This window comes from Polyergus mexicanus, unplaced genomic scaffold (genome assembly GCF_030449975.1).
Source record: "Polyergus mexicanus isolate NDT 795.1 unplaced genomic scaffold, iyPolMexi1.0 SCAF_1, whole genome shotgun sequence".
In the NCBI taxonomy this organism is placed as follows: Eukaryota; Metazoa; Arthropoda; class Insecta; order Hymenoptera; family Formicidae; genus Polyergus; species Polyergus mexicanus.
In genome coordinates this window covers 7256185-7328273 of record NW_027223321.1, presented here as the reverse complement: position 1 = coordinate 7328273, position 72089 = coordinate 7256185, and the positions used below count along the sequence as shown (strand labels likewise).

At 42.0% G+C, this 72089-nt stretch overlaps 6 protein-coding genes, 1 long non-coding RNA gene and 1 pseudogene across 7 annotated transcripts; 6 read left to right on the top strand and 2 right to left on the bottom strand.

Moving 5' to 3' along the window:
• Positions 1-3972: 3972 nt before the first annotated feature.
• LOC138932424 (uncharacterized) lies at positions 3973-8028 on the bottom strand. The gene has a single exon (XM_070294317.1). The coding sequence runs from the start codon at positions 8026-8028 to the stop codon at positions 3973-3975; it is 4056 nt and encodes a 1351-aa protein (XP_070150418.1).
• Positions 8029-11899: 3871 nt separating this feature from the next.
• Positions 11900-12625, top strand: LOC138937685 (uncharacterized). Its single transcript, XM_070304197.1, has one exon. It carries the CDS (start codon positions 11900-11902, stop codon positions 12623-12625), a length of 726 nt encoding a protein of 241 aa, XP_070160298.1.
• Positions 12626-24033: 11408 nt separating this feature from the next.
• Positions 24034-25209, top strand: LOC138932064 (uncharacterized). Its single transcript, XM_070293641.1, has 2 exons — positions 24034-24489; positions 24715-25209. Exons 1-2 carry the CDS (start codon positions 24034-24036, stop codon positions 25207-25209), a joined length of 951 nt encoding a protein of 316 aa, XP_070149742.1.
• Positions 25210-28022: 2813 nt separating this feature from the next.
• LOC138932011 (interstitial collagenase-like) lies at positions 28023-29565 on the top strand. Its single transcript, XM_070293503.1, has 2 exons — positions 28023-29062; positions 29505-29565. The coding sequence occupies exons 1-2, from the start codon at positions 28023-28025 to the stop codon at positions 29563-29565; spliced, it is 1101 nt and encodes a 366-aa protein (XP_070149604.1).
• Positions 29566-33536: 3971 nt separating this feature from the next.
• Positions 33537-39940, bottom strand: LOC138931963 (uncharacterized; annotated as a pseudogene).
• Positions 39941-44568: 4628 nt separating this feature from the next.
• LOC138938311 (uncharacterized) lies at positions 44569-47036 on the top strand. Its single transcript, XR_011447680.1, has 3 exons — positions 44569-44731; positions 46544-46663; positions 46925-47036. It is a non-coding gene; the product is annotated as an uncharacterized lncRNA (long non-coding RNA).
• Positions 47037-52513: 5477 nt separating this feature from the next.
• On the top strand, positions 52514-55808 carry LOC138931919 (uncharacterized). The gene is made up of 5 exons (XM_070293232.1): positions 52514-52785; positions 52844-53138; positions 53578-54105; positions 54217-54591; positions 54705-55808. The coding sequence occupies exons 1-5, from the start codon at positions 52514-52516 to the stop codon at positions 55806-55808; spliced, it is 2574 nt and encodes an 857-aa protein (XP_070149333.1).
• A 585-nt stretch (positions 55809-56393) lies between these two features.
• Positions 56394-57062, top strand: LOC138931863 (uncharacterized). Its single transcript, XM_070293103.1, has one exon. The coding sequence runs from the start codon at positions 56394-56396 to the stop codon at positions 57060-57062; it is 669 nt and encodes a 222-aa protein (XP_070149204.1).
• The last annotated feature ends 15027 nt before the right edge of the window (positions 57063-72089 follow it).

Sequence of the window (72089 nt, the reverse complement as noted above, 5' to 3'; positions counted from 1 at the left end):
CCGACACCGAACGAGAGACAATGCTGCATATTATTGTAAGTCGAGCAATTAAAATTTGTAAATGCGTGAATGTCGGAAAATCAAAACAACAGTAGTATAGCTAGGCGGACTTCCGTTTCCGATGGGAAAGAGTGAACAGGGAGGAAACGTGCTCGTGAAGATGAAGAGGAGGAAATGAGATAGGGAGAAGTGAGAGAGATCAGAAGGGACAAAAGTGAGGAGCAGGAGGAGATGCAGCAAGGTGAATGAAGGGAGATATGTGGAGTGAAGAATCGGGATAGAGGAAGAACGCAAAGGTTAGCGCGGTTTGGAGGTTAGGAAGATCGGGCAAAGTGAGAAAAGGGGAGGGTCACGTGGGAAGCGACGGAAAGACGGCAGGTAAGGAAGAGAGTAGAAGCAGATAAGGCAGAGCAGGTTAATAGGACAATTGGCAAAGAGCTGAGAGGGAAGACGCATGATAAGAAATGGCGCGGATGAAAGAAAGTGGAACGAACATATAGTGGTTGAACATGGAAACGGGAGTCAAAGAGAGAGTCAAAGGGAGAAGAGAGGAACGGAGAAAGCAAGGTCAGGCGAATTAAGATTAGTACGACGAAAGCTAGGCTAGGAAGAAGAAGCGGACAGTAGAGCTTGATAGGCTAAAGTGCAGAGAGACGGAAGAAGTAAGAGTGTGAGTGAGAAAAGGTGAAAAAAGCAGAAGGAAAAGAAGGAGACATGGAAAAGTGGTTGAAGGAGCTGGTGGTGGAGGTAAGGGGAATAAGGAAGGAGCTGAAAGTATGGAGAGAAGAAAGAGCGAGAGGAAGGAGAGAAAAGGAGGAGGAAACAGCGGCATTGAAAGAACAGGAAGAGGAAAGTGAAGAGGAAGATGAAGAAGGGAGAGAGGAGGAGAGGGATCAGGGAAGAGGAGAGAAAAGGGGGATAGGAGGAGAAAAGATAGCAGTGAAGGAGGAAATTGTGGCGAAAAGGATGAAAGGAGAGAGGAAGCAGGAGAATCAGACAGTGAAAAAGAAAGGGAGGTAGGGAAAGAAAGGAAGAAGAAAGGTATAGGTGCAGGAATAGAGAAAAGGGAAAGAAAATATTGGTGGGAAGAGGAAAGCAAAAAGGAAGCGGGAGAGAGAGAAGAGGAAGGAGGGAGTAGGGTAAGAGGAGAGGAAGAGGAGAGAGGAAAAGGGGAGAAAAGGACGAGAAGGTCGGGAGAAGGGAGGAAAAAAGAAGAGAAGAAGAGGAGGGAGAGAGAGGAAGGAATGGATAGAGGAGAGCACGGAAGAGAGTACAGGAGAAGAGAAAGAATTGGAAGAGAGAAGGAGACAAGAAGTAGAAAGGAGGACGAGGAGAGGGAGAGGACAAGGAGGAGAAGAGAGGAGGAGGGAGAAGAAGAGAGGAATGGAGGAAAAGAAGAATGGATTGAGGTGAGGAAGGAAAGAAAAGCGAAGGAAGAGAAGGTGAATAGGGGAGAAAAGGCGAAGGAAGAGAAGGTGAGTAGGAGAGAAGGAAAGGACATAGAAGAGAGAAGAAAAGAGGAAGAAGGGACAAGAGGAAGACTAGAAGAAAGAAGGAAAAAAATGTAGTGTGGAGAGGCGTGGAAGGGAAAGAGCCGGAGGAGAGAAGGGAGGTTTATGGTAGAAGTAATGGAAGAGGTATAGGGGAGAAAGGTAAAAATGAAAGGGGTAGTGGAAAGAATAGGAGAGGGGGTAAAAGGTATTAATAGTGGAAATGGATAAGGAAGAGAACAAGGACGAGATATTGGAGAAAAGGAGTGAGATAAGGAGATTGTGGAAGATAAGCGTGGATGAGGACTTAACGATGGAGGAGAGAAGATTGAGATGGTGGATGGTAGAAAAAGCGAGGATGGAATGAGAATGCGGAAGAAGCGTGGTGGTAAGTAACAGAAGGATTTGGATAGAAGGAAGAGAATGAATATGGGACGAGAGGAAGGAAAGATGGAGGATGAAGAGAGAGGAATAAGAGTGAGGAAATGGTGAAAAGAAAAGGGCAAGGAGGAGGGAAAGGAGAGGCGAAGAAGAAGGAAGCGCACGGAAAGGGGAAGAGGAGAAGAAAGATGGAGAGAGGACTGATAGCCGAGAAAGGGGAAAGGGACATGAGTTTGTAAAAAATCAAAAAGGGCCAGGTCGGATATGAGATATAAGTTGGAGTTTTGTAAAGGTTCGGGTACGCTCCTCAAAAGCGCCTTGAAACCCTTCGGGGACCAATAAATCATTACAGTAATATAGCTAGGCCGGTTTTAACACTGATCCTCTGAGGAGGGGGGGGGGCGAGGGGAGAAAACCTGCGCGGGGGATATGACGTCACGCGGAAGAACCGCGGCGAAACCGGTAAGTGAGTGGTCCGCGGAGAGGGGGGCGGGGGACCGCGTCCTAACCGGTAGACAAGTGTTCCGCTAGAGGGGGAACGGACCGCGATGAAATCTGTGGGTGAGGGGTCCGCGAGCAAACCACTGTCGAACAGTTCTTAACAGCTATCGAACAGATATCGAACGACAATTGAACAGCTTTGAACGACTTTGAATGGTTATCGAACTGCTATCGAACAGCTATCGAACGGCTTTGAACAGCTTTGGACAGCTATCGAACGGCTATCAAACAGCTATCGAACAGCTATGAACAGCTATCGAACGGCAATTGAACGGCTATGAACAACTATTGGACAGTTATCTAACGGCCATCGAACAGCTATCGAACGACTATTGAACGGCTATTGAACGACTATGAAGGACTATAAATGACAAAACATTTATTAATTTAAAAATTTTATGTCTAGACATATAACATCTATATTTTAATTAACTAGTTGACGCCGCTATCTAACGTCATATACTGAAATTTAATACTTGCATACTAGGATCAGAAAAGGGAAAAGGGAAGAATAAAAGAGAATAAAAATATATTTTAACTGATCGCGTCGTAACCTTGAGATGACCGTACGCGCGATGAGATGAAAATGCCGGGACCGCCCAGCGCTGAGCGCGGAGTGCGCGTAACACGATTCCGCAGAATCGTTGGAGGACAGACGATCACAAACGGAAAGAGAAAGAAAAGAGGCAGGATTATGCACTCAACTGAACCCTCTAAGTTTATTTTCGGTCACAAAATTAACAATAGCTGGACACTTGGTCGTGATACTCGACACTCAGCGGAGAACGAGATAGCGCTGGCCGAGTATATCGTGCGAGATTGACGGCTTAGATGATCATCGGAAAGCTTTCGTTTCGTGTCCTTTTCACTGCCGAGTAATAGCGCGACAGAGATCTTGTCGCGAAAGCGATTGATGAGATTCTTCGCAATTAGCGCGAACTGGATTAGTGCCCGTAATAACAACTACTTTCGACGCTGAGACGAGCCTAGGCCGATAGACGCGGGCACGAGACACAGCGAAAATGTGTGGTCGGCAGGCGAAATCGGGCGCAAGACTGACTAAACGATGGGCAAATTTTTACGGCATGGAATTCCGCCGATTACTGTCGCTAAATTTCGATGATCTCATTGGCGGTGAGACACATCGCGCGATCGTCTCGGCGTATTGCGAATGATACGAAAAACCGGCAAAATCGTGAAAGGAATAGCAAAAAAAAAGGGGGGGGGGCCGAATGCGAAAGAAAGCGAACGCGGGTTAGTTGTTTACGCGCTCGCCCGCTACCGAGTTTCCGATCCAAAATATTTGCCTTAGCTATCGCGATATAATTTTGATGAATGTTCGAGAATAATTTTTAACGGGCAAGTTTGAACATACCGCCCGCCTTGAAACGCGGGTTTCAATAGCTCGAAATTCAAGAGAATTAGGCCGCACCGCCCGCTGGTCGCGAGACGGTCTGAATGATACACTAAGTTATGTCTATACGCTTATAAAGAAGTATAAAGTAATTAGAACTATGATCGAAATGCCCATATTAGGAGAATGGGCTCACACGAGCGATAAGTCACGGCCTTACAATATAATTTGGGTGCTACTGATTTGCTAGTTAGGCGCAACGCTGTCGACTGGCAGAGCACAGAGCTTCACGATCGGGCGCCTGAATTCCGAGGTGGCGGTTTTTACCGTCACCACTCTCGTTAAACTATCCGACCCGGGATGAAGCTGGGTGATCCGCCCGAGTTCCCATTTGCAGGGAGGTAAATTTGTGTTACGTAACAAGACCAATTGGCCGAGTCTAACCGATGGTTGAACCTTTTGCCATTTGTGTCGCTGTTGCAACGTATTTACATAGTCGCACGCCCAGATTTTCCAAAACCGCTCTGACACGTGTCGAATAAGTTGCCATCGAGACAATCGGTTTTCGGTCAGCGAAACAAGAGATGGTTCCGGCGGAACGGTGAGGGCTTGACCTATCAAAAAATGGCCCGGAGTAAGGCTATCAAACTCGTCAAGCGAATCCGACAACGGCGCGAGAGGACGCGAATTTAGACATGCTTCAATCTTGCATAACAGAGTGGTGAATTCTTCGAATGTGAGCGTGTGCTCACCTAGGACGCGTCGCAGGTGATGTTTGACACTCCGCACGCCTGCTTCCCACATTCCACCGAAATGCGGGGCTGACGGTGGAATAAAATTCCACGTTACGTTATCACACGCGGTTTTGTTAAGAAAATTCGGATCGCGGATCGCCGATTGATAGGCAATCTGGAGCTCTTTATCGGCTCCCACGAAGCTAGTTCCGTTATCCAAATACATCGAGTGCGGAAGGCCTCGACGAGAGCAAAATCTCAAATACGCATTGAGAAATGCTGCAGTAGAGTAGTCGACAACTAACTCTAAATGAATGGCGCGTGTAGCCAGACATACAAACAATGCAATGTATGCCTTTCGCGAGACAACTCCTCGACCGGCAGAGGCCCGAACTCTGACCGGTCCCGCGTAGTCTAGACCGCAATGCGAAAAGCATCGTGGCGGAGGCGAGACTCGCATCGCGGGAAGATCCCCCATGAGCTGCGTCGGGACAGCCGCGCGCTCTCGAACGCAAACAATGCATCTGTGGATCACTGCTTTTACCATGCTCCGAGCGCGAAGAATCCAATAGGCTTGACGGAGGATGTTCAGAGTGAGCTGCGACCCGCCATGCAACGCCCGAGTGTGCGCTTGTAACACTATAAGCTGCACTAGCGGGTGCGAGGCTAACAAGATTGGATGTTTGACTCGATACGGAAGAGGAGCGTGGCGCAGGCGGCCCCCTACACGAAGGATCCCGTCGGCATCGAGAAACGGCAAAAGACTTACGATAGGGCTTCGAGACGCGACCCGCTGTCTTTTGGTCAACTGATTGATCTCATCAGAGAATAAGTTAATTTGGATGCGTTTGATCCAAAAGGTCGTTGCCAACCCGACGTAGACTGAATTGATAGCCTTGCTCGGTTGAGCGTTGGCTAGAGAGTCGACCTTACAATGTCGACAAGCATAAATAAATTTAAATAGATATGCGGTAACGCGAAGCAATTTAGGCCACGACGAATATCGTGACGCAAGATCCCAGTGAGTTGGAAGCTCAGAAACATTTAACGCGATAACCTTTTCTTCCACGTTGTGAGGAACAGGGTGAGAAACAGGCTCGGGAGGCCAATCCTCCTTGGGGTGTTTAAGCCAGGATGGTCCATGCCACCAAATGGCATGATTGATGAGTTCGTCGCCAACTAATCCACGCGACGCACAATCCGCGGGATTATCCGAAGTAGGCACGTGACGCCAGTCAGTATCCGGTAAGCGAGATTGAATCTCGGTGACACGGTTGGCGACAAAAGTTTTCCACCGAGATGGATGAGAGCGCAACCATGTGAGGACGATAGTTGAATCTGTCCAACAGACACAGGGAAGCGGTTTTGATTTGAATGATCTTCTGACGAAATCAATGAGTCGAACAAGGAGTAATGCCGCGGAAAGTTCGAGACGAGGAACAGTGAGAGGCGCAATTGGCGCGACCCTCGATTTGCCAGCGAGCAGAGTGACAACAATATTGCCAGATACGGAGACAACCTTAAGATAAACCGCGGCGGCATATGCGAGCGTCGAAGCGTCCGCGAAACCGTGAAGTTCGATATGCGCGACATCGCTCTGAACTCCGGTCCACCGATCAATTTGAAGGTTGTTGAGATGCGAAAGCTTTGAATGAATCGATTGCCATTTGCCTAGAAGAGGCTCGGGAATGACATCGTCCCATAAGAGCTTGAGCCGCCAAAGCTGTTGCATAAAAATCTTAGCCGATACTGTGACAGGAGTGACCCAGCCTAATGGATCGTAAAGTTTCGCGATGGTCGATAAAATCGCGCGCTTGCTCCGCGGAAGAGAGTCATTCAACGAAACTTTAAACTGGAAGACGTCGCGCGTCGGATTCCAGACGATACCGAGGACCTTGAGTTTATCGTCAGTTGCGATCGGTTTCTCAAAGGCTAAGCCGTGATCAGAAGGATCAATGTCTTCAAGCATACTCGACGAGTTACTAACCCACTTACGTAAGGTGAATTTACCGCATTGCAATAAGGCGACGAGCTGGTCTCGAGATTGACGAACGAGCGTTGGGTCATCACCGCCGAATAGAACATCGTCAACATAGATCTGATCCCGTAAAATAGGAGTCGCGAGTGGAAACCGATGCCCGTCATCATCGATCAAGCTTCTTAGAACCCGAAGTGCCAGATACGGAGCGCACGTCATACCGTAAGTGACGGTCAGCAGTTGATAATCGATGGGATCCTCTGAGTCGCCTTTCCAGAGAACGCACTGATATTGAACGTCGCGAGGGTCGATCAATATTTGACGATACATTTTCGCAATGTCTGCAGCATAAACGTATTTAAAATGCCGCCACTGCAAGATAATCGCGGGTAACTCAGTTTGCAACTTGGGACCAGCGAACAAGTGGTCGTTGAGCGACGAGCCGTTTGACGAAACGCTTGACGCATTAAATACCACGCGCAAATGCGTCGTAGAACTGCCGTCACGAAATACCGGGTGATGCGGAATGTATACGCGTTGATCCGACGATTCGTGGTTTATCGACGCCCGACGCATATGCCCGAGCGTCTCATATTCGCTCATAAAATTAGAATACTCCATCTGTAAATCGGCATTCGATCGGAACCGCCGAGTCAACGACTTGAAGAGGCGCTCGGCCGTGAGCCGAGAACGTCCGATGTCAATCGGCGGACCTCGCTTGAAGGGCAACCGCACTATATAGCGCCCGTCGGCATCGCGCGAATGCGTGTCGCGAAAATGAGCCTCGCACTGTTCATCTTGCGGCGCAAGAATGTGAGATTGAGGGAGCTCCTCAATCTCCCAAAATTTTTGAATGTCCTTGGCGAGGGTATTAATTGAGGTGCAGTGGTGCACCGTAATATGACTGGTGGAACAGATTGTCGAACTGTCCCCAGCAGTAAAACGAGAAGTCTGAGCATTTGCCGTTAAGGGGCCGGAGATTACCCAGCCAAAGATTGATTCTTGCGCCGCGAGTTGGCCGAGCTTGCCCTTCCGACGACCGTCAAGAAGAACATCATGATAGACATCCGACCCGAGAATGAGTTGAATTGGGTCGGAGCTGGTCGGATCAGCATCCGCCCATTTTAAATTTGTCAAATGCGGATACGCTGCATAGTCTGACACGCGTTTCGGACGATATGCCGTTAACGTTGCCATAATCAATGCTGTTGTTGACACCGACGGAGCGTCAGACTCGCGAGAAGAAACTACGATCGCGGCGGCATGTCGGAGCGTTGCGACGGGAGTGCCTCCAAGGGCAGCGATTGCAGTTGGCATGCGAATTCGCTTTGCACGCAACAATTGAGCTAAATTCTCGGAAATAATCGAAGCTTCCGAGCCCTGATCAATCAAAGCCCTCACCGTAGCCGAACGGCCGGAGGCGACCTTGACTCTAACTAACGCGGTCGCTAAAAGAACCGGCGGTCGCACGCCAGGTTTCGTGGAAGCTGACAACGAATTGACCGTGTCTGCTGAGATTGTGGCCGACGGCGAAAGTTGCGGTGTTATAGCCGAAGATCCAGAACTAGAATCCGACTCAGCGTGGAGCATGGTGTGATGTCGTTTGTCGCACGATCGACAAGTATATTTGCTTTTGCACTCTTGAGCGGAGTGACGAGCACTCAAGCAGTTAAAGCACCGCTTGAACGTTTTTACTGTTTCCCGACGCTGAGTCGCATTCTTTCCTATAAACTCTGGACATGCGTTGAGATAATGCCGGGCCTTGCACAACGGGCAAGCTGCCAGCGCGACGGTAGAAGCAGTGGCGACATTAGGATGTCGCTGATTTTGACGCAGGTTTAGCGGTGGAATTAAACGCACACTCTTCCAACGCGCGAATTCGAGAAAACAGAAATTTATTGAGATCTTCATACGTCGGTGGCGTATCGACATGATGAGTATGAAGAGTCCACGCTTTTCTAGTTGCCGCGTCCAATTTTTGCGAAAGAAGGTGAACGAGAATATCGTTCCAAAGATTGCTCGGAGTTCGATCTAAATTTTGCAATGACGCAATCGCGATATTAGCTTTATCGCATAAAAACTGTAAGTCAGACGCGGACTCCTTTGATACTGCCGATAAGCCGAGCAACGCAGAAAGATGTGAAGTTAGGAACCGTCGCTTATTTTCAAATCTCGCTGTTAACGCGTGCCATGCAATTGGAAAATTCGTGGCCGTGATCGCAATATTCCCGATTGTCTCAAGTGCGCGACCCTTTAATGAAGAGGCGAGAAAATGCATGCGCGCGAAATCGCTCACGTCTTTATTGTTAATAATAAGCGCGGTAAATCGATCGCGGAAATTCTCCCATTCCGCATAATTGCCGTCGAACGGTGGCAAGCGAATCGGCGGAAGATGGGAGAGCGAAAGAGCGGACGCGTCGGGATTCGAATGTCCACTCATGATAGACTGGTTTGGACTTAATGGCGGCTCGAGCTCCTCTAAGCACTCCACCATGTGCTCCCACGTTGTGTTGTATACCTCCTCCGTCTTGTCGAACGTCGCTTTGGTAAAGTAATCCATGGTAATCTGGTCGGAAACTGGAATCGTCCTCGTCATGATGACGTGACCTTCCCGGAAAGGACGCCACAGTTCCTTGAGAGCGGAGATACGTGTGCGAACCTTCGCCGCCGTCAGATTATTTCTCCCTATTTTCTTGAAGTTTTTAAGCGCACGCTCGATCGAGCGTTGGAGCGCCGCTTGCGACGCCAATAATTCGGACATTATGTCCGCACAAAATGACACTCACTCGGGACGAAAGCGTTCTGTCCTCCACCCGCACTCACGATCCGGCTCGAAGGACCAACAAATGATCGCGTCGTAACCTTGAGATGACCGTACGCGCGATGAGATGAAAATGCCGGGACCGCCCAGCGCTGAGCGCGGAGTGCGCGTAACACGATTCCGCAGAATCGTTGGAGGACAGACGATCACAAACGGAAAGAGAAAGAAAAGAGGCAGGATTATGCACTCAACTGAACCCTCTAAGTTTATTTTCGGTCACAAAATTAACAATAGCTGGACACTTGGTCGTGATACTCGACACTCAGCGGAGAACGAGATAGCGCTGGCCGAGTATATCGTGCGAGATTGACGGCTTAGATGATCATCGGAAAGCTTCCGTTTCGTGTCCTTTTCACTGCCGAGTAATAGCGCGACAGAGATCTTGTCGCGAAAGCGATTGATGAGATTCTTCGCAATTAGCGCGAACTGGATTAGCGCCCGTAATAACAACTACTTTCGACGCTGAGACGAGCCTAGGCCGATAGACGCGGGCACGAGACACAGCGAAAATGTGTGGTCGGCAGGCGAAATCGGGCGCAAGACTGACTAAACGATGGGCAAATTTTTACGGCATGGAATTCCGCCGATTACTGTCGCTAAATTTCGATGATCTCATTGGCGGTGAGACACATCGCGCGATCGTCTCGGCGTATTGCGAATGATACGAAAAACCGGCAAAATCGTGAAAGGAATAGCAAAAAAAAAGGGGGGGGGGCCGAATGCGAAAGAAAGCGAACGCGGGTTAGTTGTTTACGCGCCCGCCCGCTACCGAGTTTCCGATCCAAAATATTTGCCTTAGCTATCGCGATATAATTTTGATGAATGTTCGAGAATAATTTTTAACGGGCAAGTTTGAACATTAACAATAGTTTATTCTAAATGACGTTTGGGTAAATTCTTATGATAATTCGTCCACTAATTGAATATTTTAAATACATTTTGTACAGCGCAATTTTTTAAATGTTTTTCACAACGCATAGTAATAGAGTAGGATAGTATGGCCGGTTTTGGCTCGGTTTGTCGTGAGTGTAAGAGAGAGGTTACCGTTGGGGAGGAAGAGAGAGAGATAGTTTCGGAGCAATTTGTAGGCGCCCGAGGGATGGAGATCGGGCTGGGCGGGTGTATGGGGGGGTAAGTAGGGTGAGAGGGGAAGCGCGGCCGGGGGGAGCGGTGGGTACGAGTCGCTGAGAGCGCTCGAGAGATGGCGCTCGGGGGGTGGCGGTTCCTCCCGATTCGACCTTGACGCGACTCGTTCTTTAGGGGCGCGCGCCGTTTCTAGCGCGCGATCTGCTGTCGCGATTCTTTAGGGACGCGCGCGACGCTTCTAGCGCGCGATCCGCGAGCGGACGGCGGGCGCCCGGCGTCGAGGGGGCGGGGGATCGTCGGTGGGCGGTCGAGCGGACGGAGGGGCGTCCCTCGTCGCTCTCTTCTTCTCGAAGCGCGCGTTAGCGGCGATACGAGCGCGCTTATTTCGTTTCGGGGCGAGTTTTTTTCCATTTTCCGGCGACATCGCGCATCCGGTGGCGAGACGCGTCCGAGAGCGAGTATCCGGCTCGGTTAATCGGGGGCGGGTCCTCGCTATTTTTCCCCGTTATAAAAGGACGCCGCGACGGTCTCGAGGTATTAGTACGTTCGAAAATATTTCGCGGCGCGATGAAGCGCGCGCCGAGCGCTTTAACGAGATTAGCCGGAAGAGTGGTGAATGTTCGAATCGAAAGCATCGAGGATATACGGAATTTGGAGATACCGAATTGTTTGAAGAAGGAACTACGCGAACGTTATATAGAGGACCGTTTGTATAGAAGAGATCGGCTTCGCGGAAGAGTTCGTGCGAGAGGCGAGCGAGACGCGATTCGACGAGCCTTTCGCGAATGTCGGAGCCGATGGCTATTTGTTTTATCGCAATTGGAAACGGCGATATGGAATTCCGAAATTTTCGTGGGAGGTGAATCACGTCGTGCATTGTTTTTTTAAGTTCGGTTGCCGATTCGAGAACGGAAATTATTTCGAGGAGGACGAGAGATATTGCGCGTATTGCGCGCGTAGCTCGAGTTTCGCGAAAAGCGTATCGACGCACGTGTCGAAAACGGTGTATAGCGAGATGGTGCCCGCTTGCGATCTCGTCGACGAGGTTTTCGACGTGTCGAATAATTGATGTGCCGGCTGCGAGAAGAGAGCTTTGTTCTATATCGAGAATTACGACGAGGAAGAGATGTGGTTTATTTGTAAAAAATCTTGGCGTTCGTTAGACGACGAGTGACGAATCGAGAAACGATGGAGGCGCGCGATCTTCTCGTCGCGACGGAGGACGCGTATCGCGCGTGGGCGCAACGGTGCGACGAGTGTCTCGAGTCTCTGCGGGAGAGGTGTCGAGGCGAGCGCCGGGGGAGATCGACCGGAGCGATCAATTCTCTTATCGCTCGAATCGTTCGATCGACGGGCGCGAGAGACGATCTGCGTCGACGTTTCGAACGCCTGGGTGGCGGTGTAGAGAGACGCAAGGGATTCTCGTGGTCCGAGATCGAGACGGCTTTCTCTAGACGCGTTTTAACCGGCGCGGTTATTAATTTCGATTATATCGAACCTCGACGATTTCTCGAGGACGCTAGAGATACCGTGCTCGATCGAATACGCGATGTTATGGATGAATATAACAGTGTTAAGGTCAATACCGCGTTTATCGGCGAGTTCATTTCGGGCGACAAGATCGGTGTTAAGACTATTGTCACGAAGATTTATCCGCTTCTATCTCTTTCCGACTTGCGAGAGTGGTACGAGAAGCGAGTGGTCGACGCTACTCTAGCCTCGTTGGAGGAATTTCAGGAACGCGATAGCGGATGGGCGTTATCGCGAATATTCAATTTAACGGTGAACGTGAACAGATACAATCCTATGCGCGCGGGGTGCCACGTCAAATTACCGCGAGAGATCATGTTGAAGAGAGCGGTAAGAAACGTGCAATCTAATGACAATGCGTGTTTCGCATGGGCGGTGGTCGCCGCTCTGTATCCAGCTGAAAAAAACGCGGGTCGGGAATCTTCGTACCCGCATTACACGACAGTGCTGAATCTGGAAGGCGTTAAATTTCCTATGAGATTGAACAAAATTACTAGATTCGAGCGTATTAACGACATATCTATCAATGTGTACACCATTCGAGATAAAAAGGAGGGAAAAGGCGGTTGTCGCGTCGTTCCTCTGCGTCTCACTGACGATAAAAAGGACAGACACATTAATATGCTGTATTTTGACGATACGACGCGACGAGATAACACGACGCATTTCGCGTGGATCAAAAATCTGTCGCGACTCGTCGGCTCGCAACTGAGCGGTAGGCGACATAAATCGCATATATGCGATCGGTGAGTACGGATTAAAAGAATCGTCGCGCGATGTTGATAATGCGCGCGATTTAAAAATGTGCGTTATGTCGCAGATGCATGCACTATTTTCGAACGAGCGATAAGTTATCGGCTCACAGCGTGGACTGCGGAAGGATGAACGAGTGCGCTATAGTCCTTCTTACCAAAGACGACAAATGGTTAGAGTTTCGCAACTATAGTAAAAAGGAGCGACTTCCATTCGTGGTGTACGCCGATCTCGAATGCGTGCTGAAGAAGAAAGAGGAGAGGAGAACGTCGAACATCTATCGTTCAGCATCACGAAGTCTATAGCGCCGGATATTACGCGCGATGCGCGCTCGATGGCGTTAGCTCGACCTACAGAGCTTATCGCGGAGAGATATCCCGGAGAGATTCGTAAACGCGACGCGCTGCAGCGTATGCGAGAAACCGTTCGAATCGGGAGACGCTCGCGTGCGCGATCACTGTCATCTGACCGGACGGTACAGAGGTCCGGCGCATTCGAATTGTAATTTAAATTATAAGGATACGTACGTAATTCCCGTATTCTTTCACAATTTATCGGGCTACGACGCGCATTTTATCATTAAAGATGTAGCTAACGCTTTTTCCGGTAGCGTGGAAGTATTGCCGATAACGAAAGAAACGTACATCTCTTTCACGAACAACGTCGAGAATGCGTGGGACGAGGGATGGTTCGGGAGACGCTTGAAATTGCGTTTCGTGGATTCTTCAAATTTCTAAGCGCGAGTCTCGAGAAATTGGCGTCGTATCTAGACAAGAGCGAGTTGAGGATCGCCCGTTCGGAATTTTCCGATCTTAGCGACGCCGATTTCGAGCTTCTCGCGCGAAAGTGCGTATTTCCGTACGAATATGTCGACGACGTAGATAAATTGCTGGAGACTCGTCTACCGCCGCGCGAGGCTTTTCACAGTTCGCTAACCGGTGACGCGATATCCGAGAGCGATTACGCGCGATAAGAGTCTGGGAGCGGTTTCGCGTCGAAACGTTGGGCGATTATAGCGATTTGTATTTAAAGACCGACGTTCTTCTATTGGCCGATGTCTTCGAAAATTTTCGCGACGCGTGTATGAAGAGTTATAATTTAGATCCCGCGTATTATTACACGTTACCGGGATACACATGGGACGCTATGTTAAAGTATACGGGTGTGCAATTCGAATTGTTAACCGGCATCGATATGGTGATGTTCGTGGAACGCGGAATACGCGGCGGGCTAAGTCAATGTTCCAACAGATACGCGCGCGCTAATAACAAGTATTTACAGTCGTACGATCCTTTGGAATCATCGTCGTATCTCATGTACTTCGATATAAATAATTTGTATGGATGGGCGATGTGTCAATCGTTGCCTTACGAAAATTTTCGATGGGTCGATGACGTTACGAGCGTTGACTTAACGTCCGTGACATCGGACTCGCCTATCGGTTACATTCTAGAGGTCGATCATGCGTATCCGTCCGACTTTCACGATAAGCCGCCCGGAAAACGAGACGAGAAGCTTCTCGCCACGCTGTACGATAAGAGCCGTTACGTAATATATAATCGCAATCTGCAGCAATGCGTTCGACACGGATTACGCGTTACGCAAATACACAGAATATTGCGATTTGCGCAATCTTCATGGCTGCGCGAATACATCGAACTGAATACGCGATTACGAATTAACGCGAAAAACGAGTTCGAGAAATATCTATACAAATTGATGAATAACGCCGTGTTCGGCAAAACTATGGAGAACGTGCGCAATCATTCGAATGTTCGACTCGTGACTGGATGGGACGGGCGATACGGCGCGGATGCGATGATCGCGAAGCCGAACTTTCACAGTCTTCGCGGAGGATCTCGTAGCCGTGGAATTGCGCAAATTCGAGGTTAAGTTTAACAAACCGATCTATGTGGGTATGTGCATTCTCGATATATCTAAGATTCGTTTGTACGAATTTCACTACGAGTACATGCTACCATTGTATCGAGATAAATGTAGAATAATGTACACCGACACGAATAGTCTCATTTATCGCGTCGAGTGCGAGGACGTGTACGAGAATATGAAGCGCGATATCGACAGATTCGATACGTGCGATTACGCGACGGACAACGCGTACGGTATGCCTCTCGCTAATAAGAAAATACCCGGTGCGATGAAGGATGAAAACGCTGGCGCGATTATGACCGAATTTATCGGACTCAGAGCGAATATGTACGCGTTGCGAGTCGACGGTAGAAGCGAAAAGGATCAAGGGTGTTAAGAGCGGCGTCGTCGCGAGAACGATAACGTTCGACGATTACGCGCGCTGTCTTCGACGGGGGATCGAGATGAAGCGCGAGCAGTTTTGTATAAGATCCGAGTTACACGAGATGCATACAGTGTCGGAGTTGAAGATCGCGCTCAGTCCGCACGATGACAAGCGATACGCGATATCGGGAACTACGGATACGTTACCGTGGGGACATTATAAAATACCGCTATAAGGAGCGAAAAAACGTATATCGAGAAAATACTATACGTTTCTTAAAACATTTAAACTTTAGTAGTTTATTGTTAGTATAAACATATTTTATAAATGATATATTACCATCGTATTTTCGATATAATATTTCGCGGTCGCGCCGAAGATAATAGTTCGAGAAGAACTTCTAACTGAAACACATGTTTTTAACTTAAAAAGAAAAAATTATACCGAAGAGACGCGTTTCTAAATTACATATCAAAGTATACAAGTTTTACATCACAGGCTTGTGTTCTTTGATTTGGAATTTCGAGACTCGAAACATCCGTGAACGTTCTACGATATCGCGAAGAGACGCGTTTCTAAATTTCACATCAAAATACAAATTTTACATCACAGGTTTGTATTCTTTGATTTGCAATTTCGAGACTCGAAACATCGGTGGACGTTCTACGAATCGTCTCGAAGAACGCGCGATGAGAAAACGTTGGTTAACATTCTACGAATTATCGCGAAAAAACGCGTTTCTAAATTTCATATCAATATATATAAGTTTTACATCACAGGCTTGTATTCTTTGATTTGGAATTTCGAGACTCGAAACATCCGTGGACGTTCTACGAATCGTCTCGAAGAACGCGCGATGAGAAAACGTTGGTTAACATTCTACGAATTATCGTGAAGAGACGCGTTTCTAAATTTCACGTCAAAGTATATAAATTTTACATCACAGGTTTGTATTCTTTGATTTGGAATTTCGAAACTCGAAACATCGGTGGACGTTCTACGAATCGTCTCGAAGAACGCGCGTTTTGCGCGAATAATATAATTTGTTGTTATAAATAATATAATTTGTATATCTGAAAATGCGATAAATATTCGCGTTTAATATAGTTTACTTTAATATAGTTTACTTTAATATAGTTTACTTTAATATAGTTTACTTTAATATAGTTTATTTTAATATAGTTTATTATAATAGATTTTAATAAAAAATGGAAATATTCGATCGGTCTTATTTATAATAGATTTTAATAAAAAAATCGCGGAAATGTTCGATCAGTCTTATATGTAATAGATTTTGTTAAAATCTATTATAAATAGGACTGATCGGACATTTTCATGATCTTTCTATTATGCTCTCGAAAGTATTTTATATAGAATAATGTGAAAAAATGTTAATGCGAGTTACGATGTTATCATAGTGACGTAATAGAGAATGTATATAGAGCGCGAGAAAGAGTACGTATAAAGTTTGAAAGAGAGAACGCAGGATACGGCGGCCGCGTAGCAACGCGAGAGAGAACTCGTATAGAACGCGAGAAAAAATTCGTATATAACGCTAAAAAGACGAACTCGCGCGTGTTTTTGCGATGTAAAAAAATCATGGAAACCACCATTCAGTTTAAGTCTCGGCTAATCTGGACTCGATTTGGCAAATTCTCGCGTTCTCTCTCATTCGCATAGAGCATATATCATGCTACATGCAAGCGAGAGAGAACGCAACGAAGCTTACCACAAATCGGGTCAAGATTAGCCGCGAGTTAGACAGATCGATGATTTCCATGACTCTTTATTATGTTTTCGAAAGTGTTATATATAGAGCAACGCGAAAAAAAGGTTACAGCGAGATACGACGTTCGGTTAACGACGCAATGAAGAATGTATATAGAACGTAAGAAAGAGTCCGTATAAAGCGCGAAAGAGGGAACGCAGGACGCGGCGGCCGCGTAGCGGCGCGAGAAAGAATTTATGTGGAGCGCGAGAGAGAACTCGTATGGAACGCGATAATAATTTAATATATGTAGTTATATTTAATATATGTAATATGTAGTTATATTTAATATATGTAGTTTTATTTAATAAAAATACATTTTTATCATAATACAGCTGTTTTATTTATTCAAGAATTGTGCGATTCGTCCATTCCTAACCATTTCACGTAAACCTCGTCGCCCTTTCGACGCAGCACCTTTTCCACGAGATACACGTCGGGATCGCCGACGCGCAGCAACTCGTGCTCGTAGAATCCTCCGGCGATCGGCTCGCCGCGCGAATCCTTCAACAGATACGTTACGGGATTAATCCGTTGTATCTTAGTTATTCGAAAAATCTCTGTAGTCCAGTTGGGTGTGAAGCCTTTCTCGAAGATCGTCTTAAATTTGCTGACGCGTACCGGATCGGCTACTTTGAATTTCGCCGGAGCCGCGATCTTTATATTGCTATATACAGTATTTAAAAGTTTATCGGCGATCTGGAGTCACGTCGACGGGTCTCATGCCTATAGTGCGATGTTTTCGCGTGTTATATTCCTCGACGAGTCGAGGTAACTCGTCGATCCATTTGTACGTTCCGTTCAGCGTGAAGTACTTCCACAAAGAGTTTTTGAGCGTACGATTGAATCGTTCGACTATCGACGCCTTCATCACCGAGTACGTCGAGTAATGATTCACTCCGCGCTTCTTCGCGAAATTTCGCACATCGGCATTGTAGAATTCCTTTCCTTTATCGGTCTGCAGATTTTTCGGACACCGCTTAGAGTCTTGCACTATTTTAGATAACGCTCGTGTAACCTCGTTCGCGCTTTTGCTTTTAAGCGGTACAGCCCATGTGTATTTGCTTAACGTCTCGATAACGGTGAGTATGTAGTTGTGGCCTTTGTTGAGTCTCGCGTAAGGACGCATCTCGACCACATCCGCCTGCCATAGGTCGTCGTACCCGCGCACCGCGACGCGACGACGCGGGAAGTTTCTTCTCGCGGGCGCGTGCAATTCCTCGACTAGTCTTCGTTTTTCGACGCTCATAATTCTCTTCCCTTTCTGTCGAGAATAACGTTGGGTGGAATCTCTCTCTCGAGCGGCTCGCCGCTCCCGCTAATCTTCGCTAGTTCTCTCACTCTTCCCGATAGCTCGTCCGCGTCTCTCTTCAATCGCAACGTTGAATTTTCCAATTCTCGTATCTTCGCCTCGGATTTCGCCGCGATGCGCGATTTTTGGGTTAGTTCCTGTATTACTTTACCTTAATTGAACATTATTTTACGATCGCTCGCGTTTCTCGTCGAGAACTCCGCCGCGTTGAGCGATATAGTATTTTTCGCGACCTCGATTCGATCGCCTAAACCTTTGATTCGTTTATCCAAAATATCGATCCGTTTATCTAGAGCGTTAGTGCTCGTTTCTATTCTCGAAATGGAATTTTCCGTAGCGTCTATTCGTTTACTTAGAGCGTCGTCGCGCGCTTTTATCTCGGAAACGAAACTCTCCGCGACGTCTATTCGTTTACCTAGAGCGCTATCGAGCTGAGCGAGTCTCGTGAACAGTAGAATGACACCCTGCCCCGCTTCGTCCGCGTCTTTTCTCAATTGCGATGTGATTCCCTCGACGTAGCTTTTGCTCGTCGCGTCGGCGTCCTCCTCAGGTTGAGCCAAGCGCTTTATCTTGCGCTCTCTCGCGTCGTACTCGATGGAAAAACTTAGACACAGCGCGTTATCGCGCACGTAATTTCGCAGAGACTCGATAGCCGGACGTAGTCTTACGGTTCTCGCGTCGTAGCCTCGGGAGCCGAATTTGCTCACGGACATCGCGAATCCCGCGTACGACTGCGACGGTCGTCGACGCGACGATTCGATTTATACGATCCGTCTCGCGAAGCTCCTCGATTATCGATAGAATCTCGTTTTCGTGAGCGTTGTTGCCGGCTCGACGCGAAGCGTCCAACAATCGCAAACGATCCACTAATTCGTTCGGATCGTCCCAATGGACGTAATCGATTCTATTGTTCGTGACACGCATAGTCGACGGTACGCGACCCGCGCCTGTTTTTTTCGCGCTGCTGCCGTGAATAAGCGGAGCGATAATGAATTTGTATTTGTATTCTTTATTTCCTAAGACAGACTTTTTAGCGTCATGATCGCGTCTATGAACGTTCGTTGTTAACAATATACTTCTGTATGTTAATTCATCCTTTTCTGTATATATGAGACTATTAGGAATTTTCATAAAGATTAATTCGTACAAACCGGGAGTACCGATGTATTTAATCTCATCTATGAATATAGAATCATTCGCGTCTACGTCGAATCGCTTATCGCCGAGCATCGCGCTTTTCTCGCCGATGTAAACTCCGTAAACGTCATCGATCTCGTTCGGCGCTTTTCCGCCGAGAAGAGTCCCCATATATTTTCGCCCTAACAGTCCTAGTCGACCGTGCGATATCTCGCGATCTTGAGAAATTCGCGGAATTTGTGTAACGAGTATTTCGAGCGTCGAGGGCGATTCGATACTCTCGGATTCGAACGTTTCGTACTCCTTGGTTTCGTCTCGCGCGAATGGATCTCTCTCGACGGAATACTTGTTTAATGGAGTAGAGACGGCGTCCAATCGTCGTCGCGCGCGTATTCGTTTCGCCTTAGGTTTTTTCCAAACGTTTCGTCCTTCCATTTTTCCTCGACGCTCGTCGTCGAGGGCGAGGCGTCGATCGCGTCTCGTTTTATCGTCTCGCGCTTAATTTCGTCTCGCTCTATCTCGTCTCGCTCGGCGCGATCAGCGATGCGCCGCAGCGGTTCGACGATCGGTTTGAAACGACTCTCTATCGCGATCTCGTTTTCCATTTTGCCGGTCTTCAATGCTCTGTGTTTTTTACGAATCGACGCGCGCGTCTTAGCTATCTCTTTCGCTGTTTTTTCGCGTTCACCGATATCCGTCGAGGCCATTGCGACTTCTTTTAGCTCGCGGGAGAGAGCGATCGGCGCGTTCGACGTATCCGCGACGACTGATCGCTCTACGGTACAATGAAGTCGTTAAACCCTCGTCTGTATCTACCGGCGCGAAGCGCGCTATCTTTGTCGATCACTAAGAAACCATATTTATACCGCCAACACGCGCAACATAGCGCGTGAAAATTTTCGTACGACATATCCGTGTTCACGTGATCGTTGTACGCGTGACGTAAATTAGTGCCGTCCTGTTTAAAGAGAATTAACAGATTCGCGTTATCTCGAATCAAATGCTTCGATATTTCAGCATACGTTTGGCACAGATAAAAGCAATCGACGTTCGAGTGTCGACCCATAGCGAAATACTCCCTGATAGTATCTTGTTTGTCGCACGCTACATCGTCGAACACGAATATCGAATTCGGGAGAGCTTCGCTGGGTGGAATAACGTCAAAGTTATTAGAAAATGTGAAATAACCTATATCTTCCATCGGTGTTAATAAATTTTATAAATATTGATATTTAGGCTGCTGCAACGACTTCGAGTAAACGTAAACGTTCTCGAAGCGTACGCCATGCGGACTCTCCAACAAACTTATCAACGCGTTCGTTTTACCGCAACTAGAAGGCCCGCAAATGACGCAGCGAATAGCGCTCGGTAATAGACGACCGTGTCTGCGCGCTACTTTCGACGGTCGCGTCCTATTGTCGAGGTTTGTCACCTTTATCGCGATCGGTTGTCGCACGAAGCGCATTCCTCTCGCCGCACGCGTGCGCGGTACACTCGCGCGAGGCAGGGCGAGACTTTTTATTTATATATGAATAGATCGCCACCGATCGCGCAGTAGCGAATCGCGCGCGGTGAATCGAGATGTTTATCCTACTAATAAATGGCGACGATATTCTTGATTTCGCAACCGATCAATTGCGGTATATTCCGAAAATAATTTTACTAAAGCATTTCGGTCGCTACGTGGAACGATTGTGGGAGAAACTGCCCGAATATATAAGAGTGGATCCGGAGGTGCGGCGCTACCGTCGATGTCTAGAGCATTATAATCGCCCCTGGCAACGAACGCACATCAACGGTCCGGCGCCGCTCGTTAAAGATTGCGGCGAATGCAATTCGCGAAACGGCGGTACGGTGTGAGCCGTGGCGCTGGCTTGTTGAATAGAGCGATAAACACGCTCCCTTTCGAACTACATATACCTGGATATCAATTTTGCAGGCCGGGTATCCGTCTCGCGAAACGACTCGCGCGAGGCGATCGAGGCGTCAATCCTCTGGACGCGGCCTGCCGCGAGCACGATATCGCGTACTCGCGGAGCGGCGAGCTCGCCGATCGACACGTCGCCGACCACGCGCTCGCCGAGAGAGCGCGCGAGCGCGTCGCGGCTAAAGACTCGACTCTCGGCGAGAGAGCCGCCGCGGCGGCTGTATGGATGGCTATGAAATCGAAGACAAAACTTGGAATGGGTGCAACGAGAATCAAGAGAAAGAAGAGCAAAAGGAGAACAATCGTTACGAGGAAAAGAACGCTTCCGATAGCGAAACGCGGCGGCTTTTTGCCCCTGCTACCGTTATTGGGAGCTCTCGGTTCTTTGGCCGGGGGAGCGGCGGGAATCGCGAAAGCGGTGAACGATCGCAAAGCGGCACGACGACAGCTGGAGGAGTTGCAGCGCCACGATCGCGCGATGGAGGGTCGCGGTTTATGAGTGGCCTTCACTTGGACACAGTACAATTGGACACGGTGCAAATGGACACGTTACAAATGGACACGAGATTGTGCACACGGTTCAATTGGACACAATGCATTTGGACACAGTAATTTTGGATACAGTAGCTTTTGGACACATAAGAAAATACGCATCGTTTACTTGGACACCGCTCAATTGGACACTGTTCATTTGGACACCGTTCGTTTGGACACAGAAAGATGCGCACCGTTCATTTGGACACCGTTCGTTTGGACACCGTTATTTGCCCACCGTTCGTTTGGACACCGTTCATTTGCCCACCGTTCGTTTGGACACCGTTCATTTGCCCACTGTTCGTTTGGACACCGTTCATTTGCCCACCGTTCGTTTGGACACCGTTCATTTGCCCACCGTTCATTTGGACACCGTTCGTTTGGACACCAAAATTTGATTTAAGTTATACGACGTAATCCACACCAAATTTTTGTTTTAAATAAGAAATAAGTTTGGGTTAGGTTATATCTTCCGGAAGTGGAGCCCCCCCGCAGGGGGGGCGGAACCCACTGTATCCATGCATGACATCCAAATATGCGAAAGGCTAAACAAAGTGCTAAAAGCAATGTAAAATTAATGACATCAGTATCAGAGATATATAAGTATGAATATATTTTATTTTGACAGATATTATAACCTTCAAATGTATCTCCTTTTCACGATTTCATATTTTACATAGATTTACCAGTATAAAGTGTTATAAGAATACAGATTATATTTTCCCAAAATGATTTTTATTTCTCTCCATCTGTTACATATTCAAACAAACAGTGCGCATGTTTCTGTGTACAAATGAACGGTGGGCAAATGAACGGTGTCCAAACGAACGGTGGGCAAATGAACGGTGTCCAAACGAACAGTGGGCAAATAACATTGTCCAAACGAACGGTGTCCAAATGAACGGTGCGCATCTTTCTGTGTCCAAACGAACGGTGTCCAAATGAACAGTGTCCAAGTAAACGATGCGTATTTTCTTATGTGTCCAAAAGCTACTGTATCCAAAATTACTGTGTCCAAATGCACTGTGTCCAATTAAACCGTGTGCACAATCTCGTGTCCATTTGTAACGTGTCCATTTGCACCGTGTCCAATTGTACTGTGTCCAAGTGAAGGCCACTCCGCGTGCCTCACTTTAGGGGTGTGTTTATGCGCGACGCGCTTCCGTCGCGAGCTGCGACGAGAGCGGCATTGTGAATTTAGACGACGCATCGGGACCGGGTACTCATTGGCTTACGCGAAAAAAGGGGACGACGCGATTTACTACGACGGTTTCGGCGATCTTCGTCCTCCGCACGGACTCGCGCGTTATCTCGGGCGCGACGCGAACATTCGATACAATCGTCGCTCCAAGCAGATGCGCGATCAGAATATCTGCGGACAATTGAGTCTTCGATTTCTCCGAGGAGTCGATTGGAAGAATCGTCGACTATAATATTGGCCGTTATTCGTCGATCAAGCGCAGTTCGATCGCTCTCGCCGATCATGTCGCTGACTCTCACTCTTTCCGGACGAAGCAGCGTTCTCGCGGCGAGTTATTTTCCGCCTCTCGATTTAAACGACGACGATTACGAGTTAGATTTAACCAATTTCGAAACTTATAATACGATACCGAATATAAATTCTGCGAATAATAAATTTTACTTCGACGATAATGACGAGATTATCGCGATTCCCGTAGGATCTTACGAGATAAGCACTATAAACGCGTATCTAAGAGCGGCGATTCGTCACAAACGACGAGCGAGAGAGAAGGAATGAGAGCGCGAAAACAAAGAACCGGAAACGAGCGATGACGATTACATATACGATGTTGACAACGACTATTTCGAAGACGATGAGAATGGCGATAAAAATGAAAATTCTATAACGCTTCGCGGTAACGATAACACTATGAGAAGCGAAATTAAGTGCGCGTATCGAGTAAATTTCACAAAACCCGATAATATCGGTTCGCTCCTGGGTTTCTCGTCTCGCGTGTTACAACCGAATAAATGGTACGCGTCCGATAAGCCGATAAATATTATGGCCATTAATCTCATTCGAGTAGAGTGCAACGTCACGACAGGGGCGTATCATAACGACAAATCCGCGCATACTATACATGAATTCGCACCTAACGTTCCACCCGGATATAAAGTGTCGGAGATTCCAACGCGGATCATTTACCTTCCGATCATCGCGCGGACCATTACCGATATAAACGTGCGTGTTGTGGACCAAAACGGAAAATTGATCGATTTTCGCGGCGAGGAGATCACGATTCGTCTACACATGCGGCGAAAAGGGTAGAGAAGCGCGCGATGCTCGTAGTGAATGGATCGAACGCGAGAAACGCGCCCGTCGTCGCTGTCACGTCGCCTCTAAACGCGGAAAAGAGAAGGAAGAAGGGAGGAAGACTGACCATCGCCAACGCGGCTTTTCTGCGCTCTTTGGGTTTCGTCGTGCCGAGGACCGCTTCTTCGTAAAAACGGAATGTGCGACATTCTAAGTATCGGTGGGGAGCCGATCTTCGACGATCGCATCGTCAGGATCGAGACTCACACGTACAACCCTTACGCCAATACTATGTTCGGAAATAGCGATGAGATACGAATTCCTATACAACAGCAGGATTTGTACACATTGCCTTGCGACAGTTTTCTCTATGTCGAGGACAGACTCGAGTCGAAGGAGGCCAATAGCGCGGCGTTTATGTTCGAGGAGTTTCGCTACGAGCTCGATGGATGCTCGGTGGAGATCGATCGAAACAGAAACGTTGGAATAACGAGCACGATTAAGAATTACGCGTCGCTGACGGTCGAGAGAAGCAAAACATTAAAAAACGCTGGATGGGATTTATTAGCGACAACTCATTCGTCGATCGCGGATTTTAACTTTTGCGTACCTCTCAACGTGCTATTAGGTTTTTGCGAAGATTACAAGCGCGTTGTGATCAACGCGCGACACGAACTTATTCTAATACGAGCGCCGCAACGATAACAATTGCGTCATATCGCGCGAAACGCAAGAACCTAAAATCGTTTTGTTAAAGATACAATAGCGAATGCCTCATATAGTATTGAATGATGTTAATAAATTAAGATTATTGCGCACGTTAGATAGCGGAGCGTCGCTTTTTGCTCGTGGGATCTATACGAGTTTCCGCTTCTACAGAGCACGAACAAACACTCGTGGGCCGTCAAAGCGGCGACGCAACTCGAGAAACCGCGATACGTTATCTTCGCGCTACAATCTGGAAAGAAGAACGTTCTGTCCGAGGAGCCTTCTTTATTCGACAATTGCAAACTAACTAATGTCAAACTGTATCTTAATTCTGATTTTTATCCTTACGACGACATGAATCTAGATTTCGATAAGCATAAAGTCGCCGTGTTATACGATATGTATTCGAAATTTCGAAAAACGTACTACGGATGCGACAACGACGAAGCGCTCTTAAATCTAAATAAATTTTTAACTCACGGCCCGCTCGTAGTCATCGACTGTTCTCGACAGAACGAATCGATCAAGAGCCCCACCGTGGACGTTCGCCTAGAGTTCGATTGCAAGGAAAACATCCCCTCTAACATCACAGCCTACTGTCTTATCATTCACGATCGAGTGGTAGAGTACAATCCGCTCACTAACGTCGTGCGCAGAATCGTGTAAGCCTAACAACGACGATGGACGCGCCCGATCTTCGTCGATCTTCAAGGTTTCGTAGTTAACGAAAAATTCGTCGCGAAAGAAGTAGCCGTGTTAAGAAATGGCGTGGAATTGACGCATCACATCTTTCGCCCGCCGATGTCGTGGGATCTGCTCACGAGAGCGGAAAAATCGCGAGCGTGTTGGCTGATATCGAATCATCACCAGCTAAAGTGGAACGATGGACACACGAATTACGGGTCGATGAAAAGACTCGTTCGAGACGCCGTATGTCGAGGATCTAGCCCCGATTCGACGGTGCAGATCTATGTCAAAGGTCACGAGAAGAAGAAGTGGCTGATCGAGATCTTAGGAAACGTCGCCGACGATCACGACATAGCCGTCTCCGTCGAGACTATCGACGCCGATTACGAAGACATCGAACGTCTGGAGACTCTGAACGCTTCGCGGGCCTTTCGCTGCGGATATCACGCGAAAAATTGCGCGTTAGAGAACGCGTGCAAACTGCACGATTGGTGGTTCGAGCGGCGCGATCGTTTGCGCGATATGCGCGATATGCGCGATTGATTTTATATTATAAATTATATTACATTATTGTATATTACATTATTGTATATTACATTATTGTATATTAATCTATAAATTTAATTTTTATATATAATGTATCAAATTAATTATATATTTTAAACTTTATATATAATGTATCGAGTCAATTATATAATCTATAAATTTAATCATGAATGTATTAGTTATACTTATACTGTTGCAAAAGACACGTTATACGAACGAATCGCGTTTTTCCTTTATTGCGGTCGCGTCCTTTATCGCGGTCGCGTAACAAACTTAATTATAGAGACTTTAAATCCATTTAAATATACTATTTTATATGAATGGCCAAAATCTGCAGAATTTGTTCGGTTTTTGCCGACACTCTGTTGTCAGATTGTCTTGCGCAGATTTTGCTCGATTTTTGCCATCAATTTGACGTCAAGTTATATCAAGCTTTGTTCGGTTCTTGCCATCAAATTGCTGTCAGGTTATGTCAGCAAACTTTGTCACCAAAATACAAAACTAATGCGGACACAGATGGTTACTACGAGAAGCGCGAGAGCGAGAGGATGCGGGAGAAGGAAAGAGAAGCGTAATAAATCGACGCTTCGCTTAACGTATAGCGTTTATTCGTAAAAATCATATTTTAAAAATGCGCTTCATTAACGCGTAAAATTACTCCGTGTCGAACGGTTGCGATTCGGGCTCGTAGTTCGCCAATCGTACACTCGCCCGCGATTCACCCTCGTCGACCGTCGCCGGTTCGGCCTCGTCCTCCATCGGCCGCGATTCAGGTTCTTCGCCGATCGGTCGCGATTCGAGCTCCTCGTCGATCGGCGATGCAACGACTCGCCTAACCTCGGGAACGGCGAAGTCGCGTTCGCTCTCGCGAAGCGGACCGATTAACTCGGGGATGACGAAGTCGCGCTCGCGCTCGTGAAGCCGACCGATTAAGACAAACCGTTCGGGGGCTCGCGCGACGTCGCGTCGGCGAGCGTCGCGCAACGCGCTATGAACGCTTTGCGCCTGTGCGAGCATAGTCCTCGTTCTAGTTATTAAATCGTAGAGCGATTCTCGCGCCGTTCTTATACAGCTCTCTATTTCTTGTCTAAAATACAAAAGTAAAAATTAGCAAACGTAAAAGTTAGTAAAACGTTATTAAAACATTATAATTTATTATAATTTATTATAATTTATTATAATTCCAATCGAATACTTGCATTAAACGCGCGATATCTATGTCTTCGTTCAACTGAAAGGCGAGTCTAAACGAATCCGGACTATTCTCGATAACACCTTGCGCCTCTGGGAGACCTCGCCCCATCCGTGGCGAGGTCTCCTAGAACGTAGGACTTTATCGCGATTAAATCTCCGTTTACATTAATATAATCGGCCGCGTTAATTATCTGTTCGATTCGTTCCATATCGAACAGTTCGCGACCGATTTTAACTCTCGCCACTTCGCGCTCCATCGTTTCGCGCTTCGTTATCTCGCGAGCGAGAATACTTTGACGCTTCTCGAAACGATCTCGCGTTTTATAAAAATCGACGCGCAGATGTCGCGGTACGATTTATCGATCGCGCCGCGTCTTCCTTCCGCGACCGCTCCGTCGCCGGAAGGGGGTATCTCTACTCGTTCATCGAGTGTCCTTCTTAGGGGACAAACCAATAATAAAAATTGAAATAACAAAAAACATCCGTTAGATAACGCGCATTCCGAATACTCGGCGAACAATGAGATCATCGTCGCCGGAAGGGAGTATCTAGGGGGCATCTAAGGGGTATCTCTAATTTATCGTCGCCGGAAAGAGGTATCTCTAATCGCTCATTGAATGTACTTCTTAGGGGACAAACGAATAATAAAAAACATCCGTTAGATAACGCGCATCGTTGGAAGGGATATCTTTAATCGCTCATCGAGTGTCCTTCTTAGAGGACAAACGAATAATAAAATAGAAATAACAAAAAACATCCGTTAGATAACGCGCATCGTTGGAAGGGATATCTTTAATCGCTCATCGAGTGTCCTTCTTAGAGGACAAACGAATAATAAAAATAGAAATAACAAAAGAGGAACTCGAGCGTCCGCTAGATAACGCGCATTCCGAACGCTCTCTCCCCCAACCCACATCATTTGTCGACGATAAAAATAGGCGTCTCGCGGAACGCGCGAATCAATCGCGCCCGGCGTCTCTCGATAGTTTGCCGCGTCTTCCCCGCTTCGCGCGATGACTAACGCGAGGACGGTTCTTCTCGCTCTAGCGACGATGCTTGTCGCCGCGACAGTCGCCGCGGCCTTCGACTCGGAGAAGATCGAGGCGCTCCGTTTCCTGCGCGCGTACGGTCTTCTAAAGGACGATGGAGGATCGCTGTCGTCCGATAACGCGACGTCTCTGCGTCGCGCGCTATCGCTATTTCAAGAATACTATCAATTATCGGGAAACGGCGCGTTAGACGCCGTTACGCTTCACCTTATGCGCAAACCGCGATGCGGTCTCGCGGACATTCTCGATCGCGCGTATAGCCCGATCGCGCGAAAATGGCCGAAGACGCGTCTCGCGTGTAATTTTCAGGTGGTTAGCGAGGAAATCTCGCGAACGGCCGAAACGGCGTTCGCGTTATGGGCGGCGAACTCATCGCTAACTTTCGCGCGCGACCCGTTACGCCCCGATATATTGATATCGTATCGAACGGGCGCGCACACTTACGCGAATCGTCGGAACGTTGGTATTTGCCCGGCGGCCTTCGACGGTCCGGGAGGAGCCCTAGCTCACGCGTTCTTTCCCTCTGGAACGACCGATTTCACATTGGAGATACACGTCGACGATTCCGAACCGTGGCACGTGTATCTAAACAAGAATCCTCCCGACACGCATCACCTGCTACAAACGCTAACGCACGAGATCGGTCACGCATTGGGTCTACAGCACAGCATGCGCAATTACTCTATAATGTTCCCGTATATACCCGACATCGAGAATCAATTTCCAGTTAAGCTGAGCATAGAAGACATTCTCGCTATACAGAATCTGTACGGATCTCACGACGACGGAAACTATCCAACGGCGACTCCCGCGACCACCGCGGCGCCCGCGACGACGAGCGTCGCGCCGACCGACCCAGCGCGCGCGGATCTCTGCGCATTGCGGCGCGTGGACGCCGCGCTAATAATGAATCATCGATTATATATAGCTAATCGCCGCAACGTGTGGTCAGTCGACATGACCGAGAAACGCTACGGTAGACCCATGACGCTCACGGATTACGCGACGTTTCTACCGGCGAATTTCACGCGTCTATCCGCCGCGTATCGAAGACCCTCGGGCGATCTCGCGCTATTCTCGAACGATTCGATCTACCTCGCGGAATATCCCAGTCTTAAACTAAAATCGGGTTGGCCGAGATATCTCCACGATATCGGACTTCCCCGAAATGTTAAAATTAACGTAGCGATAAATACGCACACGGGACGAACCTACGCTATATACGACGATGATAAAGTCGCGGAAATCGACGAATGTCACATGATAGTCGTTAGACACGCTCCATTAAAAGATATATTTCCCGGAATTCCGTCCGCAATAACGTCGGCCTTCCGATACATCGATGGTAATCTATATTTCTTCGCCAAACGTCAGTTCTACGCCTTCAACGAATTCACGAATATCGTAACCTCCTTTCGATCTACGCGCGCTCGGCATCGAGTGTCCTACGGATGGACTGCTAAGGCAATTGCGCGATCTCCTTAGTCGCGTCTATCGTCTCAACGACGCGACCGAGAAAGAGATGATCGACGATGAGAACGACTAGAGCGACCCTACCGTTATTTTTTAAAAATAGAATATATAAGAGAAAACGCGCGAAAGGGGAAGAAGCGATCTCTACGCGAGTATATAAAGACCGTCCATCCGTTAAGCGCTTCATTATTGACGGAGAACACCAAAGCTAACGCGCGAAAAAGAACAAACGAGAAAGAACGAAAAAAACGAGCGACGATGTACGCGACAATGGGGGGACAACCGCAGCAGCAACACTCATTCGACGATCGATCGAGACTAACCGAGCGAGATCGCGAAGATAGCGCGGAATACGCTAAAAAAGCTAAAATGGACAATGGGTAAGACTATCAAACATTTATTCGAACTAATAATTCGCTAGCACCGTTTCTCTCATCGCTCGCATCTATTTTTAGACGAGATCGCGATCGGACGCCAAGACGCGACGCGGACGTCTCGGTCGCGCGACCACTCAGAATCTTAGGAAGACGCTATCCATTGACCAAAACCGCATATAAACATCTGGAAATCAGTGTTAACGTCAGCCGACCCTCTTTCGTAGAAATTGTCCTTGGAGATTGTCACGGCAAAGAGATCTCGCTAACGCCGGATACGTGGAAGGAACTGCTCGATCTACGACCCACGCTTCTGTCGCACTTTCGCTCCGACGAGCGCGACGTGGCGCGCCCGACGCCGATACACATCAGACAATTGACGCTACGATTTGGCAAACTTAACAATCTCCGAATACTTCGTCTCGAAACGCCTAAAATTCGTCTAGCCGTATCGAAGAGCACCGTCGTAACTATATTAAATCTGGAACTTTGCGTCAACCGCATCGTTGCATCTTTAAGCAGTTTAACCGCGCGCGTGGACAACAAGCTGACTCATTTCCTCGACATCGCGGCAGGCGCTCGCGATAAGGCGCTTATTCCCGCGATGATACGCGAGAGCGATAACTTCGCCCGCATCGATCTAATCGATTGCGAGCTGCAGGCTCTGCTCTTCGGGGAATCGTGATACGCTTACTCGCGTACTCATATTATCGTATTATTAATATATTAAAAATATTGTAAAAGAAAACAATAAAAACACTTCTCCTCTTTCGCCAGAACGACGATGTCTCTTTATTTCACAACCTTTCGAAGATTCGCCATCTCGCTAAAGCGACAAACGCGCTCGTATCGCCGCTAACGCACGCCTCGAGAAGAGGAGAGCGACGAGGGACACCCCTCCGTCCGCTCGATCGCCCACCGACGATCCCCCGCCCCCTCGACGCCGGGCGCCCGCCGTCCGCTCGCGAATCGCGCGCTAGAAGCGTCGCGTGCGTCCCTAAAGAATCGCGACAGCGGATCGCGCGCTAGAAGCGGCGCGCGGCCTTAAAGAACGATTCGCGTCAAGGTCGATTCGGGAGGAACCGCCACCCCCCGAGCGCTCTCGGCGACTCGTACCCACCGCTCCCCCCGGCCGCGCTTCCCCTCTCACCCTACTTACCCCCCCATACACCCGCCCAGCCCGATCTCCATCCCTCGGGCGCCAACAAACTGCTCCGAAACTATCTCTCTCTCTTACTCCCCAACGGTAACCTCTCTCTCACACTCACGACAAACCGAGCCAAAACCGGCCATACTATCCTACTTATTAGTAACATCTAGCTTATTTAACGTTGTGATATCTTCATATTCCGCATCCAAGGTCTCGATAATAACGTCGTTTTTCGCATCATCATCAAGTATATCGGTCAGCCATTCCCGTTTTTCGTGTCCTTTAATGTACACGATAGGAGATGCTCCATCTTCCTTTTCCGTCGCACCCATCACAGCCCTCGTAATCAATCACCTAGCGAAGCTATATGGAACGTTTCCATCCTCCCATTGAAGTCTATGGTGATGTCCGAGTAGTCATGAAGCTTGACATCTCTCAGATTTTCTAAGCACACGCCATGATACGGGACTTGCAAAAAAGTAGTGAGAGAGAACAAATCCGTTTCTCAGTATCGCTACTTCCTTCACGACAAAGTTTCGCCCGATAATGAATCCTTGCACATCCACAAACGTTGGCGCGATCATGCTGATAATATTACTGTACGATTGCGAGAATGATGTACGACTGCTATCAACCGTTAAAATTTCAATCTTTATATATTTTTAATATTGGAGGGAATATTTGCTGATCTAGGTAATTTTACGAATTACGTTAGTCAATGGGCAATATTTGACAACGCGATCGTGCAAGATGAGACAATAGGCGGTAGTGTTTGCCGGTACATCCTCCTTGTACTCAAACTCTAATCTAACGTCCACTGTGGAATGTTTGACAGATTCGTTTTGTCGAGCAATCAATAACCGCAAGAGGACCGCAATGTAGAAACTTTGAAATGTACATCATCATTATCACATCCATATTAAGATTTGCAAAAACGAGAGTACATATCGAACAAGAGGGCGAATCTATTTTTATCGTACTCTAAATTCAAATCATCGTAGGGATAAAATTCCGAATTTAGATAGAGTTTAACGTTGGTCAATTTACAGTCGTCGAATGTAGTAATATCTTTTGACATAGCATTTTTGCTGCCAGTCTGCAGCGCAAAGATCACGTATCGCGGCTTCTCCAGCTGAGAGGCGGCTTCCACGGTCCATGAATGCTTGGTCGTATTATGCAATAAAGGAAATTTATATAGATCCCATGAGCGAAAACTGATATTCAAGTATTGCTCGATTTCCAACGCGCGCATCAAGGATAATTTATTGACCTCGCTCAATATTACATGTGGCATACGCCATTGTATCTTGAATAATTCGAAATCAGCTTCAGTCAAAGCATTTCCAAAAATGCAATTGTTGTCATTGCGCGAACATATCAAAATTAATTCATGACGAGCGTTAATCACAATTCGCTTATAATTTTCGCAAAAACCCAATATATGTTTAGCGGCACGCAAAAGTTGAAGTAAGCTTCAACAGCATTATGCGACATATTTCACGCAACATTCCTCAAGATTTTACCTTTCTCGGTTGTTAGAGAGATATAGTTTTTAATCGTGGAAGTTATTCCAACATTACTGTTGCGGTCAATTTCCATACTGTCGAGTTCATATCGAAGTTCATCAAACATGAACGCGACATAATTGTTTCCCAATACCACTCTCGCCCCTTCATCTACTTTACGCACCCTCAACTTACCCTCGACATATAGAAAACTTTCACACGTCAAAGTGTACAAATCTTGATATTGTATCGGTATCCGTACCTTGTCGCTATATCCAAGCGTTGTGTTGGCGTATGGATTGTAAGTATGAGTCTCAATCTTGACGATACGATCCGCAAAGATCGGCTGGCCGATATTCAAGATGTCAATCATATTGTTCAATATTTCGTATGACGAATCTCAATGATTTTAAAAATTCGCGATTTAACGCGCTGAGCTTCTTTTTAGCGTAACCGGATATCTGATTATTGCCACCCGATACCGCAACCACTTGATTTCTCGCAAAAATATTGTCCCTTGTAAAGATATTGTCTCTCGCGTGCTTCGGGCTTTCGTTTAACACAAGCATTTTATTTGTCACACGTTATTATTTTTGCCGCCGCCGTATATGCAATTATACGGTAATTTCTTGTCCTCGAAAATCGAGCATAAGTCTTTCTTGATCAACAATGCGTATCGTTAAATCAATAATGCTCCGTGCGACGATCGGTTGATAAATGATCTGTGCTGGCATTTCCGATATCTTATACCCTGGCGGCACGCTCGGTGAAAATTCATGTATCGTGTGTACGCGCTTGTCATTGCTGTACGCGCCAGCGGTTACGCTGCATTTTATACGAATAATATTTACGCTAATAATATTTATCGGTACATCTGAGTCGTGCCATTTCCCAGGCTGTAATATACGATTCGACGAGAATCCCAACAACGATCCAACGTTATTTGATTTACTAAAATGTATTCTATAGACACATTTGATTTCACTTTTTGGCGTATTATGATTAGCGCGAAGCATTATTGGATATTCGCCGTGTTCTTCGATATCATCTTCATTCTCCTTTCGTGCGACATCTTTTTCATAAACAATATCGTTGGAACCAACTACGGCATCGATGTCATAAAATTGCACGTTGGAGATATTTGTTTATAGCGTGTAATTCGTACGATCCCTCGGGAATTGTAATTTTCTTGTCGTCGTTATCAAAATAAAATTTATTATTCCAAAAATTCACGTTCGATATCGTATGATAAGTATCAAAGTCCGTTAAACCAAGCTCATAATCGTCATCGTTTAAATCTACAGCCGGAAAGTAGCTTACAGCAAAAACGCTACTCTTGCCAGTCAACGTAAGTGTGAGTGACATGCTGGAAAATTGTCGAACGAATACTGAATCGCGACAATGAATTGTCAGGCTTTAAATTCATATCGATCATCAACCGTTTGAAGAAATCATAGACACAATTGTCTACAAATACTTTGATTATAATTTTGATAGGCCGTGTGATTATATTCTATATTTGCACCATTCTGTTCAAAATATCACACTAATTCCTTGGGCGGTCGAAGATTTCCAAAATTATCGAAATATACTACACGATCTCCCCTTTTTGCATACGCTACCCAATGAGTACCGGATTCATCGACGTCATCTAAATTGATGATAGCGCTCTCATTTCGTCGTACGCCGTTTATCAGTAAATGATTGCGCATGAAAAAGCTTCTAAAAAATGGTATACGTCTTGCAAGTTGTTTCAATTGTACATTGGTTGTTACACTGGCAGGCATTTTTATCGTTATTTTGAGGTTTTTTCTTCTTAGCCGTTGTTGAGAACCCTTGTCCACGCTTATATGGAGCGAGATAAAGTCCGTGACCTTCCATGGCGCGATTATGACATTGCATTTCTTCGAGCTGACGTTGCGCCGCCTTGCTATCGTTCACCGCCTTCGCGATTCCCGCTGGTCCGCCAGCCAACGAACCGAGAACTCTCAATAATGGTAAAATTGGTAAGATACCACCGCGCTTCGTTATAGGAAGTATTTGTTCTTTTACAATCTTTTTTTTTATCAATGATTTTTTTGTTTTTATCCCCATACCGAATTTTATCTTTGCTTTCATAGCTGCCCAAGCTGTAGCGGCCTCTCTTTCGCCAAGAGTCGAATCTCTCGCGGTAATACGCGCTTGTGTGACGAGTACATTATCCGTAACGTCATGTTCGCGAAACGCAGCATCTAATGGATTGATATCCCGATCGCCTCTAGCCAAACGTGTTTCTAAATAAATTCCCGGTCTGCAAATCTGATAGCCTGGAATATGTAATTCAATCGGAAGTGCGTTTATCGCACGATTTAACAAACCGCTGCCTCTTATAATTTTTGTCGGCATTTGCCACAATCTTTTATTAAGGGTGTTGGACCATCGATATGTGTTTGCTGATATGGTAAATTATAATGTCGTATGCATCGACGATACTGTCGAACCTCAGCTTTTATATGTACGGGAAGCTTGTCCCACAATTGTTCCATGTAGCTACCAAAGTCTCGCAATAAAACAATCTTGGGGATTATCTGTAACTGCTCGGTGGTAAACTCGAGAATATCGCTGTCAACTGATAGAAGAAGAAACATTTTGAGATTAAGCGGTTTTGATCCGGTGCACCTCTATAAATAAGACCCCTATGACTCATTTTCCAAAAATCTGATTCGAGATTCACGAGAGCAAACATGCGGTTCACGCGACAAGCGACGATAATCAAAGTGATAAATTTTGACGATAAAACACGAGTAATGTCCGAGAAAGAAATACGGAAACATGCTGCCGACTACTATACGCGGTATCATTTGCGGTCCTTCGAATTGCGGTAAGACTAACGTGTTGATAAGTTTGATAGAAAGTCCACACGGTGTACATTTCGAGAATGTGTACGTATATTCGAAATCACTTCAACAACCGAAATATCGATACTTGGAAAATTTGCTATTATCGATCGATGAAATTGGTTATTTTACATTCTCTAATAATAGTGACGTTATTCCACCGAGCGAGGCGCTTCCGAATTCCATTTTTATCTTTGACGACGTGGCGTGCGATAAGCAAGATACGATAAGAGAGTACTTTGCAATGGGTCGACACTCGAGCGTCGACTGTTTCTATCTGTGTCAAACGTATGCCAAGATACCCAAGCATCTTATACAAGACAATGCAAATTTACTGATTTTATTTAAACAAGATGGTACAAACTTGAAACATGTATACAACGATCATGTAAATACTGACATGTCTTATGGCGATTTTCGCGCATTCTGTCAGAAATGTTGGCAACACAAATATGGATTTGTAGTGATTGATAAAGACAGTTTACAGACTAATGGACGATATCGAGAAGGATTTAACGATTTTGCAATACCGTAAAGTGGTTAGTCGCTATCGATACATCGATCGAGCAACGTCTAAAAATTTTCATCCGAGCGCAACATGACGACGACGATTGACAGTGACGATCGTGAGAAGATTGCGAGAGAGATTGTAAAAACGAGCGAATCAATCCGCAAAAAATATTGTTCTTTAAGAACCGGTCAAATGGAGGAAGACGTCGCATTGGAGAGGCACTTTAAACCAATTATCGAACCTCTACAACAACTTGTCGAAAATACAATCAATGTGGAATCTAATGAAGCGAAAATCGAACCATCGAGTATGCTTGAAGACAAGCATCTGAAAAAAGAGTCTGGAACAAAGCGAACAAGGTCAAATATATCATTGAACGGTTCGCTAATAACTTCTACTTCAAATCAATCGAACCGTAAGCGAATGAAACAATTATCGAATGTGGTTACTTCTACTCCGATAAAAAATGTACAATTGAGTTAAATATTGCACGAAAAATCGTCTCCGTATGTGGAAGAAGTTTTCGAAACCACGCCTGAAACGCTTGTGACATCGGTTCAACATCTGCTACAAACGTCCGAGGGTCAAAATACTGCGCACACATCTGGGTCCACTAGAGCAAAAATATGTTGGAGCTATTTTGAGTCAAGATAAAAATAACAGTATGGATTATGTTTACGGTGTTAAATTTTGCAACGAAGGAATGATGCTTGGTGATAAAATTTTTGATGTGGATAAAGATGACAATATAATTATCGGTGGAATAAGATACGTGGGAACACCAGATCTCTACGAGTTGATTTTCAAGAGAATACCCGACGGTGACGTATACAATGACGATGATAAAATTAAATACAAAAATATATTACTGGCGACAAATGCGCATAGACAATGACATGCGTAATCCAGTGTTAAGTAACAAGGGATACAAGTATAAAAATATAATAGCACCATTAATCTCTAATAAAAAAGCGGGAAGAGGTATAAACATACCGCGCGCTATGACGTTAAACGATAATAAGATCGATTACGTGCATTGGAATGATCCCAACGAGTTGGTAGATCGCTTGCGATTGCTGGAAGCTTCGCGTCAAGCCGGCAACAATGTCCACGACAATGAAATATTATCAATTATCAAGGAACTTTACGAAGCTGGCCTTATTATAAATTAATCTATGCGTCGGCGAAACGAGTCAGTCTGTCATTATTGTTTGTATCGAAATGTCGATTAATAAATTTGGATTATCGTTGGGAACACCAAACAACTCATACTATTAATGGAATGGATTACTAAGAAATTACGTGCGCGATAACGCTCTGTGTCAGACAGCCTCCGGCTTTGACGCAAGGTCGCGCAAGATACGACGCGTAGCGCAACCGGAAAATGATACCGATGCAGCAAATAAACAGTACATAGAAATACGTGTCAAGCTTTTGAAGGACAGACAAGAAGAACTTGAGAAAAAAATAATCACGCTCGAGACGAATGTGCAAACGCTGCAAATAATGATGGATGAGATGCAGAAAATGCTTCGGTATGCAACTCATGCGCAGACTACATCTAATTCAGCGCAGGAGAAGAAAGATATATAAAGAATATATGTGGAGGAATTATCTCATTATCGCAAATTATGCCTCGATCAAATATGTCGCAAAAGACCTCTGAAAAACAGGTGCTCGTGAAAGAATTGCATGCTCCAGCGAGAAAAAATTTCCCAGTAGACGTGTCATAGTACGCGGATACGACGATCTGTGGCAGGCGGACGTGGCCGAGATGCGTCCATATGCACGATTCAACAAAGGCTACAACTATATACTCACAATTATCGATGTGTTGAGCAAATACGCGTGGGCGGTACACGCTCAAGAGTAAGAGTGGAAACGAGACGGCTGATGCTATCGCAAAGATAATTCGAGACGATGGAAGATGTCCGAAAAATTTCCAAACCGACAGAGGAAAAGAATTTTACAACGCAAATGTACAGAAACTCGTGAAGAAACACAGCATTAATCATTATTCGACGTACTCTATTATGAAAGCCTCGGTCGTGGAACGATTCAACCGAACGTTAAAGAGCAATATGTGGAAAATGTTTACGTTTAATAGAAATTACAAGTGGATCGACGCGTTGTCCCGGCTCGTTAGACAGTACAATGCGCGAAAACATCGCACTATCGGCATGAGACCTATCGATGTTACCCCCCACGATTGCCGATAAACTTTTAAATACGGTATACAGCAACGTAAAGATTGCGGCACCGACAAGATTCAAAGTAGGCGATCCGGTACGCATGAGTAAATTCAAGACCATCTTTGACAAAGGTTACACGCCAAATTGGTCGACCGAAGTGTTTAAGATCGTTAAAGTGCAGAAAACTAATCCTGTGACCTCGAAGATTCGCGCGGAAATCCCGTCGCCGGCGGATTTTACAAATACGAGTTACAACGCGTTGCCAATCCCGACATACCATACATCTCGTGGAATACGCAAAAAGGGCGACGAGATTTATGTGAAATGGCTGGGATTTGATGCAACGCACAATTCTTGGATACATAAAAATAATATATTATAAATATGTTAACAATAATACATAATATTAAAGATATTTTACAAATATATAAACAAAATTGTACACTTTATAAAATATACATATAATTTACAATAAATATACATATAATTTTAATTTACAATAAATATAAGTAATTTTTTATTTACAATAAATATACATGATTTTTATTTACAACGGTATTTTATAATGTCTCCACGGTAGCGTGTCGGTAAGGGAGAGAGAAACTTAGATTCAGTATTCTGAAGTAGCTTTTTTTTTAAGAAGACTGCATACATTTTCTTTTGGTGTGTATGATTCTATATATATATATATATATATATATATATATGAAACATTTATTAAATACTTAGATAAAATTTTAACAATTCAGATATTGATCATTTGAACTGAATAAATGTGATACATGACAATTATAAAAATGTTCAGATCTAATGGTAAAATTAAAAGTTTTGTCATTTCCCAAATGACATACGAAAAAAGAACCACAACATGGATGATTTATGCATAAACTTACCAGATGTAGACTCTGCACTGACAAATCCTACATCTTTGTCTTGCTTAATGGAAAGTCCTGTTGATGATGCAACGGTAACTGGGAAGCTCCAGGCTCTTTTTGAAAAGATTTTATCCATAATCTGTAAAGAATATATGTATTATGCAATGGAGGAAATGTAGAATAAATTTTTTTACTACATTTTGAATCTAATTTTTCCTGTACCTCATAAAACTGCCAAGTCCGTCCATCATTGCCTGACAGATTATTATGATCTTTCACACTTTTATAAGTTTTTCTCAGGCTTCTTAGTTTTGCCGCACATTGTGGCCCTGTGATTATATGTCCTTTTTCTGCAAGGATTGCACTAATTTCTCCCCAGATCTTTTTGTGTGAATATTTTCCATTGGTAAATTTTTCTTCAAAAGTTCTATATGTGTCTGACAGTAATAGCACGGTAGCTGTCGACCATCTATAGGTAGAACCTGAAATGAGCACTAAACATGTGATCAACTGCTTCATTTACAGTATTCATTGAAAACTGAACTAATAATAAATACTAATAAATGATTTAAATGATTTACTAATAAACTATATTAATAACTTAATTAACATACCACTGTCATCAGTGTCATTTTCAGTATTCATTTTAGCGTTCGTTTCGGTGTGTGCCGATTTATAAACCTTGGGAATAGTTTGTTAGGTTGGAACTGATTCAATAGAATTTTCATTTATTGTAATATGTTTCTCTTTCATGGCTGCGTTTAATAAAGACATTGCAAAGACTGTGTCTAAAATCAGAGAACATTGCATTAAAACAAAATGTTCTTGATCGAAGTAGGGTTAGATGTTTCACAATATTCAAAAATATATCACTTATCTGTCTGCGTACGTAAAAGATCTTCGGAAGAAAGCCTAATATCAACTACCACGTCTCTTTCCGAATCATATAAGGAAACTTTTTCCATGATTGTTAAAAATTTTAAAGCACCAAGATTGTTAATTAAATTAAAAAAAGAACAGCAGACTTCTTTCTTCTTTATTTCTTTAATCACCTGCCCTTGATCAAGGATAGAATAGGAAGGAGCGGTAAAAGCGTTAACAATAATAATAACAACAATCCTCTTAAAAGAGGAGAAGAAAATCCAAAAAATAAGATCCAAATAAAGGACGCGCAAGCAACGCATCAGAACGCGTCCGCACTCGACCAAGGCCGCAATGGAAGTTAAGAACAGCAGACGACGAAACAACCACGCCGACCCACGTACAAATGAGCGTCGTGGACTCGACGCGGTCGCGATTAATGACGTCATCTATGACGTTTCGACCGCGATCACAACGATCGTGGTCGTTAAATGGAACGCGCCCTATGTCTCTCCCACGTGTATGTAAATGCCATCCTTTTCCCACATGTATGCGAACGCCTCGCGCTATCCTTCTCCCACATATTGCGGACGCCTCACGCTGTCTCTCTCGCACCTACTCGGCTTCGCCGCGGTCCTCATCTTCCCCGCGGACCCTTCACCCACAGATTTTGCCGTGGTCCTTTCCCCCTCTCCGCGGACCCCTTGCCAAAAAGTTTCGCTGCGATCCTCCTCCCCCTTCTCACGGACCCCTCGTTTAGGACGCGGTTCCCTCTCTCCACTCTGCGGATTCCAAGCCAACCGGTTTCGCCGCGATTCCCCCGCGTGACGTCATATCCCCCCGCGCCGATTTCCCCTCGCCCCTAACACCCCCCCCACCCAACCCTCTGAGGACCAGCGTTAGAACCAGCCTAGCTATATTACTCACAACAAAAAAGCGTAGCGAATAAATCGTGGCTATTTAGCGAACCAGCGAATAGAGCCATTAGAAATTGCGCAGTAAGTCCTATAGCAGTAGCAGTAGAAGCACTCCGGGATATACGCGATAACGTACGAAGAAATCTAAGCGCATTAAATTCAAGCGAGAATTTCTCCGAACTAGTACTCGGAGCAAACGTTGTAATCAAATGTGAATTTTCATTCGGCGAATTAGGCAACAGTTTAATAGCGAATAATATAGAACTAGATGTTGAGGTCGAATCATCAATAAGCGCGTATAGTAGACTAACACACCGCCGTGTGTTATTTGATGCCGTTGAAATTTTCATTGTAAATTAATTCCCAATTAATAATTTATTATTTGTTTATTTTTCAACTACAAACAAAAATTCTTGCACTACAAATAATTACAAACAATTTGTGACAGAAATTTGATGCCGTTGAAATTTTCATTGTAAATTAATTCCCAATTATCAATTAATAATTTATTATTTGTTTATTTTTCAACTACAAACAAAAATTCTTGTACTACAAATAACTACAATACAAACAATTTGTGACAGAAATTTGATGCCGTTGAAATTTTCATTGTTAATTAATTCCCAATTATCAATTAATAATTTATTTTTTGTTTATTTTTCAACTACAAACAAAAATTCTTGTACTATAAACAAATACAAACGATTTTTTATGAGGATATGATATCATTTGGTTTCTGATTTCAAATTAATTCCTTTCTGCTCATTAAAAGTCAATAATTTGCTCAGTTTTTTACGTATGAATACAAAAATTATTTCTACAATAATCTAAAAATAAAACACCACTAGAATTATATACTTCGAATATTGTGGAAAGCCGGTTATCATGAATGGGAAATGTTATATCAGTCCATGCTGTTTCGTTTTTCCACTACAAAGTTACTGAAGCTTTTGTACTACAAACTACTACAAACGATTTATGATAGAAATTCGATGCCGTTGAAATTCTCATTGTAAATTCCCAATTATTAATTAATAATTAATAATTTGTTTATTTTTCAGATACAAACAAAAATTCTTGTACTACAAACAACTACAAACAAATTCAAATAGAAATCTGATGTCATTTGAGCTCTGATTATGAATTGATTTTTAATTGTTATTTAAAAATCGATCACATGCTTATTTTTGTTTTATAAACAAAAATTTTGGTACTAAAACAACTATAAACGATTTCAAATAGAAATCTGATGTCATTTGAGCTCTAATTATAAATTAATTCCTAACTGTCATTTTAAAATCGATATCATACTTATTTTTCAACTACAAACAAAATAATGATTACTACAATCATCTACAGGCAAAATTTTACGAGAAACGAACTTAAAAATCTGATTTAGTTAAAGTCGGGTGCCAACTTCATGCAAGTCCAAATTTGAACCTGAAATAATAATTTATAATCATTAATTCCTTTTTTGAGAAACGAGAATTAAAAAAATATGTTCAACAAAAGAAATTTGTATTTAAACTGTATGAAATATGCCCGAGAAGCATTGGGATAAAATGCTTATTTTGGGGAACATAAAATATGCCTTAAAAGTGTTGGGAAAATATTTAATTTGAGGATATTTCCGTCAGGTATATCGACGGTTTAATTTGAGGACAATCTCCAATCAATGCCTTTGTTAAAAAAATCTTAAAGTGTACAATGACTACAAGATTGCCAATATTTGTATGTTTATTGCTCTATAAATAAAATTTCTAATTGTATGTTGTTTATGAGGTATCATAGTACTAATTAAACAAATAAAAGGAAGATGTCCTAATATATATATATATATATATATCATTATTCTGTACATAAAAGTATTACGGTAAGATTATCGAAAACTGAATATTTTATGAGATATTTAATTTTTTATATCAAAAGATGTCAGATTAAAATATAAAATAACTCAAAAAGTACTGAATAAAAAAATACTTTATTATGGTGTTTTGGAAAGCTCTCCATGTCAGCTACAAGAATAGTAAATAAAAAATGGGGGTTTCCATTTAAGATTTTAAAGTTGACCTTTACATGACCTTCAAATGATTTTCCAAGGTCAAATCATTGTCACCATCTTATGGCCCCCTTGAAGCCACACAACTTTTGTTTGAAACATTTTTCTCTTCTGGGCTTGGTTTTTGAGATATTCGACTGGATGGATTAAAATGGGCCACCCAGTATATACAATATATGCTTTGTGCATACATATATACATACACAGGATGTTTGATAATAACCGTATCACCTCTCGTGTGCAAGTAGAGCAGGTGAAACCGACGAGAAAAGTCCATTACCAATTTGCGATTTTCGTAATAATTATTGAGACATTAATTAGAAAAGATCGATCAATTTGCACGAGTATAAACGCGTAGTGAGACGGAACAGCCTATTGATATGTAGTTGCTAGAACACGAGAATTCAGTTATACACCGCTTGTACGTAACCGTTGTCATTTGTAGAGCGCTCCTCCCAAAACTTCGTCGCACGCCTAGCGTCGCATACTTTTGGACTATTTCTTCTCGCCGCGCGTTTATACTTGCCTGAATTCATCAATTTTTTAAAATTAATTTCTCAGTAAATACGAAAATCACAAAATAATAAAGGACTTTTCTCCTCGGTTTCACCTGCTCTACCTACAGACGAGAGGTGATACGATTATTATCGGACACCTTGTATATTGTGTACACACACACACACACACACACACACACACACACACACACACACACACACACACACGCACGCACGCACGCGCGCGCACACACACGCACACACACACTATACAGGGTGTCCGAATGTTATTTACAATACTAAAAATCACGTCTACTATATATTCTTTATTCTACCCGTCCAGATAGAACATACACGCGAAGTTAATGTAACTATTGTATAATGTGGAACCAGAAACTAAATTTCTCTACACTGCCTAAATATTCGAAAACTGGTCTCATGATATATTCTATATAAAACTTCTTTGTGATTTTTCTTGAATCGTCTATTACTTTAAAAATACAGAAAATGTTTTCAGAAAACAGCAAATCACGACACTTATTTTACTAAATGATTTGTTGAAAAGTATAAAATTGACACGTTCTTTGGAAAAAAAACCTCCGATTCACTCCTTTATAGTCTGTCAATATATCTTATCAATAGATATAATCGATCTATATATAGAAAATTATTTTTAGTATTGCTGGTATATTTCCTTTTTAACAATATTTTTAGAAAAATTACTTAAAAAAAGATCAAAATAGAAGCTATTCAAAACAAAAATGCGATTTATAACACATTTCTTATAGGAGTATACACTTATAGTCGTCGATCTCGTTCTGTGTTGTGAATATACTGTTTTATATTTCGCACTCTTCTTACACTATTCCTCTCTTGTTCTTCATAATAATCGAAACACAACAGCGATACTACCATCGCAGCAAAATAATCACGCGTACGTGAAAAACTAACGGTGTAGAAAAAATAAATTGCAGATAATTTTCGGTAGCAGACTATACCGGATGTTTCCATTCCCATGTTATTATCTGAATAATGCACAAGTGTTACCGATCGATTTTCTTGACGCCTCTGAAAAGTTCTCACTTCCGCGTTAAACATCTGCGTTTTTCTTAAACATAATTCGTATAGATAATGTTGCGAAGATAATAGGAACAAAATACATAATAGAAATAATCGAGACTCTTTAAAAAAGTGGCACCGACAACTATAGGTACATAATTAACTATCGAAAACGTGCTTTCGCTTCAACAGCTAGTTCTTCTATGTCCTTCCAAGTAAATGGAACATCCTGAGGAACGCTATTACAAGTTAAACCGATTTCTTTTATCGGTTACTGGGTTATGGCCTTATCAAAGCAAGTGGAGCGCTCGTTTTACAAGGATCGTTATTACTGTTGTTATGTTATCGTGTATATTTGCTCAGGTAGTTGTGATTTTAAAATTTACACACACAAACACACACACACACACATATATATACAGAGTCCGGTAAAGATTGTGCCAACGCTCGTGAACAGGTAGATCACAGTAAACTGAACAGAAAAATCCTGTAACATTTTTTTCTATAACACTTAATAAAGATATTATTGAAAGTTATTATTGAATAAAGTCTGCCAAACAGCTCCGATCTTTAGCCACGCCCCTAGTAGTGTGCGTGGGCGCTGCGTCGCTACGGCGACGCACATTACCAGGTGGGCGGTTCACCGACGTGTGTCCGGCTAAAAGTCGGCACTGATTGACCAGACTTTACTCAATAAAATCTCCTTTATTAAGCAGTATAGAAAAAAATGTTATAGGACTTTTCTGTTCAGTTTACTGTGCTCTATCCGTTCATAAGCGTTGGCACAATCTTTACCGGACACACTGTATATATGTATATAGGGTGTCCCATTTTAAAAGTTCCACCTTCATAATTTTTCAGGATCAACGTTTGAAGGAAAACGACTAGATAAAAGTTGTAGGGAACAAAGGGGGCTATCGAATAGTGACCTTGGATTTGACATTAAAGATCATTTTCAAGGTCAATTGAAGGTCAACTTCCGTTTTTTAAAAGAAAACCCCTATTTTTCATTACACATTCTTATAGCTTACCTCGAGAGCTTTCTAAAACACTATAATAAACTATTTTTTTATTCAGTACTTTTTGAGTTATTTTATATTTTAATTTGACATATTTTGATATAAAAAATTAAATATCTCATAAAATAGTTAGTTTTTGATAATCTTACCGTAATACTTTTATGTACAGAATAATGATACAAATCAACTAGTATAAAAAAATAATAGTTTTTAAAAAAATTATTTACGATGTATCTTTTTAAACAATTATTTGTTTTTTTTGCACTAATTGATTTGTCTCATTATTCTGTACATAAAAGTATTACGGTAAGATTATCGAAAACTGAATATTTTATGAGATATTTAATTTTTTATATCAAAAGATATCAGATTAAAATATAAAATAACTCAAAAAGTACTTAATAAAAAAATAGTTTATTATAGTGTTTTGGAAAGCTCTCGATGTCAGCTATAAGAATACTAAATAAAAAATGGGGGTTTCCATTTAAGATTTTAAAGTTGGCCTTTACATGACCTTCAAATGATTTTCCGAGGTCAAATCATTGTCACCATCTTATGGCCCCCTTGAAACCACACAACTTTTGTTTGAAACATTTTTCGATTTAACGCAGTGTTTTTGAGATATTTGAGTGGCTCCTTTAAAATGGGATATCCTGTATAACCAAAACCAAATTTTCATTTCGAAGCTTCAAGTTTAACTCAAAAATTATAAGAAACCGCCGATTAAGTTATAAGAAAAAGTTACTCAGGGTCATGTCCTCAACAACATATATTAAGGTCAAGGTCATTGGCGAGGTGTCTGTTAATGTAAATAATTACCATATATTTTTCAGAGTTTTGAACAGAAAGTCATATAAACTTTATAAGTATCATAAAACATTTATTATTTTCTTTATATAAATACATTAATTTTAATATTGAGTATTTCAACAACATTGGTTAATTGATCAGTAAATAATCTTAAAAAGATGATTAAATGATATTATTTCTGTGACGGTAACGTCGTCAAAAATATCACGTCTGTGTTACGTCATTATTTAGTCGACTGACATCATATGACAAGAAGTGACCTTAAAATGATGTTATTATGACGACACCTTGCTAGCTGGGTAGTTCTTGATAACTATACTTTATTAAGAACTAGTAATTTTTTTAGATATCGAGTATATTTACATCCGATGTTAATATGGATTTTTTGATCGAGTTATTACCAATGCTTGTACCTACAGTAGGTAATCTGTGTCAGTTGTATACACGTATTGTTCACATAGACAGAGTAAGTTCCGTGCATTACAAACTTTTGTTCTTAATTTAAATCTTAGTTTTATGAGTAATAAAATAACAGCTAAACAAAAAAGTAAACATATTAAAATAAAATAACACATAATAGTAAGTAAACAAATTTGTAAATCTTTTAAAATTTAAATCTTATTTTATGATATACCGATTAATGGCCATGTTAATATCCCCATTTTCTTTTCTTTTTACTATTTTATAATATATAATCATTCATTTCTCATCGTTTTACTCTTTTTAGTTTAAAGAATTATTTGAGCATATATGGAACGATTGGGCCCTGCAAAAGACAGACGATGAGATCCAGATCATGCATCAACATGCTGAAACCACGAAATTATTAACGCTTTATCATTCGCGTAAGAGAAACATGAGAAGCTTTATCTATAGAAGAAGAACGCATGCGTTTCTGACTGTTAGATTCAGATTGTATGTATGAGATATAATCGAGCCTTCATTATCAACATCGAATATTACAATATATTCATCATATACAGGTTGTCTCACAACCTCCGTACAATACTTTAATAGTATATTCTAAATATAAAATAGAGTCAAAAATTTTAATACAAAAATGTTAAGATTCCAATAGTATTTGAGTTACAGCGATCAAAATTTGTCAATGATATCTCGTAGAACTCGCGCGCTCAGATCCGTAACTACATACACGCGCGTTATCAATCTGTCATTTGTTATTGATTTGACAAATCAGATAATATTGATTTTTACTGCATAGCTGATCTTATTATTTCTTATGTGTATGAGTACTATGTACGGAGATCAGCTGATATTAACGAACTATAAATGTTGTACGTAAAAGATTTAATTTTTTCTTAAATAACAATTTAAATACTTGATTAATTATTATATTTAAATAGAAATATAAACTTGACATTTTCACACATTTAAGAAACAAAGTTTATTTTAATTTTGATAATGCGGAAAAGTTTTGGGGAAATCAATTTATTTATTTTATCTATCAACAATAACAGATAACAGATCAGTACGTGTATAAATGTAGTTACGAGCCTGAGCGCGCAAATTCTACATAATATTATTGGCAAACTTTGATCATTCATAACTCAAAAACTATTGTAGCGATATTCTCGAAATTCTCGTATTAAGATTTTTGACTCCAATTTGTCTCTAGAATACGCTATTAAAATATTGTATGGAAATTGTGAGGCACTCTATACAGGGTGTCCCATAATTCGCGGATCACCCATTATGTGCTGGTAAAGCAGATGAAACCGAAAAGAAAAATCCTTTACCATTTTGCGATTTTAGTAATAATTTTGAGAAATTAATTTAAAAAGATGGGCCAATCCATGCCTTGCACAATTAAAATTAATGAGGGCAGTGCTAGATGTAATGCTAGCATTGCTGCAAGAGGGCAACATTGGAACAATATCTGCATGAAATAGATGATAACATAAATAAAATGTAAATAAATAAGTAAAAAAATGAAAACTTGTTTTGTTTCTTTTTTTGTGATTTTCTCCAAAATGGAGCAAAAACGAGCAAACCTCTAAAGAACTTTCTGTCTTAGCTTTCCCCTACATGCTCCTGAAATTTTGTCATTTAAATTGGGGACAACCTGTATATACAGGATATAATAAATAAGTAAAAAACTTGTTTTGTTTCTTTTTTTGTGATTTTCTCCAAAATGGAGCAAAAACGAGCAAACTTCTAAAGGACTTTCTGTCTTAGCTTTCCCCTACACGCTCCTGAAGTTTTACCTTGTATATACAGGGTGTCCCCAATTTAAATGGCAAAACTTTAGGAGCGTGTAGGGAAAAGCTAAGACAGAAAGTCCTTTAGAGGTCTGCTCGATTTTGCTCCATTTTGAGAAAATCACAAAAAAAGAAATAAAACAAGTTTTCGTTTTTTTACTTATTTATTTACATTTTATTTATGTTATCATCTTATTTATATTATCTTTATTTAATGCAGATATTGTTCAAAATGTTGCCCTCTTGCAGCAATGCTAGCATTACATCTAGCACTGACCTCATTAATTGCAGTTAGACATTATTCTAGTGATATTTGGTGCACTGCATCTATGATTCGGTCTCTTAATTGCTCTCTTGAATTGATTGGCGTAAGGATAACATCAAGTGTTTACATATGTAAGGAACCTTGAAGCAGAAAGTTTATTCGGTGCCAGTCAACTCAAGAGAGCAACTGACAATGAGAGATTGAATTTTTGCGATTTTCTCTAAAATAGAGCAAAAACGAACAAACCTCTAAAGGACCTCTTGTCTTAGTTTTTTGGCCTCCTACATGCTCTTGAAGTTTTGCCATTTAAATTGGGGACACCCTGTATATATATCATTTTCAACAAATAACAATTTCTTCTAATAAGTCACAAGAGAATAAGTTTACATACAGAAACATTCATTATAATTACTACCATTAAATTAAATGAATATGAAATTCTCTCTATATAAACATGATTATTTTATTTAGTATCACTTTGCTCCCTATTTTGTCCGATCTTTATTTTAATATTTATTTTATTGTCCATAATTTATACTGATCTTTTTTATACTGAAGATATACTCTTCACGTTTCACATTTATGCGCCACTTGTGAAAAACTGTATTTATATATAGTTATAAAATAGTGTTATTTTAAATTATTGAAAATAAAAACTTATGAAAATATTTTAACCTCAAAAAATTGTACAAATATATCCTATGAAAATAATAATATAACTTGCGCCAACTGAAAATAAAAATTAAACAAATATTTTAACCGAAAATAATTGTACAAAATAGCTATTTTAGTTTCTTACAAAATAATAATATTAAAAAGTTGCACTAACTAAATAAAAATTTATATGATATATAAAAAATTTATTTATTTCCGATATAAAAAGAAAAAATATATCCAAAAATACAAAATACAGAAAATAAAATAAAAAATTGATAGAAAAATTTAAACTTAAAAATTAATATAAAAAATTAAGAATCTATACAAAAATTAAGAATTAATACAAATAAAAAAAAACAGAAAAAATTTTAATTAAAAAAACGTGGTGCTGCTAAACTACACAATATGCTAAAATTAATATTCTTTAATACATTTACATTGTAGTTATTGATGTAATTAAATTAAATATATTTCTATAAATTAAATTTAAATCTAAATTAAATTTATTATTTGTTGGTTTAAATATATATTTTAAAAGTTAGCAGCGCCAAGTTTTTTTAATTAAAATTTTGTTTTTTTTATTTGTATAAATTTTTAATTTTTTATATTCATTTCTAAGTTTTAATTTTTCTATCAATTTTTTGTTTTCTGTGTTTTGTATTTTTGGATATATTCTTTCTTTTCATATTGGAAATAAATAAATTTTATATATATAGTATAAATTTTTATTTTTTTTTAGTTAGCGCAACTTTTTAATATTATTATTTTGTAAGAAATTAAAACAGCTATTTTGTACAATTGTTTCGTTTAAAATATTTGTTTAATTTTTATTTTCAGTTGGCGCAAGTTGTTGATATTATTATTTTTGTACAATTTTTGGGGGTTAAAATATTTTTATAAGTTTTTATTTTCAATAATTTAAAATAACACTATTTTATAATTATAAATATAGTCTTTTACAAGTGGCGCATATACTTGGCGCCTTTTTTTTACCTTTTTTAAAAAGGTAAATTTTTAAGGATATCATTCTTTTTTGTAATATATATTAATATCTTTAAAAAAATACAAATATACAATGGTATTATTAACAATAATAAATTTGTAGCAAATCTGTACAGAGCTAAATAAATTTAAAAGGTTTCGTAAATATTCTTTATGTTTTTTCTACTATACAAATAATAAATTTTTTTTCGATAATGGTCAGAATATAAATCATTTAATCTGACTGCATTCGATGTGAAAAAAAGAGTGAGTGTATATTATAATACATACATACATACATTCATACATACATACATACATACATACATACATACATACATACATACATACATACATACATACATACATACATACATACATACATACATACATATATACATATACATATGTATATATATGTTTATGATTCGTTAAATACTGGGACCATCCACAAGTGATATGTATTTACATAAGTATACATTCAGATATATGAAGGATATATGAAAATTTAGTTTTTTTATAGTTTGTTAATTGTCGGTACCATTAAAAAATGTATTGAAAACTTATTATAAACGATATACATAGTGTAAAGTGCGGTATACATAGTTTTGCAATAGTTCTGAACATCATATTTCGTAGTTAGTTGCAGTTTGTATGTATTGTAGTAAACATTACATCAAGAAAAGGTAGTTTTTTATGCATAGTATTTTTGTGGCACCGGTGAATTATACTACTTCTTTAACTTGTCGATATGTAACGGACAGAATATTGTAGTCTGAATAAATTCAAAGACTTCCGTACTACAAATATTAATATTGTTAGTTAAATATATTTAAATAAATTTAAATAACAATTTAAATTAAATTAAGAAATAGAAAGGAATTTAAATAAATATTGAATTTATTTAAAATTTAACAAAAATTTATTTAAAAGATTTTCATAAAAGTTACATCTCGACATATGCAATCGCGTGTTTTTCTTTAAAAAATGTTTCTTTATCTTTATATGTCTACAAATTATATTATATAGAATTGAATTTATAAATATTATTAATTTTTTTTATAAATGTTACTAAATTTCTATTTCTATTAATCTGCTAAAGAATGATTAATACTAACAAATAAAGCAAATATATAGTGAACAAAACTATAAAGATTAAAACTATAAACTATAAATTTTAAATATCGTGAAAGAAGAACTCCATATATATACCTGTTAGGATGTGGACGATCTATCGTGTTGCTCGGTGCGAGACGGAATCGCGATCACGATTACGTGAGCCTCGTGAGACGGCGCCACCCCCCTGGAACGGATCGGAGCTTCGGAATAGCGCGACGGTATAAGATAGCGCTAGCGCGGTCACGATATCCGGAATGATTTAACCAATCAATCGATGTTACGAGGGCGACATGCGTCCATTGTCGCGCGTTCGTCTTCCGGTTTGAGGTGTTCTCGTTGTCTTCGATATAGTAGCCAGGTACATTGTTCGTGTGCTCCGATTGCGTTCTTCCGGGATTCAACACACATAGAGTCCACTGCGGCGATCTATCGACCCCTCGGGTCACGCTCTCTCGGCATGGCTTACGGTCAGAATCACCCGAGCAAGTGGTCCATTCGCTCTCGTATTCGCCCGACTGCATTAGTGCGCCCGCTCTACGTCCTCAGACACAAGCGTCCGCCATTATCCCGTGGTTCGGAGACTTCGAGTCGATTCGAGAACAAGGACTATTAGTGAATAGTCAACGTACAGTTAAACGACTGTATAGTTATATGAGTGTGTGTGTATGTGCCAATAAAACTTTGTGAAGTGGGCGACCTTGGTCATCGATTCTAGGAACGCTCAAACATTTTATCCTGTCTCCACGGCCCTTATCGCACCCGTCGGAGCGAGTATTGGCATTTTTCTAGCTCTCTCAATCCCGAGACATCCAAACCAACGGGTTCGGAGATCAACCGATCGAAATTGCAACATAAGGTTTGGTCCTTCGAGCCGGATTAAGTGGTCGTGGTGCGGCGAAGTGAATTTTATCGAGTGTATCAAAATTCACGATGAGTGAGCAATTGGCGACTCAACAAGTATTGATGCACATTATCTCCCGGGCTCTTGACAATTTTAAGAAAATCGGGCGCAATAATTATTCACCAGCGAAGATTCGATCGCGAATAACATCTCAAGGAAACGTGGACGCAATGCATGCAGGGTCACGCAGTTCTTCTTCAGCCCTACCCGGAATCTAAGGGGACATCACTCCCCTATTTTCAAGAGAAACAACTGGAGGCGTATGAAGACATCTACAATACGGCCCTGGACTATATGGCCGAGTGTTTGGAGGAGTTGGTGCCTGCCGTAAATGCGGACCGAACTATTGACTCTCAGAAACCGCACGTTGACTCGTCATTCTCCTTGAGACATCTTCCGCCGATACAATTGCACCATGTTTTCAGGGAAATTCGAAGAGTGGGAGAGTTTCCGCGACCGTTTTCAAGCGCTAATCAATCAAAATCAAGAACTGTCCGATTTTAGTTGCATGCATTTTCTAGCATCTAGTTTAAACGGTCGAGCGCGCGATGCGATCGCTAGTACTCCCATTACCGCCGATAACTTCGAAGGCGCGTGGAAGTCTCTCCAAACTCGGTACGAAAACAAACGTCGATTGATGGAAATACATGTTACTACTCTGTATACTCTTCCTATGGCCACGCGAGAATCGGCATTGGAATTACACGCATTGCGCGACAAGGCCGACAAGGCCATTTCGGCATTGCGCCGACTGGATCGCAAACCGGAAGATATCTTGAACGATATTCTTGTCTATTTTGTCAGTCAAAAACTCGATCATGCAACACGTCGAGCGTGGAAACTAAAGTTCGACGATGTTTCCCCCCCCCCCTCCGACATTCGAGGATCTTAGTCGATTTCTACCATCGCGCGCGGCCGCTTTAGAAGAACTTGCGCCTACCCACTCTTCGAAAACGATTCGCGAATGCAAGGTCACTAGCGTGTCGACCTCAACTGCATTGAGCCCGCTCTGCGTACTTTTTAAGAAAAACCATTTTATTAATAAGTGTCCGTTATTCACCGGCAAGAGTCCGCATCAACGTCGAGATATCGTCAAACAATTTAAGCGATGTTTTAATTGTTTCAGTGCAAAACACGCGGTTGCCGAATGCAAAAGCAAATTCAATTGTCGCATGTGTCAGTAAAGACATCATTCGACATTACACGTTGATTCGTTTTCGTCGTCAAGCGCTCCTCAGGTAACAGATTCGACGGACCCACCGTCGCTATCGACGGAACTCCCACAGGTCAACGCTCTTTCGGCCGTGACCGCTGCCGCGACACCCTTTCCGGTATTGCTCGCGACAGCAAAAATTCGCGTGATCTCGACGTCGGGACGTGCACAGATCGTCAGAGCCCTGCTTGACCAGGGATCGGAGGTCACATTCATTTCTGAACGGCTTGCTCAGATATTGCGTCTACGTCGCGTTCGTACACTCACATCGATAGCTGCCGTGGAAGGCGTAAATGCCGGGATCTGCCAACATGCAACTCAAATTCAAATCACACCCCGGAATCGTTCCGCATCGACATTCTCGGCGCTCGCCTTCATCATGAAGTCGTTAACTAGATACGTTCCTCGCCGTTCTCAACTCGATGGCGATTGGGGACATCTGTCGCAGTTAGATCTCGCGGATGACAATCCGACTGGATTAGAGCCAATCGATGTCATTATCGGAGCGGACTTATATAGTAGCGTCATCCTGGACGGTGTCCGCAAGAGATTAGTCGGTCAACCTATAGCATAAAATTCACATCTTGGGTGGGTCATATCAGGCCCCATATCCTGTCAAGCTTCGTCTCGGCATATTAACGTGTTGCACTGTTCTCTCGACCAGGAATTACGCCGATTCTGGGAAATCGAGGAGCTTCCGCAACCGCGCGTCCTCTCGCCCGATGAAAACCAATGCGAGGAGCATTTCGTAGCGACTCATTCGCGTAGGTCCGATGGACGATATATTGTGCGCTTGCCCTTTAAGAACGGCCCGCCGATCGGTATCGGTGAATCTCGCGCGATCGCTGCACGTTTGTTAGCAACGCTTAACCGTCAATTAAACCTTCGGCCCGAATTGAAGCGGGAATACGACGCGTTTCTCGCCGAATACGAGCAACTCGGAAACATGAAAAGAGTTCCTCCGCCCTCCGCGTCAAACTCGCAGGTTGTCTACATCCCTCATCACTCTGTAATCAAAGCTTCGAGTCTAACAACGCGCGTAAGGGTTGTATTCAACGCATCTAGTGCAACTTCTAATGGTACCTCTCTGAACAATTATCTGCTCCCAAACTCCAGACTGATTTGTCGGCGATCCTGTTGAAATGACGACAGTACCAATACGTCTGTACTGCCGACATAGCCAAGATGTACCGCCAAATCTTGATAAACTCTCGTGATCGAGATTATCAGCGGATTATGTGGAATGTCAAGGACTCCCCGTCAATGCAGGAATTCCAGCTGCTCACGGTTACATACGGAACGGCCCCAGCGCCATGTCTCGCGTTACGCGTACTAAGACAGTTCGTGCATGATGAAGGTGAATCCTTTCCATTAGCTTCGTCTATTTTACAGGATCATATCTACGTGGATGATGTGATCTTCGGGGCAGATAATATTCCACTCCTGCGCCAAGCTCGCGATCATGTCTGCACTCTTCTGCGGCGTGGCGAATTCAAGTGGGCCAGAAACAACTCGAACTTTCTCGCCGATATATCTCCTGACAATCACGGGTTGGCCTGTAATAAATCTCTGCGACCCGATGAAAACCTGAGAGTACTGGGAATCACTTGGACTCCCGCTGTCGATGTCTTCCAATTTCACGTATCGCTTCCGAGCTCTCTTCCTAGTACCAAATGTACCATCTTATCAACAATAGCTAAACTCTTTGATCCCTTAGGTTGGGTAACCTCTGTGACCATTGCCATTAAAGGATTCATGCAGCAGTTATGGCGCCTCAAGCTCGACTGGGACGAAGCTATACCTGTTCAACCATTGGCTCAGTGGGAAATCATTTATAAGCGGCTGGCCCGATTGGATGGTCTGCGTCTTCCTCGATGGACCACCCAAGGGTCGGATACCACGTATCGCGAGCTTCATGGGTTTGCCGATGCATCCACTATGGCGTACGCAGCCGCGGTTTACATCCGAGTCACGTCCATTTCGGGAGAGACTTCCACAAGGTTGTTGGTCGGTAAATCCAAGGTCGCTCCGGTCAAACCGATGAGCGTTCCGCGACTCGAACTATCCGCCGCAGTCCTGCTCTCACGCATTCTAACGTTTGTACGCAATTCGCTCAACTTGAAGAGTACCCCATGTTTTTGTTGGACGGATTCCACCGTCGTGCTGGCGTGGTTAAATCAGCATCCATCCAAACGGAAAACCTTCGTCTTTCATCGAGTCGCTGCCGTTCAATCTCGACTACCAGATGCGAAATAGTATCACGTACCAACTGAGGATAACCCAGCGGATTGTGCATCTCGAGGGCTCGTCAACACCGAGCTCGCTTCATATATGCTCTGGTGGTCCGGCCCGACTTGGCTTCGTCGCATTCAATCCGAATGGCCCGCACAGGCTCTCCCTCCAGTAACTGAAACACAATCGGAAGCCAGGAGAGTGGCGTTCCATCTCGCGCCCGTACAGGAACAGTGGGAAATGGCATCGCGATATTTATCCTGGCCCAAACTTCTTAGAGTGACTGCTTACATTATGAGATTCACTGATCGATGTAAGGGCGAAAATCGAAGAGCCTCGACTAGTCCAAATTTTCCTCTCGCTCTTTCATCTCAGGAGTGCCATAAGGCACGAGTGTTTTGGTTTCGAGCTGTTTAAGACGAATTATTTCCGGATGAATTGAAATCGCTTCGACAAAATTGCCCTGTTTCATCAAGGAGCGCTATTCTCTCGCTGTATCCGTTCATTGATGAGAACAATTTAATTCGAGTAGGTGGGCGGCTAAAGAACGTCCCGCTCCCATTTGCAACAAAGCATCCTGTGCTTCTAGCTCCTCATCCCATCGTAACGATGCTGGTTCAGCACGCTCACTTGCGGTCCTTGCATGGGGGCATTCAGCTCACGCTCGCCACGCTACGGCAAGAGTTGTGGATCCTTCGCGCCCGAAACTTAATTAAATCCATAATCCATCACTGCGTTACGTGTACTCGCGAAAAGGCGGCAGGTCCCGTCCAATTGATGGGTCAGTTACCTCAAGCGCGAGTATCCGCTCCCACTCGGGCCTTCCTGCATTGTGGTGTGGACTACGCCGGTCCGGTTGCAACTCGAGCGTCAGCGGGTCGAGGGATTACATCTCGCAAGACATACATAACAGTTTTCATCTGTTTAGCGTCCCGGGCGGTTCATTTGGAGCTTGTGAGTAGCTACTCCACTCCCGCCTTCATTGACGCGTATACGCGATTCTGCGCGTGTCGCGGGCTCCCAGAAGCTATGTATTCCGACAACGGGACTACGTTCGTCGGCGCTGACAGGGAACTGACCCGAGCCTATTTGGGGGTTCTGCGAAATTCAGACTTCTTAAACCGCACCGCCTCTGAGCAGGTAGTGTGGAACTTCATCTCTCCCCACGCTCCGCATTTTGGCGGAATGTGGGAAGCAGGAGTTCGAAGCCTAAAGTATCACCTCAGGCGCATCCTCGGGTCCCATACGCTGTGTTGTGCCTCCGGAGAGGCACGGTAGTTGGGATCGTTTGCCGGAAGGAATTTGGGAATTCGGGCTCCGCCTGAGAACTTTATTTAAATAATTCGGACACTTTCCACATTAAATAAATAGATTAATATCAGATTTATTTGTGGTTTGGTTTATTTACAATGTTCCCGCACTTTCGCTCACGTCGCGTATCACGATAACGGTTATCTTAACGTGCGCGTGTCTAGAGTCGAGTTTCGGTCTCGAGACTCGCCTCTCGCTTCTTCGTGTATATTTCTGCCGACTGCGTGGCTATTTAATATTATAATAATTATTGATATTCGTTTTGACACTCGCGGTTGTTAGAGATATTACTCGCGTAAAGGAATAAAGATTGCCCGCGTAATATTAATTAATGATCAAGACTGCCCGTTTGGTAGTTACTGTGATTACCCGCGTAATATTAATTAATGATCAAGACTGCCCGCGTAATATTTATGGTAAAGACTGCCCGCCGTTCGTTAGCGGTGGGCCTTTTTATTAACTCCCCTTGGCTTCCCGGGAGGGGGTCGTTTAGCGACAAGGCTGTGTGTCATGTCGCTTGATTTTGGCAATCTCCGGATGCAAGCTAAGAAGTTCTAAGTAGGACTTCTTTGCTTGCACTTTCGCAATTTCTTTATTCCTTTTTATTTCGCTTTTAAGTAGGACTTCTACGTTGCATTTTCGCAATGTCCTTCTTCCGCTTGCCCTGATTTCCGCGTTTTCGCAATGAAATGATTGCACGGTCGCTCGGGCTTAGCGCGTGGCTCGCGTTGTTAGCGCTTTGTTCGGTCAACGCTCGTAACGTGATCTGTATTCGCGTTACACATTGGGCAATCATATAAAATAATATGTATTTAGAATAATATATTTAATAATTCGTGTATAGCCTGTTCGGGCTATAACAGCTGACATTTGAAGAGTTTACAACGGTTCTCTGCAAAATCGAAGCCTGTTTGAATTCACGGCCTCTGGGACCTCTATCAGCTTCGCTCGACGATTACAAGCCTCTTACCCCCGGTCATTTTTTGATCGGCTCAGCTCTGACAGTTCACCCAAAACCGTCTGTTCTTAATATCCAGGAAAATAGGCTATCCCGATGGCAACTCGTGCGGCAAATTATCGAGCGATTTTGGAAAATCTGACGGAACGATTACGTGAACACTATGCAACAGAGAGTTAAATGGCGTAAAGTTCAACCCTCCATAAAAGTAGGCGCATTGGTGCTCATTAGGAATACCGCGTTGCCTCCATGTAAATGGGAATTCGGTAGAGTCATTTATTGTCACGCAGGGTCTGATGGTTTGGTGCGCGTTCTTTCCTTGAAAACGGTCAACTCCGAGTACAAGCGATCACTTAAACCAACTGTGCTTGTTGCCGATTGATATCGAGTCGCGTGCTGAAAACGCAACCAACTCCTAAGTCAAATTATGTCGCTCATTGGTCAACGTATGTATCACATGTGATTAGATTAAGATTTATGTAACTAAACATGTTATTCGCGAAGCATATCATCGTTTGTCATTTAGTACGTAAGTCTTAGTTAGATAAAGCGGTCAACGGGTAATCGTGTATAACATTCTAATGTAGAAACCGCGCGCATCAGCACAAAGGCTGTCATGGCGGGCGGCTCTACAGAGTTATTGTTGGTCCGTCTCGCCTCGAGTTCAACTGTGTCCCTTGTTTCTTTTCCAAACGGGCGGTATGTTAGGACGTGGACGATCTATCGTGTTGCTCGGTGAGAGACGGAGTCGCGATCACGGTTACGTGAGCCTCGCGAGACGACGCCACCCCCCTGGAACGGATCGGAGCTTTGGAATAGCGCGGCGATATAAGATAGCGCCAGCGCGGTCGCGATATCCGGAATGATTTAACCAATCAATCGATGCCACGAGGGCGACATGCGTCCATTGTCGCGCGTTCGTCTTCCGGTTTGAGGTGTTCTCGTTGTCTTCGATATAGTAGCCAGGTACATTGTCCGATTGCGTTCCTCCGGGATTCGACATACACAGAGTCCACTGCGGCGATCTACCGACCCCTCGGGCCACGCTCTCTCGGCACGGCTTACAGTCAGGATCACCCGAGCAAGTGGTCCATTCGCTCTCGTATCCGCCCGACTGACATTCGTGCGCCCGCTCTACGTCCTCAGACACGAGCGTCCGCCATTATCCCGTGGTTCGGAGCCTTCGAGTCGGTTCGAGAACAAGAACTATTAGTGAATAGTCAACGTACAGTTAAACGACTATATAGTTATATGAGTTTGTGTGTATGTGCCAATAAAACTCTGTGAAGTGGGCGACCTTGGTCATCGATTCTAGGAACGCTCAAACATTTTATCCTGTCTCCACGACCCTTATCGCACCCATCGGAGCGAGTATCGGCATTTTTCCAGCTCTCTCGATCCCGTGACATCCAAACCAACGGGTTCGGAGATCAACCGATCGAAATTGCAACAATACCGAATGAATTGCGTGAAAAATTTATTATTCTTTTCTAAAATTCTTAAAAGAATCTGAAAAGAGATCGTTTATTTAGAGAAGAAAATTTCTAATTATTATAAAATCTTTCATACATTCCCACAGATAAATGTATTATTTGAATATCATAAAGATGATATTATATATAATCGCAAATAAAACATTTTGTACTATTTTAGGGTTTATATTCAAAGATTTTAGGACGTTTATATATATTGTTGCGTCCGCGGATCGAAATCGATATAACTCGAATCCGCGTGACACAATCGACACTCGCGTACCGCAAGTAAATAATTAACACTCCTTTGAAAGAACGAAAGGAACTTTAATATAATAACACAGAACACTATTATACAAGGAACACAGAACAATAACGGTTATCGTAATCTCGAATACGTCCGCCCGGAATGGCATCCGTCGCGAGACTCCAAGATGGCCGATCTCTCCTCAGATGAACGCCGTTGTTTAACAACAACCCTTAGCAACGTTCTCCCGGAGACGGGTACAGCAGATTCAGGAATAACGGTCACAGACGACCCGCAGGGACGCAACAATATGTTTGATTTTTGTCAAAATTTATTCGACATTATGTCAAAAATAAAACTCATAGTTGATTAGAATTTACGTGATATTATTATACAGAGAAAATATAATAGAGGGAAAATAAGCAGTACAAAAAAATCATTTTTATTACAAAAATCATTTATAAAACAATACTTTAAAATAATAATATTAGTTTGTTGTAAGATATAAATTGTGTAAATTAATACGTAAATTGAACGATAAAATCGATGTATTTACTCATAAAACTAACTTTGTTTTGTATTGTTTTTTTTGGTTTTTTTCTTTAAATTCTTATTTCTAGATTCTATCAAATATTCCTACTGATTATCATATTATATATGTTAAATTTATCTAAATAATATTTGTATAATTTTGTTATTTATATTTATCATGAAAATAATTGAAAATAATTAAAATAAGAAAATATAAAATAATACTAATATTGCAAAGAAGTTGTAAATAATATTATTAATATTGCAACAAGACACATTAAACGAAAGCAAGTATTACGATAATAAATTTAAAATAAATATAATAAACACAAGGTAAACTTACCACAAAACAAACAGGCATAATAAACACAAAATCATTTTCAATCTTTCAAACTTAATGAACAAAACAGGCATAATAAACAAATGAAAGTAATTATTAATCTTTCAAATTTAATACAACATAATTATCTTCATCAATTGAACAAATATTTAAAGAAATAAAACGAATCAAATAATAAAAGTAAATTTCTTAATTATTTGTTATTTTTCTTTATTTGATTATTCACCCATGTCTTAATTGCTGCAGGATTTCTGTTAAAAATGCCGAGATTCGAATCTTTTAATTTTTGAATTTTTTTCAGAAAAGGTAAAATTTTTGAAATAATATGCTGTTTGAATGTTGTGTATGCAATATTTTTTTCTTCGGCAGTCCAACGTTGGCGAACACATTTTCCAAATGGAGATGCTAATAATAAAAACAATATTTATAACCAATATGCCATATGATTTGTTCTATAAGTGCAGGAATTTACATTCATTAATTTTTGAATTTCTTTGAGATAGTAAGTAATGTCTTTAAAGTGATATTTGTTTGAATGCTATAAACAATTAAACTTACTTGATCGTTTTTTTTTATTCTTATGATTCATTTGTGAAAATGATAGTGAAGATTCGTTTCTTAAAGAATTATTAAGAAGATCCAAATTTATAGATGATTGTTGAAAATCTGCAAAATATTAAACAAAAATTATAAGTTTTAAATTGTCCAATAAAATCATCAGACAATCAAATTTATAGATAATACACTATATATTTCTTTTATCTTGCTGATTTAATTCATTTAAATTAAAATATAAAGCGTTTTGAGGATTCGTTATCACAGGTTCTATAGAATATTGATCTGAATTATTTGTTAGATTACGAATTAAATCATCAAAAGTAGATTCTGAGCATTCATAATTAGTTGCTCCTGTAGTGTATTGGCAATGATGCAACTAGAAATAAGTTGGTAACGAGAGAGAGAGAGAGAGAGAGAGAGAGAGAGAGAGAGAGAGAGAAAGGAACGGTTGTAAGCGAGGTACGAGATATACAATAATAAATAATTAGTGTGTTTAATCACGAGTATTAATTGAATCCTGATAGAAAAGAAATACAACATTGGCGACGAGGACAAAGTAAAAAAAAAAGATAATAATAAAACGGTTCAACAATAAAGCGAAAGGTTAAACGCCATGAGTGAGGACAAAGGATACAATAGAACAGTGCTGGGATTTACTTGCATATTTCGGCCCGATTCCGTGACTCACGCCTATTGCCCCCCACTCACCGCTTGTGTGTTAGCGACGAGTCGCCAGATACGCGTAACTAAGGAACGCGACGCTTTGTCTCAGGAGCGTCCGTATATAAGAATGCCCAAATATAATAATAAGACAATAATTTTCTATAATTAAAAGTTTTTCTTCAATATTTTATATCAATGAATTATAAAATATTGAAGAAAAACTTTTAATTCTAAGAATTTTCGCGCTGTATTTAGAAAAGTATTGTCTTATTATTATATTTGGGCATTCTTACATATAAACGCTCCTGAGACGAAGCGTCGCGGTCCTTAGTTACGCATATCTGGCGACTCGTTGCTAACGCACGAGCGGTGAGTGGGGGGCAATAGGCGTGAGCCACGGAATCGGGCCGAAATGTGCAAGTAAATCCCAGCACTGCAATAGAATCCCACGTTTTAACACGAATGAAAATCAAAGTCCTATTTATCCGCGTTGGGAAAGATGGCTTAGAAGTTTTGAGTTAATGCTCGAAAGTCATAACATTGAAACGGCAGAAAGGAAAAAACCGATGTTATTGTATTGTGGAGGTAGTGATTTACAAGATATATTTTATGCTATTCCAGATGCGGATATAATAATACAAGATGAAGATCCGTATATAAAAACAATGCAGGTATTAACAAATTATTTTAAACCTAAAATAAACACTACGTTTGAAAGGCATAAGTTTAGAAATATGTCTCAGAAAGAGGAAGAGTCGATTGGGCAATTTGTGACAAGATTGCGCCAGCAAGCGAAATACTGCTCGTTTGTTTTAGTTGACGGCGAGTCCTGGAAAAAGTAGATGCAACGCTGGAACAAGTATTGGAAATAGCTCAAGCATTAGAAGCAACATCAATTCGGCTTAAAGGCATGGAAAATACAGGACAAGTGGCGAAGATTTCACACAAAGGTAGGAAAAAAAATGTGACAAGTGTAATGCGATAGGTCATTTTGCAAAGATGTGTAAGACAAAAGTAGAGACAGGAGAAAAAGCAAAGTGGAAGGAAATTGGAGAAGAGAAGCTTTGAAAAGAAAGACAGAGTTAGATTAACAGAAGAAGCGGAAGGTGATTCGAAGGAATGTGCTTTTGGATTGACAGAAAAGAATATAGTATATGCAGTTCGAGAGAAGACTATTGTGGCACAGTTAGGAGGAATACCAGTGGAATTTGTCGTAGATACAGGAGCATCATGCAATGTCATCGATGAGAAGACATGGAAAATGTGTAAAATTAAGAACATTAAGTGCGAGTCTAGAAAGACTAATAAAGAAATATTTGCGTATGCTCAGAATAATAAACTGGATTTATTAGGATTTAGCGAATTTACATTAAAGTCGGAAAAAAAGTAATATTAGAGTTTGTAATAATTAAAGGAAAAGGGAAAGTTTTATTAAGGTATGAAACTGCATGTAAATTAGAAATTTTAAAAATAGGAATAGAATGTCAGGTAGCGCAAGTACAAATAAAAAAAAATGAAAGAAGTTTGTTTGATGGAATAGAAAAGTTAAAAGATTATTAATTAAATCTGCCAATTGATGTGAATATAACTCCTGTAGTGCAGCCTTTAAGAAGAATACAATTTCAACTTAGAGATAAAGTGCAAAAGCAAATAGAAATACTTTTGAAGCAAGATATCATAGAGCGAGTTGTAGGTCCCACTCCATGGGTATCGCCGATTGTGCCGATAGAAAAAAAAAAGGATGTAAGAATATGTGTAGACATGAGACAGGCAAACAGGGCGATAGTTAGGGAAAGATTTCCATTACCGCTGATAGAAGAAATACTTGATAAAATAAAAGGAAGTCAATGGTTTAGTACACTAGATATAAAAGATGCATATCAGATAGAATTAAATAAAAGATCTCGAGAAATAACTACATTTGTGACTGATGAGGGTTTGTTTCGGTTTAAACGCTTAATGTTTGGAATTAGTTGTGCACCGGAGATATTTCAAAGAATATTAAGAGACGTAATAGTAGGAATTGATAGGGTTTTAAATTTTTTTGATAACATTTTGGTATTTGGAAAGACAGAAGATGAGCATAGAAAAAGACTTCAACAAGTGTTTGAGCGACTAAAGGAAAAGGGGCTTACTCTAAATAAATCAAAATGTAGTTTTGGGTTAAAGGAAGTTAAATTTTTAGGATTTTGGATTTCGCGATCAGGTTGCAGGCCATTAGAATCAAAAGTAGCGGCAATAGAAAATTTCAGAGCGCCAAAAACACCTGAAGAAGTTCGTAGTTTTTTGGGATTAGTAAATTTTTGTTCGTCATTCATTCCAAACCTAGCAACAATTAATGAATCACTAAGAAAATTAACGCGAAGAGGGGTAAAGTTTGAGTGAGAAAAGATTCAAAATAGAGCGTTTAAGGAGTTGAAAGAAAAATTATCGAATGTAGAATCATTAAGTATTTTTGACGCAAAGGCACAGACAAGGGTAATAGCTGATGCAAGCCCTGTAGCAGTAGGGATGGTTTTGATTCAGAAAGGAGAAAATGTTTGGGGAGTAATTAGATATGCAAGTAGAAGCTTGACAGATTGTGAGCATCGATATTCGCAGACAGAGAAAGAAGCATTAGCTTTAGTGGTTGCTTGTGAGAAATTTCATAATTGGATATATGGAATTGAATTCGAATTAATTACTGACCATAAAGCATTAGAATGTGTATTTAGTCCTAGATCTAAACCATGTGCACGAATTGAGCGTTGGGTATTAAGACTTCAACCATACAAGTATAAAGTTATTTATGAGAAAGGGTGTCATAATATAGCAGATCCTTTATCACGATTAGTGGAAGAAAGAAAAGGAGAAAGGTCAATAGATATGAATTCGGAGGAACTTTATATTCAGTGGGTGGCTACAGAAGCGGTTCCGCTGTGAGCATAAAGGAAATTGAGATAGGGTCATCCGATGTTAGAACAGGTGAAAAAAGCGTTGTTAACAAATGATTGGAAAACATTAACTAGCTCTAGATTTAGACTCATCCAAAATGAACTTTGTATGTTTAATAATGTTGTTTTTAGAGGATCAAGAATTGTAATTCCAGAGAAATTGCAGCAGCGTACATTAGAAATTGCGCATGAAGGGCATCCGGGAATAGTAGCGATGAAAAATCGGTTAAGAAGTAAAGTATGGTGGGATGGTATAGACAAGGACGCTGAAAAATATGTTAGATCATGTGAGGGTTGCCAGTTGGTTCAAAAATCAACGATTTCAGTACCGCTGACAAGAAATGTATTACTAGATAGGCCATGGGAATCCTTAGCGATGGATCTGTTAGGTCCCCTTCCGTCTGGAGAAAGTATTCTAATCATCGACTATTACAGTAGATTTTATGAAATTGAGATCTTAAAAAGTACTACAGTTGATGTTATAATTTCTCGATTGTGGGAAATATTTGCAAGGCATGGTATACCAAGCGTAATTATATGCGATAACGGTCCACAATTTGCGAACGATAAATTGTATGTATGGGCTCGGATAAATGGTTTTAAAATTGCGCATTCTGCTCCTCTGTGGCCTCAAGCAAATGGAGAAGTTGAAAGGCAAAATAGGAGTTTATTAAAAAGACTTAAAATTGCGCATGCGGAAAATCGAAATTGGAAAGAAGAATTGTTAGACTATCTACTCATGTATAAATCGACTCCACATTCGACTACAGGTATGTCACCAGCCGAAATGTTATTTGATAGAAAAATAAAATCAAAAATGCCGGAAATATTAGGAAATAGAATATTGGACGAAGAAACGAGAGAAAGAGATGCATAGAATAAATTAAAAGGAAAAGATTATTATGACAAAAAGAAAAGAGTAAAAGAGACAGAAGTTAAACCAGGCGATGTAGTATTAGTCAAAGGTCAAAAGGAAAATAAACTAAGTCCAGAGTATAATCCAGAGTATAATCCAGAGTATAATCCAGAGTGACTGATAAAAAAAATAATTCGGTAACAATACCATCTCCGCAGGGAATATCTTATAAGCGTAATACGTCCTTAGTTACGAAGTTCGTAGAAGGTCAGGACAAGAAAGAATCGAATGAAATTAAAGAGAAAGGAGATAAACAGTTGGAAAAATCAGACAGTGATATAGAAAATAACGTCATGGAAAAGAATGTTAGTAGTAAGAGCTCGAGAATGAATGTGACTAGTAGACCAAAAAGAGAATACGAATACCAAAGCGATTTGATAATTTTGTTATGTGATAGTATCAACTTTTTTTCTCGCTCTCTTTCTCTCTTTTACACAATACTCATACACTCTCTCATTCGCTCACTTATTCACGCACTCACTCACTCACCTGCTCACTCACAGCGTAGCGAATCTTCATGTTACGTATTTTCGTTAACTGCTGCACGATTATTATTTAGCGACGTACCGCGGAGACTGCGCGATCACATTGTTACGTTGCCTAGCGATGCGAGAAACGCGACATGTATCATGCAAGTTGCGACGTGCGTGTGGCGCTTGGCGCGTGATTGACGCGAGATAAGATGAACGATCTTCTAAAACCTTCGCATTGCAAATGCGATAGAAAACATGAAACGTATAATGACGTACTTAAAAAAATTAATTATTTATCATAATTAATAACTATTTTTAATTATAATAAATAATTATTATTTAAAAAAGCATGTATTATACGTTATTACGTTTTCGAAATTATTGCATTCACGATGCGAAAGTTTCAGTCAATCGCAAGATCGCAAGAATAATGTAATTAATAAATTACACTTGGGAAAATTTATTTTTATTCTGCTCAAATCAGATGTTCCAACGTTAAAATGAATTGGTCGCTCTGAAAAGAGCGGATTGATTAAAATAAAATTTTAGAGCAGATGCTCGAAATGCCCGCCATCCATTCTAATGCAAGTTCTCATGCGTTTTAATAAATTTGTTTGGACGTTCTCCATTACTTCTTCGTCGATATCCCAAATAGCACGTCGTAATCTTGTTTCAAGTTCTTCGGTATTTTCGGGAAGCGTTTTATAAATTACTTCCTTACAATATCCCCATAAGAAGAAATCCAGAGGATTGAGATCCGGAGATCTTGCGGGCCAACGTATCGGGCCGTACCGACCCATCCAGCGTCCGGGAAAATGCTCGTTCAAGTAATTTGTAACGATCCTGGCGTTGTGTGGCCCAGCACCGTCTTGTTGAAAGACAATCTCGTTCCTTTCAAATAATGGCACATCTTCTAGAAAATCTGGAAGATTTTCTGTTAAAAAGTCGACGTAAGTTCTTCCAATTAAAGTATCTGGAAGAATAACTGGACCAAGTATTTCAGTGCCCATTATTCCAGCCCACACGTTAATCTTCCAACGAGTTTGAAAATTTCGAAGTCGCGTGACTCTTGGATTTTCCTCGCTCCAAAAGTGCATATTATGCGCATTAAAAATTCCTTCCTGTGTAAATAGCGATTCATCGCAGAACATCACACGAGAGGAATATCTTGGATCTCGATCGACGTTTCGCAAAAAATTTTCGCAAAGTGCCATCAGCATGTCATAGTATTCTTGACTTGTGTACGCTATCATATCTTTTTCGCGCTTATTGATAATTGCTGGTAATCGCAAATTTATTGATTGCAGTATTCATCGTGCATCTAATTTATATGATCTTCGTTGACCGTCCCCGCGACGATCATATAAATTAGATGCACGATGAATACTATTTTTCTAGATTGTGCCAGTCAAGAGATACTTAAAAGCGTGTTTATTAATTACAAAATAAAAATCAAATTGAAACAAGTTATTTTTAACAATATAATGTTTAAATAAAAATAGTTTTTTTTTCCTTTTCACCAAACTGCAACGCCGCGATCTGTCACCAGACAATAATCAGCACAAATATCCGACCCTTCAGTTCCGCAATCATGAATTTCCACAGGATAGGAGTCCAGTGATTCCTAAGTCCATGTGAGGTGACTCCTTTCGAGATTCAGAATCTGTGTGTCAGATCAAGTGTGTTGGACCTCTTCAGCCTTCTGAAGCGAACACTCGCGGGGTCGAGCAGTCCCGCGGCCAAAGCATTAGTATGCTGGGAAAGGCGTGTCATGTAGTTTCCGCTGAATTTAGATATTTCCATTTGGACTGTATTGATCTTCAGGTCCTCGTAGATGAACTTGTTACTGATGTAATAAGGAATACCAAGCATGGTGCGCAAGGTTTTGGTTTGAAAACGCTCAATTATATCAATGTTGCTTTCTTTGGTTGCACCCCAAAGTTGGATGCCGTAGGTCCACACCGGCTTAAGTATGGACTTGTAAATGGCAATTTTGCTTTCAGAAGAAAGCTGCGAGCGTCTACCGGCAAGCCAGTACATATTCCGCAATTGCATGTCTAGTTGCTTTCGCTTCGTCCATATGTGTTTCCTCCAAGTGAGGCGTCTGTCCAAGTGCATGCCGAGATATTTGGCCTCGTCCGCTTGTGGTATTGCAATCTGGTTAATAAATACCTGAGGACAGGACTTCCTACGCAAAGTAAATGTCACATGAATAGACTTGGATTTGTTTACCTTTATTCTCTATCTAGCTAGCCATTTCTCTATTTCTACAATATTCTTTTGTAAGTTGCTGGAGGCAGTGCTAGGATCTGCGTCGATTGAGAGCAGTGCAGTGTCATCTGCAAAAGTTCCCGTAGTGATCTTTGGGTGCATGGCAAGATCGGCAATGTAAAGCACGTAGAGTAAAGGGCCAAGAATGCTTCCCTGTGGAACCGAAGCCTTTATAAGTTTTAGCTTTGATACTGATTCTTGAGATTTAACCTCGAAACACCTATTTTCTAGATATGATTTTAATAATAAATAGAATGGTTGAGGCAGGATTTTATTTAGTTTGCATAGGAGTCCAGAGTGCCAAACTTTGTCGAATGCCTGGCTTATGTCCAGAAATACTGCTGAGCAATACTTCTTACTCTCCAAGGTTTCATTGATCACATTCACTACCCTATGAACCTGTTCAATCGTACTGTGTTTTTCTCTGAACCCAAACTGGTGTTGAGGAATATAATCACTTACTAGCGGTTTGATCCTTTTCAGCAGCAGTTTTTCGAATACCTTTGATACGAGAGGTAGGAGGCTAATTGGTCGATAGGATGATACTTCGCTTGGATTTTTCCCAGATTTTGGTGTCATAATGATCTGCGCTATCTTCCATTGAGCTGGGTAGCAACCCGTTCTGAGAACGCCATTGAATATAGCGGTCATCAGCACTATACCCTTCTTGGGGAGTTGTTTGACGATTTCAGCTGTTATGAGATCGTATCCCGGAGCTTTTTTAATTTTTAGGCTCTTGATTATTTTGAGGACCTCCTCAGGTGAAACGCTCACTATAGGTGGGGCCATTTGCATCGGAACTTTATGGATTGCTTCAATGTCAGTGTGAGGTTCACGTGGGGGATTTGGTTCGAAAACCCCTTGTGAATGATCAGCAAAACAGTCGGCCTTTTCTTGGCTACTTCTTGCCCATTGACCATTTCCTTTTCGAATTGGAGGGTTGTGATTTGTTGGCCTTCTTATGTGTTTGGTGACTTTCCACAGTGAGTAGTTAGTGTCAGCAGTATGAGTCAGAGAATGTAGTCTTTCTTGTAGGGATTCCTCTTTCATTTGTCTGATGAGTTGTTTTAACTCTTGCGTGCAGCTATTAAAGTTTCGTTTATCCATTGGGTAATGCGATTTCTGCCATATCGTTCTGAGCCTGCGCCTTTCTTTTATCTTATTTCTAATATATAAGGGATATTCTTTATTTTGACTATTTTTCTTTTTGGTGTTTGGTGTTGCATTCCAGGCCGCAGTCTGTATCACATTGTTAAAATGTTCAACAGCTGCCTCTATCTGCTCAGCATTCTTTAGAGGTATGTTCAAAACAGAAGTTTCATTTACATATCTCTTGAACACTTCCCAATTGGTGTGCTTGGTGCTTAATTTTTGAGTTTCCTCCTTCAGTATTATCTCTGAACTGACTGTTAATCTTGTCGGTGTATGATCAGAAGAAAGGTCAATGGATGGTTGTACCTGAAGGTAGCTTTGGCTAATACCTTTGCATATATAAAAGTCAAGAAGGTCTGGTGTTTTGTTAGGATCTGCCGGCCAGTAAGTAGGTTCCCCAGTGGAAATACACTCCATATTCTGTTGTTGTATGTATTTGTAGAGCTGACGCCCGCGTGGTAGAGTCAGTCTAGAACCCCAGAAACAGTGCTTGGCGTTCCAATCTCCCCCCGTTATGTATCTCATACCAAGTGTCGAAAAGAACTCGTGATACTTATCTGATGTTATTTTATGTCTTGGAGGACAATATGTGGCAGATATGTGAAGCGGGCCATTTGGTCCAACAATGGCTACAGTTGTTGCTTGAATAAAGTCCCTTTCAAACTTCGGTAGGATATATTGCTTTATTTTGCTTTTGACTAGGATTCCGGTGCCACCATGGGCGTTGCCCGATGGATGATTTGTAAAGTAACAATTGTAGTCTTTCATTGAAAGATATGATTTTTCTGTAAACCTTGTTTCTGCTATTAACATTATGTCTATGTCGTTAATCTTTAAGTATGTCTCAAGCTCATATCTGCGTTCTATTAATCCGTTGGCATTCCATTGCGAGATTCTTAAATTATGGATCGTTTTTGCGCTTGAAAAATGTGACTGATAAGCTGGGTCATTCGATCCATAGTACTCTCGAGTAGACGTTCTACTAGGTTTTCAAATCGCTCGAACATTGTATTCATTATCGATATGAGGTCTGCCGCATTTGCAGTATTTATGGGTGTGCTAGTTTCTTCTCTTTTTTTAACGATTTCAGCGTAGGTTGCTTTTTTAGTCTGATGTATGTTATTTTGTTTTGGTTTTGAGGAGAATAAACCCATATCTATGTTATTTGGTCGTTGCTGCTCATCTTGCTTCTTTGGTAGTTTCTGTCGTAGTGGCTGTAATATCTGCAACCGATATTCTTTGTATTTTCCGCAACCTTTGTAACTCGCGGGGTGATTACCCAGACAATTAGCACATTTGGCCGGTACTTGTGTTGTTTTTGCAAGTGTTACTTGGATGCTCCTCTCCACACTTTACGCATCTGTGTGGTCTCCCACATTGATTTTTGGTGTGTCCAAAACGCTGACACCTCTTGCATTGTGCAATTTCCCTCTTCTTGTATGGGGCTTCAAATTTGACTACTTGATTATTCAGGCGTTTTAGAATAAATATGTCCTTGTTATTTGCTTTGGGTTCTAAGTCTAAATAAAATAGAGGTAATGGTTCTTTAGTACTTCTGTGGAGTACGTTTGATATATTTCTTATCTCGTGTCCATGCTTCTCCAGCTCAGATTTTATTTCATTTAGGTCTGCTGAGTGGTGAACTCCTCTCATGACTACGCGGTAGACGCGCTCATGCTTTAGCAGGTATGTATAGTGGCTTATACTATTCTCTATAAAGCTTTTTTTTATGATTTTATATGTATCGACATCAGCTGGCATTAATTTAACGATATGACCCGATTTCATCGTTGTAAGTGTATATTTGGTTTGGTCATTGTTGACTAATTTTTTGAGTATCTTGTTTAGTTCATCAATTTGAATTACACCAGTAACAAAGATAGGTTCAGGTTTAGGTGGTTTGAAAAGCTTTTGTTTATTATTTGTAGTATTTGAGTCTTCTCTATTGTCCTCAGACAATATGTCAAAGCTATTACTTATCGGCACTTGGTATAAGGTTTGCTTAGGTTGCTTAACTAGGTCGTTTGTATTTTGAGGACTATTTTCGCCTCGTTTTCTTTTTTGCTGGGGTTTGTCAAATTGCCACTTACAATTAGCATTTGTACCTAGGTAGCATTCCTGTACCTGTTGGCTACTTTCTTCAGCTGATGAAGTTGTGTCTAAATTGATGGTGCTTAAGGAGTCGCTCCCTGGCCGACGGTTGTTGGTAAACATATTTTTATGAAATGTTTGTTGAATGAATTTACTTTGTTCCATACTTATTCCCACGAGTAAGGACGAATTTGAAGGTCGCCTATGGGTAACGCCCATTCCCATAGGAAGGCTCAATACAATGACAGTTCGCCCGGTCCGCCGAGGTCGGCCGCTACTAGCTAGCTATCCCACCAGCCATACATCCCCTTAGCGCGATACCTCACCGTGAGATTGGGGTAATTGTTTTATAGAGGTTTATATTCTCGAGAGTCCTGGCGGCTAAGCCA

Coding starts and splice junctions, on each gene's coding strand:
- LOC138932424 (XM_070294317.1), bottom strand. CDS start 8,028: ATGCTCCACGCTGAGTCGGATTCTAGTTCTGGATCTTCGGCTATAACA.
- LOC138937685 (XM_070304197.1), top strand. CDS start 11,900: ATGGATGAATATAACAGTGTTAAGGTCAATACCGCGTTTATCGGCGAG.
- LOC138932064 (XM_070293641.1), top strand. CDS start 24,034: ATGTGCGACATTCTAAGTATCGGTGGGGAGCCGATCTTCGACGATCGC. Junction 24,490..24,714: donor GCGAAGATTACAAGCGCGTT/GTGATCAACGCG, acceptor CCGCTTCTACAG/AGCACGAACAAACACTCGTG.
- LOC138932011 (XM_070293503.1), top strand. CDS start 28,023: ATGCTTGTCGCCGCGACAGTCGCCGCGGCCTTCGACTCGGAGAAGATC. Junction 29,063..29,504: donor TTCACGCGTCTATCCGCCGC/GTATCGAAGACC, acceptor CGATCTCCTTAG/TCGCGTCTATCGTCTCAACG.
- LOC138931919 (XM_070293232.1), top strand. CDS start 52,514: ATGCAGGGTCACGCAGTTCTTCTTCAGCCCTACCCGGAATCTAAGGGG. Junction 52,786..52,843: donor GAAATTCGAAGAGTGGGAGA/GTTTCCGCGACC, acceptor GTCCGATTTTAG/TTGCATGCATTTTCTAGCAT. Junction 53,139..53,577: donor ACGATATTCTTGTCTATTTT/GTCAGTCAAAAA, acceptor AGCGCTCCTCAG/GTAACAGATTCGACGGACCC.
- LOC138931863 (XM_070293103.1), top strand. CDS start 56,394: ATGCTGGTTCAGCACGCTCACTTGCGGTCCTTGCATGGGGGCATTCAG.